At 38.9% G+C, this 72,089-nt stretch overlaps 1 long non-coding RNA gene across 1 annotated transcript; it reads left to right on the top strand.

Annotated features, from left to right (window-relative positions):
* The first annotated feature begins 31,629 nt into the window (after window positions 1-31,629).
* On the top strand, window positions 31,630-49,045 carry LOC128311235 (uncharacterized). Its single transcript, XR_008289423.1, has 3 exons — window positions 31,630-31,733; window positions 32,763-32,955; window positions 48,747-49,045. It is a non-coding gene; the product is annotated as an uncharacterized LOC128311235 (long non-coding RNA).
* Window positions 49,046-72,089: the final 23,044 nt, after the last annotated feature.

Genomic DNA, 72,089 nt, shown 5'->3' with positions numbered 1-72,089 from the left:
AATAGAGTTGGTCACAAGGATATGAAAGACACTATACTTGGTAAATTACATATCTCCTTAGTCTGCACTGATTTTTAAGTTGATAAGCTACTTTGTTTTCCCTGGACAGACCTATATATTCTTAAGTAATAGATTGTATCAAAAGAATGAGAACCAGAGGACATGCACATACATAAAACACCTACTGTGTACTTGGAATGATGCAAAGTTTGCCCAATTCATGCTCAACACAATCTATATTTTATAGATTAAAAAACTGAGGCTGAGAGAATCTACAGAACTTGGCCGAGGTCACCTAGCTAATAAGTGGCAGAACTGAAATTTTAATTTCTTTCTCTCCAATGCCAAAGACAGGACTCTTCTACTGAAGCACACTATTCCCAAAACAAAGCAATGCTACACTGAAGGTTTTTTCTCCAGCAATTATGAAAAATGATTGACCCTTGAACAACATGGGTCAGAGGCGCCAACCCTCAATACAGCTGAAAATCCCACGTAACTTTTAACTTCCCCAAATCTTAACTACTAATAGCCTATTGTTGACCGGAAGCGTTACCAATAACATTAACAGTTGATTAACACATATTTTGTATGTGTGTGTGTGTATGTGTGTGTGTGTGTGTGTGTGTGTCAAACTGTATTTTTATAATAAAGTAAGTTACAGAAAAGAAAAGGTTATTCAGAAAATCATAAGGAAGAGAACATGTATTTACAGTATTCCTCACATAACTGGACCCATGTAGTTTAACCCATTGTTCATGGGTCAATTCTACTTTAAGTCACTTCAGTGGCCCTAGTTATGACCTTGCCATACACTGACTGACATTTTATATTGAGAACCATTTGTTTGACTTTTCTCCATTGAAACAATGCTATAACAGCACGATTCAGTTCTCTGACCCATACAAACCTATTTAATTAATCGTATATTTGAACAATAATACTAAGTGCTTGTTATTTGTGAAGCCCGGATTTAGTGTCTTTATATGCATTAGGTCATTTGATTCCATAGCAACTTCTGTATACATACCATATTTTTCAACTCCGTTACTACTTTGTCTCAATTGGCAGTAAATCAAAACAGACCAATGCTTTCATTTAATATTTCAAGTTCTCACTGAATTCCAGATCCTCTACTATAAACTGGTATAGAGTAGAAGGGATCTCCTCATTAAAACCACAAAAAGTCCAGAAATTTCCTAGGTTTGACCAAGAACCAAGGTGACATACAGCCTTACCATTCCCTCCCACAAAGATGGCATCACAGGAGATTCTTTTGTGGTACGTGGTGGAAATCTAACTAAGGAATCTAGCAGAAATGCCAATTTTTTTTTTTTCAACGTTTATTTATTTTTGGGACAGAGAGAGACAGAGCATGAACGGGCGAGGGGCAGAGAGAGAGGGAGACACAGAATCGGAAACAGGCTCCAGGCTCTGAGCCATCAGCCCAGAGCCCGACGCGGGGCTCGAACTCACGGACCGCGAGATCGTGACCTGGCTGAAGTCGGACGCTTAACCGACTGCGTGCGCCAGCCAGGCGCCCCAGAAATGCCAATCTTAAGTACCTGTTTGATAAGCTTCTCCGCGACTTACGCAGCACCACACCGACGGTATGTGCTACTATGTTATATAAGAAGCCAACTCCAGTGCTCCAAAATGTCAAGGTGTTAGGCTCCCTAAGAACCAATAGCTAAACTTGTGTCTCTCACTGTTAAAAAAAAAAAACAAAAAATTAACAATAAAGATCTCATTGGCTTTATTCAATGATTCATGAATCAAGCCAGCAGCATCCCATCTAACAGATAGAAAGGATTTCTGAGAAGCTGCTCAAAATGAAGGACTTGTATAGGCAGGAAGGAGTGGGAACAGGAAGTTATACTAGCAAAAAGTGGATTGGTGATAACAAGGTCACTTACCTTTAGAGGATGGCAGCAGATTACCTCGCTAGAGCTGACCTCTGGTGCCTGACTGGTTTAAGTGACCTCTGGTGCCTGACCTCTGGTGCCTGACTGGTGCCTGACTGGTGCCTAAACCAGTGCCTGACTGGTTTAAGATTCTATTTCTGGGAGAGCTGAAACTATAGATAAGTATTAAGTCTCGGTTTGGGTATGTGGGGCCTAGCCTAAGTGGCTCCATCTAGGGTCTATTGTCTTGTTTTTAATCACCAGTAAGGTTGACCTTAGCAAAGTCATCTTGCAGTTCCCATCAAAATAACAAGTGAGCTCTCCCTAGGTTACTTGCTTCTCTCTTACTCTTTTTAACAAGTATTTTGGATTTATTGCAATTCTTTCCTTTGTTTGTGTAATTTACAGCCTTCTTTTTTCCCTAAAACTTTTGATTCTCTGATATTTTCAGCAGGTTTATGTATTTTTAATTTCCTTTGATCTGTACAAAATTTCTTGGTACCTCTGAAAAAAGCAAAATGAGGCAGAACAATAAATAGATTCTTTTCTAACTATCTTGGGTTTTCTCTCCTTTCATCTTTAACGACGATCTCATCATTTGGACAACTGATGCTTTAGAATTTGCAATTATAATCATGCTTTTAAAAACTGACAGAGTGAGATTAAGTAAATCAGTGCACTTTGGAGGTGGAACAAATGGAGTAACTTTTTTGGCAATTTAATTCCTCCCCCTCTTAAACAACAAGCCTTAATTCAACACATCCAGCATACCTGGCCTAAGGATAAATATTTAGCTCAGGGAGACACTCTATGAACTGATAATTAAACCCAAAAAGCCTGCCACAAATTGCTCACTTAAAATCTTGTGCTTAATGGAAGTTTAAATCTAAGTAAATAGATTAAAGGGAAAAATGATGCTACCACTCTAAATAAGATAAAAATACTGTATACATTTTTGCTGTCTAAAGGCTTAACCTTTAAAGGCTTAGAATCCATCAGAGTCATATAGAAGATCAAGATATGTTATAAAGTTTCATTTTTCTTATCCCAATGAAAAATCAACACACTTCAGATTTGTTTTATCTTTCTGCTATTAACAGATTGTCACAAGGCCTCTATGATTCAGTATTTAATTTTGTTAGTCAATTAAAATTACCCACGTACAAACTTGCTCTTTCTCTGCAATTTCTTCTTCACTGCCTTAACTAGAAAAATGCTAGTAAAATTACATTTCTCTTTTGTCCTGAGACCTCAAAGAAAAATTTCCAAACTTGTGATGAAAATAACAAGCAACTGATCATTTCTCTTTACTCCAACTTTGAAATGAGGTTTAGAAAGAAAAGCTCCAAAAGATGATATAATTAGATGTACTTTCTTTTTAATGATCAACCATTTATGTTCCTTATTCTGGACATTTTCCCTTCACACATAAAATAAAGTAGTAAGAAAAAAAACATTTTGGATGTTTTTAAAGAAGTTCCATCTCTGTTTCACAGAAGCCCTTGATGATTTTATCTTCCCAAATCATAGAGACCATGTTGTTATCATTATTTTTAAAATTCAACAGAAAATGGCCCACATACTTGAATATGCATAAGCATGCTCAAAAAAACAAATATACACAGTAAGCTCATTGTGTATCTTCTACTGTTGAATGCTATGCTATCTACACACATACACAGATATATTAAGCCAAAACCAAATGCATCTGTGGGTGGAAAAACTTCTTGCAGTTTTCTACTCCTCTTCAGTCATAATTAGTTGACTGAATAATTGCTGAAGTTCCTAAAATTTTAGTTGACTTAAACTTGTATATAAGAATTGTATATAAGAATTATAATGTGCTTGTTAAAACAGATTGCAAGGTTGTAATCTGGGAAAAATCTAATTTATTTCATCTCTCCTGAAACATCTCAACACTGTGGTATGTGAACTGTAGGGGCCCAGGGCAGGCCACCCCATAAGTTGCCACTTTGGCATACCAATTACTTTGAATTAAAAGTTACTTAGGTGGGGCACCTAGCTGGCTCACTCAATGGAGCATGGGACCCTTAATCCCAGGGTTGTTAGTTCAAGCCCCACATTATGTGTAGAGATTACTTAAATAAATAAATAAATAAATAAATAAATAAATAAATAAATAAAACTTTTAAAAATAAATAAACAAAATTTATGTAGGTAATAGCCAATGCAAGAACATTCTGACCCCCTCTTTGTTTCCAGAAAACAGGAACTAAATCTCCCATGTGAAAGGTACCCTTCCTGTACTAGGAAGTAAAGAGATATCCTTAGCCCAAGAGGTAGGGAATTCAGAACCAAGAAGGCTATATAAACAAACCTCATTACTTTTACTAATTTACCACTCAAACCCAAATTCTGTTTAGAATTCCTTACTATCTGAAGTTCCCCAACATAAGTTCTCTTTGTCCTGTCAATTCCTAACACATTTGTGTTTTGTCTAAAAAGTATAGAAGAGGCCTGCCTTGGTCATTTCTTTGGGTCTCAATTTTATTAGTGGGCCTCTATGTGCATGCAATTAAACTTTGTGTTTTTTTCTTCTGCTAATCTATCTCATATCAATTTAATCCTTAAGACCAGCTAGAAGAAATTTGGTTATAGGAAAATGTTTCCTCTCCCCACCAGGACCATGGTTTTATAAAAATCCTCTTAATCTCCTCCTCATTCCCAAAGGCTATTTATAGCTTATGGAGGAAAATTGGCTTCTGAAAATATTTTCCTACCTGGAAAAGTATCTGAAAACTCCTATTCATCTGTCAAGACAGGTCCATGTATCACCTCTTTAGTGGAAGTTCCCCAAATTTTTCAAGATGCAATTTCCACATTCCAGCAGTAGCAGTAATCTATTAAAGGCATACATCACCTATGGTCAACAAGGTAGTTGGATGGGTACAGAACCAATTGCCAGGTCTCCAACAGTGCAGCAGCAGGCATGGGAGCATGGGCTTCCACTCAAGGGCAATAGCTGCTTCTGATCTCTGAGTGTTACTCCTTTTTTTTCCCTCTTCTTATCTTCATTCTCTTCCCTTTGTTATTACAGCCCTTCCAATACCTGTGCATCCAATACCTTGCTTGAAATATCAAAAGCAATTCTAACAATTTTCTTAGATAACTGACCAAAATCTGAAGTCAACAATGACCTGAATTCAAACTTTTTCATATGTTCTATCTTACCACACATAATTTACAGGGAGGATTTTACACTCATAGATCCAACAGGATCTATAAGAGACTCCTTCTCTAAGACATTGAGCAATATGTTATTAACCTAGAGTTTTGCATTAATGAGGGGAGCTGTGGCATCCATGAGAAGTTCTACAGCAAATGTCTTTGCTATATTATGAATGAAAGTGGATGATGCTGCCATTTTACTAGACACCTCCCTGATTTTAAGGAGCCAGGTGGGAGTGCATAACTGGCATAGATAAGGTGAATACAATTATCCTAACTGGCAGCAAGAACAGAATGGCAATCAGAATGCTTTGTTACATAGGGATCTTTGCGGATGGCTTACTGATCATGGTGTTTCTGAGAATTAAATAGATGGGAAAAATACTTAAATATTATTTAATCTACATAAAAAGAAAGAAAATATCTAGTTCTGATGAGTAGAAACCTTGAGGGATCATGGTTTCTTAGCCTATTCTCAGTCTTAAACCAATTCAAAGACTGAGAGACCCTTGATTAAGGGAGAGGACAGGACCTGGTGAGGAAGGGCCTTGCTAACTGTTGCAAAGTATCTTCTTTGACTTTCCCTCTAAATCTTCCTTCAAAGGGTTTGGTAGCTGTTTACCAAGATGATTGTACAGTGAAGGAGAAATAATCTGATCATCTGAACTACACACAGACTTTGAATTCGTGCCAATCTCTGGATACTGAAAACATTTCTATTTTCTACTTGTCCTAATAGGTGCTTATGGTCATCAAATGGTAAAGAGATGTGGCTCTAGCCTACCTTACAGTGGGCCCATTGGGTCTGTAGGCCATCTTATGTTTATTTTCCTACTTCTTGATGTGATGGCATAATTGCAATAGCCATATTTAAAAAATTACAAAATCTTCTACTGGCTTCTGATCAATAAAACAATGGCAATTATCATAAGAAGGAACTATGGTAAGCCCCTCAACTGCCCATAACTATCAGAAGAGTAAACCAAAAGCAATTCTGTTTCCATGGGGGAATTACAGGGATAAATGCCACCATGAAAGATTTTAAAGACTGAATTTGTGGTTGTTATTACTTCCTTACTTAACTCTCTTATTTGACCTGTGAAGAAGGCAGACAAGTCTTAGAGAATGACATAAACATAATCAAGGGATGATTCCAAGTTCAGCTCCTAAAAGAGTTGTGGTCTATTTATTGGAGCAAATCAACACTGCAAATGCTTTATCTGTATCAGTTAGCAAAGGCCACTAAAAGTAGCTTAGTTTACATGGCAGAAGCAACAGAACACTTTTCCTGACTTACCTCTCGAGGTTATGTTAACTTTGCAGTTTTCTATTATAATCTAGGACTTAGAAACCTCTATCATTTTGACATCCCACAGAACACCACAGAGACCAGCAAAGATCTGTTGAGTCACATATATCACCCTGACAGACTCTCCTGCCTCCCTCTTCCACATTTAAGGACCCTTGCAATGACATTGGCCTACCCAGTTAATCCAGGATAATCCTTTATTTTAAGGTCAACTGATTATCACCGTTATGTCATCCACTACTTTGATTCCCTTTTGCTATGAGAGGTAACATATTCACAGGTTCTGGGGATTAGGATGTGAATGGCTTTGGGAGGCAATTATTCTGTGTGCACTAGAACATTATGGCCCAGGAGATTGAACAATGTTGGAAGATTCTGTGACAAATTAGGAATGCTTTATGAAGACTCAGGAAGCCTCCAATTAGAAAATCAGAGCAGAAATCCCTAGGATTTGGGAGTAAAGCCAAGTTCCCTTATTCATATAACTACCCTTTGAAAGAACAGCTCCTGGCTTGCCTGTGACCCCTATTACAGATGAATGTCTGACCAAAGGATACTACATGATCAGGGATCTAACTTATACATAATGAATCAAGTGCTATTTTATCCACAAAATCATGAAGTTGTACATGCACAGTAATACTTCATCATCAAATGGAAATGAGCCTGAAATTCAGCAAGCCCTGAAGACAAAATTCTCTTAGAACCTTCTCCTGCTGCTTTCTTGTTTCTCTCTCAATCCTTAAATACTACTTTGTAGGGTGTTTCATATTAACAATTGGCTAAGAAAGGAAAATCTTGGATCTACTTTACAGATGGAACCACATGACATGTTGGTACATTCTGGATGAGTGCTGCTATTGCATTATGGTCCTTAAAAGACTGTGGGACAGCAAACCATCTTAGTGGGTAGGACTTTAAAAAGTCTGTCTGGTTGTCCACTATATAGAGACAGAGAAAAAGCCTGACGTTAGATCTTCACTGACTCACAGACAGTGAGTGAATGCCTCTAGTTTAACCAGGTGGTCAGGCACTTGGAAGATACATAATCTGATTGGTGATAAGGATGGCTTAGGAAGAGGCATGTGGATATATGGCTCACAATGGGCAAGAGTAAAAGGAAATTTGGGTCTCATATTAATACTCACTAAGGAGTATCCACTTCAGAAGAGGCTCTCAATAATCATAAGGATGGGGTGCCTGGGTGGCTCAGTCAGTTGGGTGGCCGACTTCGGCTCAGGTCATGATCTCGCGGTCTGTGAGTTCGAGCCCCGCGTCGGGCTCTGTGCTGACAGCTCAGAGCCTGAAGCCTGTTTCAGATTCTGTGTCTCCCTCTCTCTGACCCTCCCCCATGCATGCTCTGTCTCTCTCTGTCTCCAAAATAAATAAACGTTAAAAAAATTTAAAAAAAAATCATAAGGACAAGATTACACATTCTGTCAGTGCCAACAAGCTCTTTTCTCAGCCACCAAAGCGCTTATACAATATACAAAGTGAATAGAGTAATAAGGAAGGAGGACCCAACAACATGGACTTTCTTCACTTTGCCTATTCATGCTGCCACCACTGCTGAACACTCTACAGCAGAGGACAAGGTGGATCCCTCAACATGAGACCATCCAGCCACCTAGTAGCAGATTGATTACAAAGGGTCCTGTCCATCATAGCTCATTCACAATGGTACCTGTAATGGATTAAAAAGAGTCTCCCCCCCCAACCCCAAATCATATCTACCCAGAACCTCATAATGCGACCTTATTTGAATATAGTATCTTTGTAGATATAATTAGTTAAAGATCTCTAGAAGAAATTATCCTGGATTTAAGGAAGGCTCTAAATTCAATGACTGGTGTCCTTATAAGAGGAGAGAGATACAGGGAGAAATGGAAATGTAAAGATAGTTATTGGAGTTTGGAGATTGGAGTTATCCTGCCATAAGTGAAAGAATGTCTGGGGCCACCAGAAGCTGGAAGAGGCAAGAAAGGATTCTTCCTCAGAGCCTTCAGAAGAGGGATGGCCCTGATGACACCCCAGTTTCAGACTTTTAGCTTCCAGAACTGCGAGAAACTAAATTTCTGTTGTTTTGAGCCACCTATTGTGTATTACTTTTTTACAACAGCCCTAAAAAATCAATACAGTACCATATGTACTGTCATGGTATCCTACACAACATTGCTTCTCATCAAGGAGCTCATTTTACATCAAAACAGTATAATAATGTATTCATATTCAGAGGATCCACTATCCTTACTAGTGGTGTCCCTGCATCCAAAAGCAGCTGGTGTGAAGTTTATAGTAGAGTGGCTTACTAATGCTTCAAGGTATGGCATATGCCTTGAACTGATAACCAATATATTATGCTTTTTCTTCCATCACCTGAAAAGATGGATCATGGAACTAAGTGGTAGAGCCGGCAGTGGCTCCTCTATTACACTTAATAACCCACTCACAGAACTTCTGTCATGCCCCCATAATATTGGGCTCTGCTATTTTACAGGCTTCCATTCTTGGGAAAGGAACAGCTCCACTAAGGAATACAATTGTTCAACTGAACTGAAAGTTGAGATGGCCACCTAGATATTTCAGGATTCTCAAAATGACACAAAATCAAATAGCATGAAGAGTAGTTAATTATCAAAAGGAAATTGTGTTGCCATCACACAGTAAGAACAAGGACGACTGTGTTTGGAACCCTAGGGATTTCCTAATGCTTCTCTTATTATTTCAATTCCAATCAGAAGGGCTAAAAGAAAATGGGAAAGAAAAGAAGGGCTAAAATAAGACAATAGCAACCCAAGAAAGAAAAATTATCTGTAATTCAGACTCTTTAGGAATGAAGATTTTAACAAGAAGAGAGATTGGCTGAGAACAAAACAAAAATGAAACATTAATGGAGGAAAAATTTTATAAATATCAACACAGCCTCATGACAAGTTATAGTCATATTATAGTTATAGTTATTTGTAGCAACTATAAATGTTTTTCTTCCTTGTTTTTTATGTAGATATATTAATATAAATTAGGTAGATACATATTGAGCAATTTTGCTTCCCTCCTGTCTCCCCCATTTTTTATTCAAAAAATAAAAAATAAAAACTAGTGATAGTTTTATAATTTAGCTTATAAAATGTGGAATATTCAGGAGGAATTGCTCTGTGAATTAGATGAGGAAATAGCATCATTGTTTATAAAAGAGGTATGTGCATTCAATCAGATGGAAACAGAATGTTGTACGGAAATTATATATGGGTGGAAGATGAGAATCGTTGCTGAGTGACCCAAAGTGTCAGTCACCTGAATCTTTGTTCTCAGTCCCTCTCCCCACCCTTCTTTGCTTGGCCAGTTATGATAGAAAGCTTGGAAGCTGAAAACTAAATTTTCTTGCCACATTGACAACTGGACTCCAATTAGATTCTGCCAATGGGAAACAAAATGAGATAATAGAAAGAGAAATGGCGGTGGGGGGGGGGGAGCGACACTTTCTGTCTCCAATTATTGGCAACATCTTTGGCAGCAAGGGTACTATCCACAGCACAGTGATGGTGACGGCATTGATGAAGGTTGCAACTCTGGTTGAGGAAACCAGGGTTTCTAGAAACCTTCAGCAAACTTGAAACAGATGGCTATAGAGTCCCTAACACTAAAGCAGTGTGTGTAGACACATGGATTCTAACTCTTCTGCTCTCTGTGTATCATCTTAGTTTGTGTTTTCTCCCTCAGCTCCTTTCTTCCTCTGTTTGGCTCTTCCAGTTGTTCCAGCCTGTGTGTGTAAGTTCTCTGTATTAAATTCCCTCACCTCAAAATACCTATAGAGGCTTCTGGTTTCCTGATTATACAGTAACTGATACACCAGTGTAGCTTCTAGCAATCTGCCAGCTCACCTGGGTGTCACATTAAAAATTAATCGTTTCAGGGCGCCTGGGTGGCTCAGTCGGTTGGACATCCAGCTTCGGCTCAGGTCATGATCTCACAGTTTGTGGGTTCAAGCCCCACATCAGGCTCTGTGCTGACAGCTGGGGGCCTGGAGCCTGTTTCGGATTCTGTGTCTCCCTCTCTCTCTGCCCCTCCCCCACTCACATTCTGTCTCTCTCCCTCTTTCAAAAATAAATTTAAAAAAATTAATAGTTACACATCATACTTTTCACAGGTAACCTGATCTTGGGTCTTAAGGTTCTAGACTTGTGGAAAAAGCCATAAGGACTAGGCTATTTCTCTCCCACATCTTTCCCTGTGAGAAAGTAATGTCCATTTCAATTGTGCCCAGAATTTTCTGTTCCAACTCTTCATTCCTTCTTTATTTCAAAAACTTCTCTTTTACTATTTTTCTTAAATTCATTTTATTTTTTGCTAATCTTTTCTTCCTAAATTCAAAATGAATATATATTAATTGTAGAAAAGACAAATAGAGAAAGAAAAAATCCTTGGTACTAATGATCCTAAAGATTTCCATTATGATACATCCAGGCAGGGAGCCATCTATGTATCTTTGTAGGTTGAGGAGGTCATAGTGGATATGAGTGAGGACACTACAATTGGGCAGATCTCAGTCTGAGTCCTAGCTATATGGCCTTGAGCAAATTAACTTCTCTAACCCTCAGTTACACTACCTGTATAATGGAGTTAATAAATGTACCTACCTCATAAAGTTGTAACTTAAGAAGATAATGAATGTAAAACAATTAGCATAGTGCCTCTCAGGTGTCATTCAATACTTTACAACATCATTTAAATTTTTTTTTAATGTTTATTTATTTGTATGAGAGAGAGCGTGCGTGTGCACATGTAGGGGAGGGGCAAAGAGAGATAAGGAGACACAGAATCTGAAGCAGTTCCCGGCTTTGAGCTGTCAGCACAGAGCCCGACGTGGGGCTCGAACTCATGGACTATGAGATCATGACCTGAATTGAAGTCGGATGCTTAATCGACTAAGCCACCCAGGTGCACCTCAACATCATTTTTGATGCCTGCCTCATATCCTATCACACTGTATAGTGCCAAGACCCCAACTGTTGGATATTTGGTTTGTTTATATCTTTTTATTATTATTAAATAAAACATTATTATCATAAGACTGACCACTACATTTCTGCATACATACTTTGATTATTTCCTTTGGATAAATTTTTCTTTTTTGTTAATTACTACTCATTCCAGGAAGTGGTCACCGTTAAAGAGTTAATATATGTAAAGCACTAATGGCTCACACATACCAAGCACTAAGTATTGGACATGTACTTTTCTCCATCTTAGTCAGATTAACATTTTTAAAGTATTGATAGATACTCTATTTTCTAAGCCTTCTGATTTCTGGAAATGACTTTCTTATAGCCTTTTCACATAAAGGTCACCCTGATTCAGTAATAATTTTGCAGTCTATAACCTCCATGCCCTCCATACTCTGTGGATGTGACTCCACTGTTTCCAGTATTTGGAATAGTATTTAATGTATCTAATCCACCTGTTTTTTTTAAGCCTCTTTTTACTTACCTGCTTTTTTCTGGTAGATAAATGCAAAACAGTCACAAACAGACCATTTTCAAACAAAAAAAGGAAGCAAGCAAGAAAAAGAAAAGAAAAAAGAAAGAAACACAAAATAAAATTCTTAAATGAGAAAATGTTCAGTCTTGCAAGTGAAAAAAAAAAGGCAAAGCAAAACTGCATGTCATTCTTTTTCTTTTCAAGTTACCAAGTATTAAAATAAAATTACACAATTCCACAGCAAATATTTGGAGGCATTGACTCTCTTATTTCCACTAGTGGGAATGCAAATTGGCATAGCTCTTCTAGACTATTACTTTGGCAATTTTCTAAACCCTTTAATCATTAAAAGCTACTTTAGATATTTATACTAAAGAAATAACTATGAATCTGCAAAAAAAATGTTTTAAGTATAGTGATATTTACCACACATTCATCACAATAAAAAAATTAAGTCCATAAAGATCTGACAGAAATAGATTGAACCTATAAATAGTAATGCATCTATTCATAAGATTGCTATGGAATCATTAAAATGTCGTGAAGTGGGTAGATACCTCTGTTAGAGGATGAAGTGAAAAAAAAACACCAAACCAGTTTCCAAAGAGAAAATTTGGTATTATGCCCATTTTTCTTCAGTAAGGGGGACATCTTCATCTGGTAGAGTAGGTTCCAAAAAGCTAAAAATTATTATCTCAGGAGTACAGGAATAGAAGACTTTTTCTTTGTTTTATTTTGTACGTTCTTATTTTTCTAAAGTTTTATGGAATTCAAAAAAAAATGACCATCATAGTGAGCTATATCATTCATACTTAGCATATCACGAGAGTTTTTCTCCTTTAGTGCAGATTTAGTTTTACCTGTAAGACTTCATTTCCTAAGAAAACTATGTGCTTTTAAAACAAAACAGACTGCCATAAATTATTTTAAACCTCAGAACACCACATATTTAACAATTTATACATTGATGCACCATCTCCATAAAACTGAAATGTCTATAAATCTATGTCGAGTGTCATGACTATATGAAGAAAGAGAGTAGTCCCGTTCAGCTGTCATGACGAATATAATTACAACAGCTGTCATGGGCATTATCTGGGTTGCATTTGCTGCCCAGTACCTTCTATCACAAATTAAAATCGTTTTCCCAAGAAACAATCACAAGGTGATTTTCATTGTATTTTCATGAAGACAATTTATCCAAATCATTTTGGGGAGGAAAAGATATTAAAATAAACAAAACAAGAGCAGAGGAAAGATAAAAATGAAAAATTACACTAAGCGTAGAGAGAAGCAAGGCAGGAGACTAAAGTGAAGAAGCTGGAGTCCTCGTTCTGATCTTTGCCAAAAAGACAATATTTGATAAAACTCTGTGTATCTTCCAACAGGATCTAAATTACGTAAAGCAGTGTTCTAGGTTAGAAGTACCAATCAATTCACATCCCCACTCTTTATCAGACATTTTAAGGATCAGTATTGCTAGGTTAGCCAGTGTTAATAAAGCAAGAATCCAGTGATCTATTCTAGGAGTGGATTATTTTTCACTTGCAGTCAACACTACTAATTTTTCAGCAGCCATTATTGCTCTAATGAGCCATTTCTTATCACATTTAGATGCTCTGGATACGGGATTCCTATAACTTATGATAACAGTTTAAATACTGGGCCAGGTAGAACAGTCAATCAAAATGAAATATAATTTGTCATACTTTTTCTTCCCACTTCTGTCCTGTTTGTTTTCTTCAATACATGATATGGTCTAGACCAAGTAAAGACCACAACAGAGGAAATTATATAGATAACTCAGCCCTCTAAACACATTATCATGTGCCGAACTTCCTAATTCCAAACCCTCCTGTCTATCGTGAAATCATACACTAAAGTATTGAATAAAAAATGTTATGAACAATAGATTCTTCTTATGTTTGTTTTAAAGATTAAACATTTCGGGGTGGGTCAGTTGGTTAAGCATCCAACTTCAGCTCAGGTCATGATCTCGCCATCCTTGAGTTCAAGCCCTGCGCAACAGTCTCTGTGCTGACAGCTCAGAGCCTGGAACCTGCTTCACATTCTGTCTCCCTCTCTCTCTGCCCCTCCCCCGCTCACGCTCTGTCTCTCTCTGTCTCCCAAAAATGAATAAACGTTAAAAAAATTTTTTTCATAAAAAAAAAAAAGATTAAACATTTCAGTATGGCAAAGAAGAATTTTAAGAAAAACAGTTGTGAATTTCTGGGGAAAATGGTAGTTGGATCACAGTAACATAACCTTGATTCCTTCTAAGAAGCTTCCTGAAACAGCAAAAAATATGCATGTATTTTTTTAATGTTTATTCATTTTTGAGAGAGAGAGAGAGAGGTAGAGAGAGAGGGAGAGACAGAATCTGAAGCAGGCTCCAGGCTCTGAACTGTCTACACAGAGCCTGATGCAGGCTTGAACCCACAAGCCATGAGATCATGACCTGAACCAAAGTCAACACTTAACCAGCTGAGCCACCCAGGCACCCCGAAATATGCATGTATTTTCATCAAAGCACCCTTCAATCATTTTTATATAGGAGAGGTTTCAATCTAAGGCAAGAACAATTCACAACTGCCTTTCCTGATACAGCATCCGTGTTTGGTAGGAAGAGAGAAAAGATCCTAGCAGCACATTACCACAAACAGCCTTATTTTAAACTATCAAATGTGGAGGTAAGGACAGGCTATGGGACAAATGAGCAATCCTCTTGAAGCTCAGAAACACTCCTACAAAACATATGTAAATATAAAAAAATTAAAACCCATAAAAAGAAAGAACATAAGAACAGCCTTGAACACCTCCTCCCCAATACTAAATACCAGAATTATTTTTGAAAAATATTATTGTGTCTCAAGTTGCCATATCTAGCCTAATCAATCTTTAAGTGATGGCGCCTCTCGCGAGCATTACTCATCTTTCCTCCAAAGGTTTCAGGTGGTGTGAAAATATGAGGGATATAGCCACTCTTGCTTTGCACAGAGTGCAGAATTATAAAAAATGCCCATACAAGCTGAAACTCTGTGAAGTGGCTTTTGTTCCATGATCTTTAAAAATTTTGTCAAGATTTTAAAAACTCACTTACTGTCAGTTATAAATTTAGATGGGAATGAAAAAATAATAAAACTAATATTTATTTGATGCATCTAACTTAAGACATTAGATGCATTACAAATTCAAGTGTTTTATTTCTCTGTAGTTTCAACAATGCTTGTCTTCTTCTCATAATATAACTTAGCAGGTGGAGTGAGAATCTCCTCTATGCTTTGGTAAATTATGGTCCTTTCTAAATTTGGTTCATTTTTCAACATTTTATCCTTTACACTTTTAATGTCTTGAAAAACTCTCTGTGTTCCTTTGAATTTTTTTCTAATGTTTATTTATTTTTGAGAGCGAGAGACAGGGAGAGAGAGCAGAGTATAGACAGAATCCGAAGCAGGCTCCAGGCTCTGAGCTGTCAGCACCAGAGCCCAATGCAGGGCTCAAACCCATGAACCATGAGATCATGACCTGAGCCACAGTCTGACGCTTAACAGACTGAGCCTCCTAGGCCCCTCTCCTCTGCCCCTCCCCCACTCAAGCTCTGAGTGTTCCTTTAATGGGAAGTTTTTTCTCAGAGTCCCTTCCTCTAGGACGTCTTCATCTTTGTCATCACCACTTTCCTCACTTAACATCAGAAAGTCGGTCTTTGCTAACTTTCTGTGGCTGCACATCTAGAATCACAGGAACAACATCAGTGCTTACATTCTCCCAGTCCATCATTTCTTCTATAACTCTGTTTATGCCCGATTCACATTCTACGTCCAGTGTTATTATTTTTTGTTTCTTTGCTGCATCCTTGTTGTTTAATTTCCTCTTTCAATTATTCATGCTTGTAAAAGGTCACGTGGTTTAGCACTGAGAGACATGGAGGCAGCACAAGCACACACTGGGTTGTCTTTCCATGAGCTGAGTAACAGATGCTCGGTGACAAATCAAGACTTTGAAAGAAGTGGTGTGATAGGCCACTGATAATGATGATCATCTGAATTATTATGTAGTGATTTATGCATTGAAGAACTAGCAAAAAATTTGTACTCTATGCAATTACTCACAGTTCATATTTCATGGTAACTGAAATTTGAACTGTGTTGTGGAAGGACCAGTGTTGTTTAACTAAACTATAGTAACTGATATCCACGCATGTCGAAAGCCATGGAAAGCAAGATATATGCCTGTATATTGGGATTTTTTTTAAGTATCATTATTTACCAGTATGATGATTTGAAATCACAAGGGAATGAATTTAAAATTTACAAGAACTATTTATAAGAACAAAAACTAAAGTTTAGCAGTGCAAGATCACAAAATAATACGGCTGCCTGGGTGGCACAGTTGGTTAAGTTTCTGACTAGGTTTTGGCTGAGGTCATGATCTCGTTGTTTCGTGGGTTTGAGCCCTGCATGAGGCTTCACACTGTTAGTGAGGAGCCTGCTTGAGATTCTCTGTTCCCCTCTCTTCTGCCCCTCCCCCAATCAAGCTGTCTCTGTCTCTCTCAAAATAAATAAATAAACTTAAAAAAAGAAGTCCCTTATTGTAGCAAACACTTCTAAAATTTAAGAGTAACTGATCATTTTCACAATAGCAGCAAAATACGAAATGCAGAGAATGAAAGATATTGTAAGCTGACTCATTCAGTAGCCATTACTATCCCCGTCTAGGTTACTTTCCTTAAGCCTTAAAAGTACCTGTTCCAGCCTCTGCTGTAGGTAGTTTGTTACATGACCTGGTTTTTACCTAGCAGAAGCATCTTCATGACATTTGGAGAGAAAGCAAACTTCATGGGGCAGAAGCTGTAGATAGAAAAACCAAATCTTCTGGTAAGCTTGATGTCTAAGAAATTTTGTTTTTCCAGAACATGTGTGGCAGGTTTTTAGGCATCTAGAATGTCTGAGATGCTGATGGAAGTGACACAATGGCAGCATGCTCTAGGTAGAACAGCCCCAATGGTGTTAGGCAGCTCCCACCTGGCCACTTTGTCCCTAGGTATCTGGCATCTAAGCCTGACTCTCCATCTCTCTCAGAGGTTCTGCAAACTACTCAGTTTTCTTTTTCAATAAACAACCTTTTTACTTCTCACATTCACATTTGCTAGAGGATTATGTTGTCTGTATGTAAGAGCCCTGACTGATACATTCAGGAATACCTTCACCAACTAACATGTAGGATCCATACTGTAAAACATTAGTGAAGGTTTTGAAAATGGAGACTTCAACAAATGGAAACTGCATTAGATATCTTTTGCTGTGTAGCAGATTACCACAAATTTAGCAGCTTAAAACAACACTAAATTCACTAGCTAACAGTTCTGTAGGTCAGAAGTCCAAGTGTGTCACAACTGTGTTCTCAGCTCAGAATCTCACAAGGTCAAAATCAAGGTGTTGGAAGGATGTGTTTTCACCTGGATCTGAGTCCTTTTCCAAACTCATTTAGGTTGATGGCAGAATTCAGTTCTTCACTGGCTGTCAGTCAGGGGGCAGGGCTTTACCTCCAAGAGGCCATTCGCTGGTCCTTGCTCCATGGTCCCCTCCATCTTCAAAGCCAGAAAAGGAACATCTATCTCATGTGTAATCCCCATTAAACTTCAAATCTCCCTTTCAAGGAGGGCATAAGCCTTTTTAAGAGCCCACCTGGTTAGGTCCAGCCCACCTGGATAATCTTCCTTTTGATAACTCAAATGTCAACTGATTAGTGACCTAATCATGGGAATGACATCCCATAATAGTTGCAGGGCCTGCTCACATACAAGGCCCTGCCAACACAGAAAAAAATACCATAGAAGCCTTAGATTATTTCATAAGGATAATGCAGATTTCATCTAAATCCTACCAGAATGTTTAGGTAGAACTTTGAAAAAAAAAAAATTAAAAAAATAGCAGACAGAAATAAGCAATGGATTTTTAAAAAGAAAAATTTAATGGATCTTGCAGAAGTAGTTATAAAATTATATTATGTTTATAATTATAAATTTTACTTAAATTTTACATTTCAAAGTCATTATACTGAGACAAAAATAAAGGGAACAGATCATTGGGACAACAGGAAAAAACAATGGAAAGAGTAGAAAGAGTATAAATAGATCCAAATATTAATGGATGATTATATATGATAAAGGATTTATGTCTAATCTGTTAGAGAAGGATGGATTATTCAATAAATGATGTTAGTAAAATTGCCTATATATTTGTGTAAAAATAAAATTAAATGCCTACTTCATACTATCCTCTAAAGTAAGGTTCAGCTAGATTATAAATATAGTTCAAAAAATAAAATTCAAGAAATAAAATAGATGAATATCTCATTTCTGAGTGAAAAAAGAGAGAAATACAAAAATGTACATATGTGACCAAAAATAAAGACCTTTTTTGGCTTCCAAACCACCACTTAACAAGAAAGCAACAAAGGAGAAAATAATTGCAGGGTTTTTTGGGGTTTTTTTACTTAACATGAAACTTATTGTCAACTTGGTTTCCATATAACACCCAGTGCTCATCCCAACAGGTGCCCTCCTCAATACCCCTCAAATACCCCCATCAACCCTCAGTTTGTTCTCAGTTTTTAACAGTCTCTTATGTTTTGACTCCCTCTCTCCCTAACCTTTTTTTTCTCCTTCCCCTCCCCCATGGTCTTCTGTTAACTTTCACAGGATCCACATAGGGGTGAAAACATAAGGTATCTGTCTTTCTCTGTATGACTTATTTCACTTAGCATAACACTCTCCAGTTCCATCTACGTTGCTACAAAAGGCCATATTTCATTCTTTCTCATTGCCAAGTAGCATTCCATTGTGTATATAAACTACAATTTTTTTATCCATTCATCAGTTGATGGATATTTAGGCTCTTTCCATAACTTGGCTATTGTTGAAAGTGCTGCTGTAAACATTGGGGTACAAGTGCCCCTAGACATCAGCACTCCTATATCCCTTGGGTAAATTCCTAGCAGTACTATTGCTGGGTCATAGGGTAGATCTATTTTTGATTTTTTGAGGAACCTCCACACTGTTTTCCAGAACGGCTGCACCAGTTTGCATTCCCACCAAGAGTGCAAGAGGGTTCCCATTTCTCCACAATCTCTCCAGCATCTATAGTCTCCTGATTTGTTCATTTTAGCCATTCTGACTGGCGTGAGGTGGTATCTGAGTGTGGTTATGATTTGTATTTCCCTGATGAGGAGTGACGTTGAGCCTCTTTTCATATGCCTGTTGGCCATCTGGATGTCTTCTTTAGAAAAGTGTCTATTCATGTTTTCTGCCCATTTCTTCACTGGATTATTTGTTTTTGGGGTGTGGAGTTTGGTGAGCTCTTTATAGATTTTGGATACTAGCCCTTTTTCTGATATGTCATTTGCAAATATCTTTTCCCATTCCGTTGGTTGCCTTTTAGTTTTGTTGATTGTTTCCTTGGCAGTGCAGAAGATTTTTATCTTCATGAGGTCCCAATAGTCCATTTTTGCTTTTAACTCCCTTGCCTTAGGAGATGTGTCAAGTAAGAAATTGCTGCGGCTGAGGTAAGAGAGGTTTTTTCCTGCTTTCACCTCTAGGGTTTTGATGGTTTCTTGTCTCACATTCAGGTCCTTTATCCATTTTGAGTTCATTTTTGTGAATGGTATAAGAAAGTTGTCTCGTTTCATTCTTCTGCATGTTGCTGTCCAGTTGTCCCAGCACCATTTGTTAAAGGGACCATCTTTTTTCCATTGGATATTCTTTCCTGCTTTGTCAAAGATTAGTTGGCCATACGTTTGTGAGTCTGGTTCTGGGGTTTCTATTCTATTCCATTGGTCTATGTGTCTGTTTTTGTGCCAATAAACCATGCTGTCTTGATGATGACAGCTTTGTAGTAGAGGCTAAAGTCTGGGATTGTGATGCCTCCCTCTTTGGTCTTCTTCTTCAATATTACTTTGGCTATTCGGGGAATTTTGTGGCTCCATACAAATTTTAGGATTGCTTGTTCTAGCTTCAAGAAGAATGCTGGTGCAATTTTGATTGGGATTGCATTGAATGTGTAGATAGCTTTGGGTAGTATTGATATTTTGACAATATTTATTCTTCCAATCCATGAGCATGGGATGTTTTTCTATTTCTTTATATCTTCTTCAATTTCCTTCATAAGCTTTCTATAGTTTTCAGCATGCAGATCTTTTACATCTTTGGTTAGGTTTATTCCTAGGTATTTTATGATTCCTGGTGCAATTGTGAGTGGGATCAGTTTCTTCATTTGTCTTTCTGTTGCTTCATTGTTAGTGTACAAGAAAGCAACTGATTTCTGTACATTAATTTTGTATCCTGCAACTTTGTTGAATTCATGTATCAGTTCTAGCAGACTTTTGGTGGAGTCTATCGGGTTTTCCATGTATAATATCATGTCATCTGCAAAAAGTGAAAGATTGACTTCATCTTTGTCAATTTTGATGCCTTTGATTTCCTTTTGTTGTCTGATTGCTGATGCTAGAACTTCCAACACCATGTTAAACAACAGCGGTGAGAGTGGACATCCCTGTCGTGTTCCTGATCTCAGGGGCAAAGCTCTCAGTTTTTCCCCATTGAGGATGGTATTAGCTGTGGGCTTTACATAAATGGCTTTTATGATGGTTAAGTATGTTCCTTCTATCCCGACTTTCTCAAGGGTTTTTATTAAGAAAGAATGCTGAATTTTGTCAAATGCTTTTTCTGCATCGATTGACAGGATCATATGGTTCTTTTCTTTTCTTTTATTAATGTGATGTATCACATTGATTGATTTGTGAATCTTGAACCAGCCCTGCAGCCCAGGAATGAATCCCACTTGGTCAGGGTGAATAATTCTTTTTATATGCTGTTGGGTTCAATTTTCTAGTATCTTATTGAGAATTTTTGCATCCATAGTCATCAGGGATATTGGCCTATAGTTCTCTTTTTTTTTGCTGAGTCTCTGTCGGTTTAGGAATCAAAGTAATGCTGGCTTCATAGAATGAGTCTGGAAGTTTTCCTTCCCTTTCTATTTTTTGGAACAGCTTGAGAAGGATAGGTATTATCTCTACTTTAAATGTCTGGTAGAATTCCCCAGGGAAGCCATCTTGTCCTGGACTCTTATTTGTTGGGAGATTTTTGATAACTGATTCAATTTCTTTGCTGGTTATAGGTCTGTTCAAGTTTTCTATTTCCTCCTGTTTGAGTTTTGGAAGTGTGTGGGTGCTTAGCAATTTGTCCAATACTTCCAGGTTGTCCAGTTTGTTGGCATATAATTTTTCATAGTATTCCCTGATAATTGCTTGTATTTCTGAGGGATTGGTTGTAATAATTCCATTTTAACTCATGATTTTATCTATTTGGGTCATCTCCCTTTTCTTTTTGAGAAGCCTGGCTAGAGGTTTATCAATTTCCTTTATTTTTTCAAAAAACCAACTTTTGGTTTCATTGATCTGCTCTACAGTTTTTTTAGATTCTGTATTGTTTATTTCTGCTCTGATCTTTATTATTTCTCTTCTTCTGCTGGATTTGGGGTGTCTTTGCTGTTCTGCTTCTATTTCCTTTAGGTGTGCTGTTAGATTTTGGGTTTGGGATTTTTCTTGTTTCTTGAGATAGGCCTGGATTGTAATGTATTTTCCTCTCAGGACTGCCTTCACTGCATCCCAAAGCGTTTGGATTGTTGTATTTTCACATTCATTTGTTTCCATATATTTTGTAATTTCTTCTCTAATTACCTGGTTGACCCATTCATTCTTTAGTAGGGTGTTCTTTAGCCTCCATGCTTTTGGAGGTTTTCCAGACTTTTCCCTGTGGTTGATTTCAAGTTTCATAGCATTGTGGTCTGAAAGTGTGCATGGTATGATCTCAATTCTTGTATACTTATGAAGGGCTATTTTGTGACCCAGTATGTGATCTATCTTGGAGAAGGTTCCACATGCACTCGAGAAGAAAGTATATTCTGTTGCTTTGGGATGCAGAGTTCTAAATATATCTGTCAAGCCCATCTGATCCAATGTATCATTCAGGGCCCTTGTTTCTTTATTGATCCTGTGTCTAGATGATCTATCCATTGTTGTAAGTGGAGTATTAAAGTCCCCTGCAATTACCACATTCTTATCAATAAGGTTGCTTATGTTTGTGATTAATTGTTTTATATATTTCGGCGCATAGACATTTATAATTGTTAGCTCTTCCTGATGGATAGACCCTGTAATTATTATATAATGCCCTTCTTCATCTCTTGTTACAACCTTTAATTTAAAGTCTAGTTCGTCTGATATAAGTATGGCTACTCCAGCTTTCTTTTGACTTCTAGTAGCATGATAGATAGTTCTCCATCCCCTCAGTTTCAATCTGAAGGTGTCCTCAGGTCTAAAATGAGTCTCTTGTAGACAGCAAATAGATGGGTCTTATTTTTTTATCCATTCTGATACCCTATGTCTTTTGGTGAGCATTTAGTCCATTTACATTCAGTGTTATTATAGAAAGATATGGGTTTAGAGTCATTGTGATGTCTGTAGGTTTCATGCTTGTAGTGATGTCTCTGGTACTTTGTGGTCCTTGCAACATTTCACTCACAGAATCCCCTTTAGGATCTCTTGTAGGGCTGGTTTAGTGGTGATGAATTCCTTTAGTTTTTGTTTGTTTGGGAAGACCTTTATCTCTCCTATTCTGAATGACTAGCTGGATAAAGGATTCTCGGCTGCATATTTTTTTCTGTTCATCACATTGAAGATTTCCTGCCATTCCTTTCTGGCCTGCCTAGTTTCAGTAGATCGGTCTGCCACTAGTCTCATGGATCTCCCTTTGTAAGTTAGAGCCTGTTTATCCCTAGCTGCTTTCAGAATTTTCTCTTTATCCTTGTATTTTGCCAGTTTCACTATGATATGTCATGCAGAAGATCGATTCAAGTTACGTCTGAAGGGAGTTCTCTGTGCCTCTTGGATTTCAATGCCTTTTTCTTTCCCCAGATCAGGCAAGTTCTCAACTATGATGTGTTCAAGTACACCTTCAGCCCCTTTCTCTCTCTCTTCCTCTTCTGGAATTCCTATGATATGGATATTGTTCTGTTTGATTGCATCACTTAGTTCTCTAATTCTCCCCCTCATACTCCTGGATTTTTTTTCTCTCTCTTTTTCTCAGCTTCCTCTTTTTCCATAATTGTATCTTCTAATTCACCTATTCTCTCCTCTGCCTCTTCAATCCAATATGTGGTCGCCTCCATTTTATTTTGCACCTCATTTATAGCATTTTTTAGCTCTCATGACTATTTCTTAGTCCCTTGATCTCTGTAGCAATAGATTCTCTGCTGTCCTCTATACTTTTTCCAAGCCCAGCGATTAATTTTATGACTATTATTCTAAATTCTTGTTCCATTATATTGCTTAAATCGTTAGCTGTCGCTACTTCCTGGAGTTTCTTTTGAGGAGAATTCTTCCATTTTGTCATTTTGGGTAGTCCCTAGGTGGCACGGAACTGCAGGGCACTTCCCCTGTGCTGTTTGGAGTAACTTGTGTTGGTGGGCGGGGCCGCAGTCAGACCTGATATCTGTCCCCAGCCACAGTCAGACTGGTGTGTACCTTATCTTCCCCTCTCCCAGGGGCAGGACTCACTGTGGAGCGGTGTGGCCCCTGTCCAGACTACTTTCACACTGCCAGGCTTGTGGTGCTGCTTTGATGGGATCTGGCGTATTAGCTGGGGTGGATCCTCTTCCGTGGGCCTCTTGTCTACACTTGGCTCTGGAGAGTCTGTTCTGCTCGTCTTCTGGTGGTTTTCTGGGTTATTTAGGCAGGTGTAGTGGAATCTAAGTGATCCGCAGGATGAGGTGAGGCCAGTGCCCTCCTATGCCTCCATCTTCCCCGGATCTCTAATTGCAAGTTTTGTGAGAGATACTAACAGTTCATAAAAGACAATATGGAAAAGTGAAACACTCCAATGGAAAAAATTAAAAAATAGGTGAAAACAGACAATTAATTTAAGGGGATTTTTGAACTGCCAGCAAACTTTTGAAAACTGTTCAGTCTCTATTAATTGAACTAATGTAGTTAAAGAATAATGAGCTATCAATTTTTTTTTTGCCTTGCAAAATGCAGTAAATTTAAAAATATCTTGGTAAGGACATCCAAAAACTAACTTTCTTCTTCATTGCCCATGAGCATACAAACTGGTGATGTGATATTTTGTGAAAAATAATTTGGTCTTGCTAAAGGCTTTAAAAGGTACATACCCCATGTATTAGAAATTGCACTTATGATCATTTGTAGCATTCCACATTTACTTATTTAACAAACATCTATTTAGTGTGTACTATGTGCCAAGCTTTATTCTAAGGACTTTGCAAATATTGACCCATTTAATCCTCACAACAACTTAATGAGGTAGGTACTATTATCATTCCTGTCATATTACAAATGAGGTAATTAAGGCATCGAGGTTAAGTAACTCATTCAAGATTGTCACACACCCACTAAGGGCAAGAGCCACGATTTGAACCTGGGAAGTCTGCTTCATGGCCCAAGCTTCTAAACTCTGCCATACAGCCTCTCATGAAATCTATGAAATAAAAAAGTAATATTCTCAAAAGGTGTCCCAAAAGAATAAAAGAATAATGCCATCAAAACTCAAGCTATATCTTAGTTTTGTGTATCTGTTAGAACACTTGTTTTCTCTTTTCTCCACATCCTTGCCAACATTTATATATCTTCTCTATCTGATAACAGCCATTTTCACCAGGATGGTTTTGGTTTGCACTTCCCTGATGATTAGTGATGTTGAGCATCTTTTCATGAACCTATTGGCCTTTTGTATGTCTTCTTTGGAAAAATGTCTATTCAGGTCCCTTTGCCCATTTTTAATGGGATTATTTGCTTTTTGCTATTGAGTTGTATGAGTTCTTTATATATTTTACATATGAACCCCTTATTCAATAAATAGTATTTCCTCCCGTTTTGTACATTGCCTTTCCAATTTGTTGTTTCCATTGCTGTACATATTACTGTAATGTAGTCCCACTTGTTTATTTTCATTTTTGTTGCCTGTGCTTTTGTTGTCTTATCCAAAAATCATTGCCAAGACCAATGTCAAGGACCTTTTTCTCTGTGTTTTCTCCTAGGAATTTTATGGTTTCAAATCTTGCACTTAAGTCTTTGATCCATTTTGAGTTAATTTTTATTAGTGGTATAAGACAAGGGTCCAGTTTCATTCTTTTGCATGTGGATATCCACTTTTCCCAACACCATTTATTGAAGAGATTGCCCTTTCCCCATTTTGTATTCTAGGCACACTTGGACTAATACCTTTTTTGAAGTTTGACCTTGGACTGCTTCAGATTCCCACCCTTCTTCCCTGCCTGCTCTGTCCTTCCTGTTCTGTATCAGTGGGAGATTTAAACCTCACAAGTCCTCACCCCCCGGTCACTATGAAAGCCTAACCCCCCACATTGTCTCTACTTTACTCAAGCCATCGGTACCAGCTTGCACCTGCCCTTCTATCTCTAGAATGTCCCATTATGTGAATAACAAACCTTCTGATACCCTCTTGGCACTTTGAGCATCATTGGTCTCAATCAACATCTGACTCAGTTTTAGGAACAGGTGATCCATGGGAAGCCACAAAATACCTATGCTTGTGGGTTTATTTGTTGATTATCTCTTTCACCAGACTAAACTGTATGAGAGTAGGAACTAAGTCTGTTTGTTATATTTATATTCAGTTATGTACTAGGTTTGATAAGTACTAAGCATCCACTGTATATTTGAAGATTGATCAAATCATGTGCATAGTAGCACTGTTAATAACAGTAAGAATTTAAGTGGAGGAGGGCTGACTCCTTAACAATAAGAGATTGATTAAAAAGATTACTTGGGGGGCGCCTGGGTGGCTCAGTCGGTTAAGCGGCCGACTTCGGCCCAGGTCATGATCTCGTGGTCCGTGAGTTCGAGCCCCGTGTCGGGCTCTGTGCTGACAGCTCAGAGCCTGGAGCCTGTTTCAGATTCTGTGTCTCCCTCTCTCTGACCCTCCCCTGTTCATGCTCTGTCCCTTCCTGTCTCAGAAATAAATAAATCATTAAAAAAAAGTTAAAAAAAAGATTACTTGGATAAATGAAATACAAATGATATTAAAAATAATACATACTGTCTTTGGAAAGCTATGGCTGTGTATTAGTGAAAATAGCAGATTATAGAAAAAACTAAACATAATATGATCATATTTTCCTAAAATCTGTGTTTGTGTATTAATGCACAGTAAAAAGGTTGAAAGAATACAGTCTAAAGTAGGGGATCCTGGGTGGCTCAGTTGGTTAAGCATATGACTCTTGATTTCAACTCAGGTCATGATCTCATGCTTGTGAGATTGAGCCCCTTGTTGGGCTCCAGGCTGGGCATAGATCCTGATTAAGATTCTCTCTCTCCCTCTCCCTCTCTCTCTGCGTCTCCCTTTCTCTCTGCCTCTCCCTCTCTCTCTGCCTCTCCCTCACTTATACACACATGAGCACACACTCTCTCTCAAAAGAAAAAAAATAATAAAAAATAATATTAATAAATTCTTAATCACAATTATCTATAGACAAGTAATTTTAATTTTACTTTTGGGGCTTCTCTGTATTAAATTTTTTTCCACAATGATTACGTATTATTTTATAACTTGATTAAAAGACTGTTGAAAATATTTTAAGTAGACAACCATACACTGTGAGACTATGGAGTGTGAATTTTCAGGGTCTTAAATTCCAACTCCCCTATGTTTTGCCAAAAGCCACAGGGAAGGCACCCTTTTGGCCACTAAAAACTAGGACAGGGCACCTGGGTGGCTCAGTCAGTTGTGATCTTACCTCAGGTTTTGATCTCAAGATGATGAATTTGAACCCTGCATTGGGCACAGAGGCCACTTAAAAATAAAATAAAATAAAATAAAATAAAATAAAATAATAAATAAATAAACAAACAAATAAATAAATAAATAGGACAAACGCTAATAATCAACAGTTAATTTTATCAACCCCATCAGGATAAACCCTGGATTCTGAACTTATGTCTGGGAAGAAAATGTTCCTGTTCCAGTCTACCGATATAAACTATTTACAAATAAAGTGGCCAAAATTCTCCTCTGAATAATAACCCAAGTCAGTGTTCAGTTCAAACTAATATTATATCTCTCTGTACTTCGTTGCACTTTTCTTTACTGCTCCTTTCTCAAGGATATACCAGTTTCTTTTCAAAAACTAAAGTGCACTTCCTTTGTTTTTCCAGGTGTCCCAGATGTCTAACCTTCTGGTTTATTGGATTGGGGCCTTGTTTCACCACAACTTCTTCTCCTACTACCCATCTTCCTGAGCCAGACTTGTTAACCTGGTGCCTCCCCATTCCTGTCCATTCAAACAACTCTTCACCGGTCATTCTTTCCACCATACCACCCAACCTCTTTCTAGAGAAACTTCTTACCATTTGCCAGCCCAGGACTTAACCACTTGCCTTCCATGACAGTCTGCCATTTCTGTAGTATGTAGAAACTGACAGAGCTACAGCCAGAAACATGGAACTGAATAGCAAAAGTCCTACCCTTTCAGAACCACATGAAGGGATCTCTGAAAAGAGGAGCACAGAGCTCAAGACCAGGCAAATGAATAACTCTTTATTACACTGAGGTTTACTCCATACACCAAGATAAACCCCCTGGCAAACTGGGAAGAACTGTGCAGGCTAGTGCCATTTGCCTGACCCAAAGACGGATCTCTAGGATTGCCTTTCTCTTTCCCCCAAGATCCACAGCCTTAACTCTTACTGTCATGGAGTAAGAAAAAAACAAAACACAGAAAAGGAAGAGAAAGGGAGTGTCTGTATCAGATCCCCGGCTTTCCTGCAGTGGGAGACTCCATTCAAGTGTGAAGAGTTTCTAGGTTTTTAAAATGTACTGGCCTGGTAAGAAACCAAATCTTCCTAACATCTATGTCCAAGAAATGCCCTGGGCATTCATCCTTCCATATTATTTTGGCATAAGGGCTGACTGGCAGAGGAGGCATATGAGAAGCCCCAGTAAAGGCTACCACTGCATTACTTGGAACATGTTTGTGAATGAACGGATAGATGAATGGATAGATGTATAGTTAGGTAAACTCATACTAGTGACTGATGTTAGATGCCAACTGATTACAAAGACGTGACCTTGAGCCATCAGAATAATCCCTAATGCAACAAAAAGCAGCCATAAATTTGTGAGGACTACTCTATACCTGAACAAATTCCCACGCTTTGTCCCTTTGTTACTGTCTTTGGTTCTTGACCCACTTTGACTGATACTTCCTGCAATATCAATATCACATGTGACCCAAATTTACTTCCAGTTCTGCTTTTTCCCTCACACTAAATGGTGACCTCCATCTGTGCATGCCCCAGGATCCAGCCTTACCCTATTTCAATCAGAGGCTGAATCATACCAGCCTTGACAAAGCTTCATGACCTGACTGGGCTATCTGAGAAGAATGGACACATGGAAGGAAATGAAACTAAACACAGGTAAGTCTAATGTATTAGACCCTTCTGCTCTTTCAGAAGCCTGGCTGAGGTATGGGGGAGAGGGAGAACCACAAGCTAAAACAGCCAAATGGCCATCTTTGCCAGATTCTGTGCTAAAAGAAAACAATTTCCCTTACATTACCGAGTCTAAAGTATAGCTTTTGTTTCATTAACACCAGTACGTTTTTAAAACATATTCTTACACATCATTGCTCTTTTTTACCACAACCTGCTTGAGCAACAGCAATTTGCAGCCAATGTTCACAAGATTCATCTTGCAAACTGTCTTTGCTAAGTGCTGCGAATTCCCGCTGTACAGGGTGGGCAGTCTCGGTCAACTGTACTCCCAACCTGTGCTGTATTATAGGCCCCAAATAAGCACCGTTTTTGCAGGGGATACTGCATGCTCAACCCTATTAACTGTAATAGTGTGAATGACCATAAGCCATTAATTTTGATGAGATCAGGTTTGTATCACCTCAAAGATTCAACGGAAGCCACAGGAGACATTGAAGTATTCCCACTTTGGTTCCTTTAATGAATAAAAATGTGAGGGTAGTTACAGTCCACCTGACAGCCAGACACCACAGGCCCAGGGAAAAAGTTCACCCTGTCAGCAGCTGCAAGAGAGAAGTGCCAAGGAATTATTGCATTAGCTCCATAAGAGTCTAATAGCCAAAAGATGGGGGTAAAAAGCACTGAACACACCAGGCAGAAATTACCCTTGAAGTCCTGAAAAGACTTTTTTTAGGGTGAGTAATTTTATTTCTTAAGAATTCAGCAATATGGAACAAATTATTTGCTCAAGAGTCTGCAGTCATCCTGGAAAAATACATCAAAATCCCAGGGCTCACTTAACCACCTCATGGACAGCTATTTTCAAAATGAAGTGGGAAGAGAAGACTTAGATCTTGTTCTCATAACTCATGAGCACATTTCCAACAGGCAATTTTGTTTTCAACTTTCATTACTCATTAATATTCAATTTAGGTTCCATCTTCTTTAGATGCATGTGACATTTGTGAGCATCTAGTCTTTAATTTTGGGTATCTGCAGAAGCTTGCTTGAGTATGAGGGAAAGTTGCTAACCTGCCAAAAGATGAGATTCACTGCTCCCTTCCCAAAGGAGGAGGGGGAGGGAAGGAGAAAGCAATGATTTTGCTTTTCTGACTTGCAAATATCTTGTAAAGGGAAAATCATAATTCATAGCCCCATATGTACAAAATGTTTCCAACGAGTTTCATTTTAGTGGTATAAGCAATGAATTTTCTGCTAAATGCAGCAGATCCAGTCACTATACTTATAAAACAAAATGCATTTAGATTCTGAATATGAAATGTAATCTCTGGGTGCAAGAAATTCCAAATCAGCATTAAAAAATATGTAAGAGCAGCAATAGAAAATGATCTACCATTACTAATTATTGTACTATTTTGAGTCCCATTTCTTTTCTAGTAAGTTCTGCTCTGGTAACTATTATGAAAATTAGGTACAGAGAGGGATCAATAAACAATATTCTTAACCTTTGTCTCCAACATTAGACATGCAGTTTTACTATTTTTTGTATAACTAGTGGGTAGGCTGAGTAATACCTCCTAAAGATGTCCAGGTCTTAATCCCTGGTACCTGTGAATTTTATCTTTTATGGTAATAGTGACTTTGCAGATCTAACCAAGTTAAAGATCTTGAGATGTGGAAAGAATCCTGGATCATCAAGGTGAGCCCTAAATGTAACCACAAGTATACTTATAAGAGAGAGACAGAGGGATATTTGATTAAAGAAAATGATCGGGAAAAGGTGATACAACAGAAAAGCAGAGGGAGACCCAAAGATGCTACACTCCTGGCTTTTAAGATGGAAGAAAGGTCCATGAGCAAGAAATGCAGTTCTAGAAACTGGGAAAGGCAAAAAATGGATTCTTCCCTAGAGCCTCCCCAGGGAGCCAGGCCCTCCAACATCTTACATGCCAATTTTATTCTGACCTCTAGAACTGCAAAAGAATAAATGCGTGTTGTTATAATCCACCAAGTTTGAGGTGATTTGTTGCAACAGCCATAGGCAACTAATACAACTGGTTATCAAAATTTCAGCTTTTTTATTGCTGGTAGGATACACGGTTTTGTTTGTCTGTTTTTACCTTTACCTTCTGGTAATACAAAAGAACTTGGGCTCGTGCACATTTGGCTGTATGATAATAAGGAGAAATCTCCTCCTACTCACTTGTCACAGTTTTACAACAAGAGATTTGTGGAGTTTTTTAACTGCTATACTTTATTAAATTAAATGACAAATTAAATTTAGAAAGATAAACAGGTAAAGATAGATAAGAAAAAAGAGGGAGACAAGGAAATGGGAGAGAGAGAGGGAGAGGAAAAGGAGGCAGGTATTGCCAGAGAGAGAAAGAAGTGGAATGATAGATATTTGTGCTACTCTCCAGTATTTCTGGCTCATCCCCCTTGAAGGCACACCTTTGCACTTCCTTGCCTCTTAAACTTTGATGTGGCCATTTGAATACTTTAGTAAGAACAAGTGTCACTTCTACATCCAAGCCTTTAATTGCCAGTGCAATACCCTTCATTTTTCCTTTCAAACTATTGCAGTGACCAAGTGGTGGAGGCTCCAACAACCTGGGTATATCCTTGAGGGAGGACAACATGGAACAGAGCCCTCCCCAGTCAAAAAACCTGAAGTTTCTTTTCACAAAAAAACAAATTTCTGTTGCATAAAGCCACCGAGATATTAGGGTTATTGTTTACCACAACATAACGTAGCCTATACTTTATGGATGGATGGATGGATGGATGGAGTCGATGGGTAGGGTGGATGGATGGATGAGGATGGATTGATAGAAGAAAGGGATATACACATACATACAAACACAGATGTATAGATAGATACATACTTACAAAAACATACTAAACTATCATGACCAAAAAAATAATAATAATTGGAGGAGATGATACCATTTCTGCAGAATGTGTGGCAGTGCTCCTTCCATCATATAATAGGAATAAATACTGAAAGCTTTGCAGACAAAGGGGTTGCCTTATTCATTTCTACATCTGTAGCTCTTAGCACAATGTCTGGTACTCATTAGACATTAAGTGATTTAATAAATAAAGTATTATTGAAAGATGGCAGTATGAGACCAAAAGTTTCTGACAGAAAAGCCCCCATCATGACCTCAGAAGGTTGGGGTCAGCCTACTCAGAGTAAAAGTTAAGTCACAATTGAACCTCAGACATCCCAGGCCAGACTGGAATTTGAAGATGCTCTGCTTTCACTGGAACTAGAGTTTTCCAGAGTCCCTTCTCATGGATCTTTGAAAAGAAATGTCTGGGTAGGTGTAAACCTTGGTCTGAGTCATTCACTACTTTATGTCCAAGTGAAGGAAGGGCTAATATCCACAGTTCTGCTGATATTGGTCTACCAAAATGACAAATATTGTGAACCACAAACTCTTTCAGAAAAATAATGAGTGTACAAATATATTACTATTCTAATCTTCCCTGGATTTTACCTTTACTGCTCTTAAATTGCCTATGACCTAATAGGAAATATTATCAGCACTTTTTTGAGAAAACTATTTATTTTGTATTTGTAAAGAAAAGGAATAATGTAGCTCCTAGACTACTTGAGGGAAGTTTTGGATTTAGTACCTCATACATTAATTCCATGTGGAGGAAATAATACCCAGGTGACTATATGAATGTCCATCTGGGTAAATAAAGGATGGGACCAGATAAAAAATGTACAGTTATGGTTCCTTTGGCCCCATATAACAGAAACCAATTCTGTCTAGCCTTGACAAAAACCAAATTAGCTATGAAGGATAGAGGTAGTATGGGAGCAGTAGAAATTGTTGCACAGAATCCAAGAAAGCCAAGAAAGAAAGAAACAAAAGCCTCAGAAAGACAGAAGCCACTGTGGCTTCAAAGACCTCAGATAGAGAAAACAATGAACTTTCTCTCAAAAGTTGTCTCAGTTCAACATTCCATATTGCTAAAAGAAGGGCCCTAATTGACACAGCTTATTTGAGTCCAACCTGGCCATTCATACTTGGCCAGCAATAGAAGGTCTTACAGACCACCCATGATCAATATGGTGTTCTCTTCTGTTTGGGTAGATTTTCGGTTAGGATGGAGTCACTGTGAATTGGAACATCAATCAGCACATGAAATATCTACTCCAGGGGACAACGAAGAAGGTAGTGCTTTGGGCTACAAAATAACAGAAAACTCTTCCATAATTATGGTTTGGGGGTGTTCAGGAGGTTTGGGGGGTTTGTTTTGTTTTGTTTTTTACATGATAAGAAGTACAACCATTCAATGCCAGAATTTCCAAAATTCTGTTGGCTTTTCCCTCATAGTCGTAAGCTGGCTGCTGCATCACCAATCATCACCTCTGCAATCCAATAAGGAAGAATGAGAAGAGGGAGGGGATGGTGCCTGAAACAACAAAGTACAACTATTTTCTAGATATCTATATCCAAAAAAATGAAGTTGGTCCCTTACTTCACACCATACCCAAAAACTAACTTAAAATCAATCAAAGACCTAAAGGTAAGAACTGAAATTATCAAACTCTTAGAAAAAAAAATTAAGTATAAATTTTGTGACCTTGGATTATGCAAATGTTTATTAGAAATGACATAAAGTACAAGCAACCAAAGGGGAAAAACATAAATTGGATTTCATGAAAATTAAAAATTTTCATGCTTATAAGAAAAAAAATCAAGATAGTGAAAAGACAATGCACAGAATGGGAGAAAACACTCTTTTTCTTTCTTTCTTTCCTTTTTTTGGGAGGGGAGAAAGAGAGAGCATCATGCTCAATGTTGGGGACACAGGCAGGGGCAGAGGGAGAAAAAGAGAAATCTAAACGGACCCCACACCCAGCGCAGAGCCCACAACCCTGAGATCACCACCTGAGCCAAAATCAATTAACCGACTGGCCCACTTAGGCACCCTGGGAGAAAACATTTTTAAATCATATATCTGATAAGGCTCTCATATCCATAATATGCAGCTATTACAACTCAACAATATAAAAACAAACGATCTAATTTTAAAATTGACAAAGGATCTTAATAGACATTTATCCAAAGAAGATATAAAGTGGCCAATAAGCACGTGAAAAAAAGCTCAGCATCCCATTCCTAATGGGAAACGCGAATCAAAACCACAGCAAGATACCATTTCACACCCACTAGAATGTCTATAATCAAAATGATGGACAATAGCAAGTGTTGGTGAGAATTTGGAGAAACTGGAACGCCTATACATTTCTGGCTGGAATGTAAAATTGTGCAGTGCTTTGGAAAACTGTTTGACAGTTCCTATATGTATGTGTGTGTCTGTGTGTGTGTGTATCTATTTTTTTACATGATATATATATTATGTATGCATATTTATATATATACACATATATATTTACATAATATATACATATACTATGTATACATATTTATATAATATATACATATATAATATATACATATATTTATATAACACATACATATATAGTTATACAATATACACATATATTTATATAACATATACATATATATTTATACAATATACACATATATTTATATAATATATACATGTATGTGTGTGTGTATATATATATATAAGTATATATATATATATATATATACATAAAGTTAGCATATGTTCCAGGAATTCCACTCTAGGTATATATCCAAGAGAATAAAAAAATAAGTATTCACGCTAAACTTTGCACATGAACATTCATACTAGAATAGTCAAAAACACAAACAACCCAAATGTCCATCAACTGATGAAGTGGATAAATAAAATGTGGTGCATCCTTCAGAAGTAATATTAGTCAGCCATAAAAACATGAAGTACTAGCACATGCTACAATACGGATGAATCTTGAAAATATGTCAAGTGAAACAAGCCAGACACAAAAGGCCATATGTGATATATTCCATTTATATGAAATGTCCAGAAGAGGCATAGAGACAGAAAGTAAACTGTTGTGTGCCAGGGTCTGAGAGAAGGGAATAAGGAGTGGCTGCTAACGGGAAGGTTCTTTTTGGAGAGATTAAAACGTTCTAAAATTGAATATTGCTGATGATTCCAAAACTTGGTGAATATATTAAAAGTCATGAATTGTACAATGTAAATGGGTGAATTGTGTGGTATGTGGATTATACATTTCAATAAGCTGTTAAAAAAATTTACAACCAAAAATAAAAGGAAGAAGGGAGGAAAAAGACAGTATAAACCTCCCTAGGAACCCCAAAGCAGAATTTCTGCTGAGTCCCATTGACACAACTGGATTTAAGAGTAGATAGTAGCAGCTTCCTAGGGTTCTGACTTTAGGGGAAAAGTCTGGAAAGTCTCTGTCACCTGTAAATACTGCTCAGGACAACTCAGCATTACCTGAACAAGAAAGACAACGACAGGCTTTGAAGTGAATTAGACCCTGGTTTTAATTGCAGCTCTGCCATTTTGGAGAAACTCACATCCTCTCTCATTAGTCCTCTGCACATTTCTCCCCTCATCCTTTTCCGTTTTTGTGCAGATTGGCCTATGATGCTCATCCTTCTCTCAGGTCTGAACCACACCTCTTTGCTAGAGATGCCCTCAGGCTGAGAGAGAGCCCCAAGTATCTGAGGATGCAAGCAACCCTTGGTCAGTAACTAATGGGGACAGGGTATGAGAGCCCCAGTCATTTTGGCCCCATGAAAGTATCTCTGAATCAAGACCCACAACAACTACAGAAGCCAAAGCTGAGCACCCTTGTTTGGCCTCTTTCTCTTCTCCACCCCAATTTTCTCACTCCAGTGAGGAACATTTCCTAATATCCCTTCCACGGGAATCCTCATCCTGGAATTTGCTTCTGGGGAACCCAACCTAAAGGAGCCTCAGCTTCCTTATCTACAAAACAATGAAAAGGATAACAAGGAGAAAGCTCTATAATAACGACAGAGCGGGTCCTTGATAAATAGAGGCTCTTCTCTGACTTCGGTTCCACGATCTCTCAGAACATTCTTGTCCTTGGAAAACTTCCTATAGAGCACAAATACGATGAAGGGACTAATGATGTAGTGGAATGAATGAGTGAATGAATGGGCGAAACGGGAAAACAGGATGCAACCAACATAACCCAGTGGTTGAGAATGTGGACTCAGGGAAGTTTGGATTTCAAGTATTCCAACTACCTGGGCACATTATTTATTTCTCTAAGTCTCAATTTTCCCCTCTGTACAATGGGGATAATAATAGTACATACCTCAAAAATTGTCAAAGGAATCAAATGAGATTATGAATCAACAGCAGCGGGCAGAAGTGAAAATTCACTATCATTATGGTGGTGGTGATAGTGGCAGTGGTAGTAGTTACTTTTATTGTAGATACAGCAGTAGTAAGTAGAAGTAGTCCAGAGACACCAAAACCCAACTTAACCAACTTCACAGTTTTGCCACATTTGAAGTTAGATCCAGTTTGACAACTAGGCTAAGTTCCAAACACCTTACAGCAGATGCGGTTTTAAAATTCATTCCAAAGGATAAAACCCTATGCCTCATGTTGAGCGCTGGAAGTGTTTTGCCTGGTGGCAGAAGGCACTAGGCTTTTGTTTCAGGCAGGTGACGCCGGGCAGAGATTTTAATCAGCCCCCAAGGGGGTCTTCCTAACACCCCCAGGCTTCTGGTAGTGGGAGAAGCACCACAGCTGTCAAACTGACACTTTGCTGAGTACGAACGCCTCATAAAATAACAAGGGTATGTGTATATATACTTGTTTTTAATTTTAAAAGGATAAAAAATGCATGGCGCTAGGACTCAGCCGGGCATAAATTATATGGTGTGGCATGTCAGTCTGCCACATCCTGGCTTGGAGTCCCAATGACGTAAGAAGACGTAAGAGGTTTGAGGAATGGGTAAACACCTGTCAAAGGCTGCCTGGCACACAGCTGAGACACGCTGAAAGGGCCTGCTGTGGCGATGAGTAATACAGAAGGCCACCCAGGAGCTGGGGTACAGGTTGCCCTGGGAAGCTCCTCTGGGAGAGCAGAGACAAGTTTCAGTCGTACCCGTGTAAAGACAGTGACTTCATGCATTCTGACTCAAGTGCATTTCAGCTAGTGCTCCTGCTACACCCCTGCACAGACTGTTCACCAAGAGCCAGAGTGGTCCCTTTGCAATGAATATCCGTGCCTGTCACATCCCGACTCAAACTGCCCCCCACCCCTGGATGGCTTTCATCACACATTGTTCAAAATCAAAAATACTTACCATGAGCAGCAAATCCCAATGTAATGTGGGCCGCAGGTCCTTTGTTTACCTCATATCCTGCTCCTCCTCCCCTCACCCACTTTATTCCAGCCGGCTACCTTCTTTCGTCTTCCTCAAATTTGCCAAAGACGCATCCTCTCCAGGACCTTTGCTCCTGTTGTCCCCTCTGCCAAGAATGCTTCCCTTCCCTCCCAGGTATTTCCTTTTTTTTTTTTTTAAGTTTATTTATTTATTTCCTTAGAGAGAGAGACAGCACATGCAAGTGGGGGAGGGGCAGAGAGAGAGAGAAAGAGACTCCCAAGGAGGCTCCATGATGTCAGCATGGAGCTGGACATGGGGCTCAATCCCACAAACCGTGAGATCATGACCTGAGAGAAAATCAAGAGTCAGACCTTAACCAACGGAGCCATCCAGGTGCCCCCTCGTTTTGTTTAAGTTAAAATAAATTAAAAATAAATAAGTAAATGAACAAACAAACAAATACGGCAATGCTTCTCAATTGAGTACACACCAAATCACTTGAGGATATTGGTAACATGCAGATTCTGACTTAAGTGACCTGTCCTGGAGCCTGAGATTCTGTTTCTTACAAGAATCCGAGTGGTACCAATGTTGAGGATCTGCAGACTACACTTTAAGTAGAGAAGTTTCAAAGGTCTGTTTAGATTTGGCCAGGTGAATAAGGATGGGAAGGGATTCAGACCATTGGAGGCCTCACCCAAGGTTGTCCCTGCCAATTGGGGCAAGATCTGGTTTCTTAGTTGCTAATGCTACGTTTAAAAAGGTCCCCACTGCCCAAAGCTGCTGCCCCTGTCCTGGACGCCTGGAGGAAATGAAGTCAGGGAATGATTTGGGAATTCATATGATATATAATTTACCAAGCCAAGATGAGAATTACTCAGGTTGAGCATGAGAGTTAGACTGCCAGAACTTCAGTCCCAAAGTCAGGGCCTCTGCTCCATATACCTTGCCCCCTCTCCTCCAGACTTGCCCTCTAGACTTGGAAGTTCCCTGGTTGGCATATGGCTTTCAGGGTCTAGTTAGGCCAATCTAAGTGGTTATCTTGCAACTCACCTCCTTCTTCCCCATCAGTAAGAAGATTCTGAAGCTTGCAGTGAGGGAACACTGGAGGATTTATGAAGGTTTGTCCCCACAAAGAGTGTTCGGGGTCCCAGACAGGCACTTATGTTCAAATTATACACATAACATGTTTGGGACTCCATACATCACAACAAGGCAAAGAAACCTATTTGAGAGAAAGGCTATGGGAAGAAGTTGATGTGAGTGTACCGTCCATGTGCCAGGCATGGGCTGCTGATGGTACAGTAAGCACATATGTGGACAACAGTGAACAAAAGATAATGCCAAGACACAGAAATCACATCGAGGAGCATGAACTTTATTCTGAGGGCAAAGGGAGCTGATGTAAAGTTTTGAGTCCCAAAGTAACAAGGCAAGAGGTGATTTGAGAGTGTCCACTCTGGACACAGAGCAAAGGGAGGGTTTAAGGGCAGCAGGACAGTTAGCGGTTTCTTACATCATTCAGACAACAAGTGATACAGACCTAAACTAGGGGGATTTCAGTAAGAACTTAAGTTTAGGGGCACCTGGGTGGCTCAGTCGGTTGAGTGTCCAACTTCGCCTCAGGTCATGATCTCGTGGCCAGTGAGTTTGAGTCCCGTGTCAGGCTCTGTGCCCCATCAGGCTCAGCCTGCTTCAGATTCTGTGTCTCCCTCTCTTTCTTGCCCCTCCCCTGCTCACGCTCTGTTCTCTCTGTCTCTCAAAAATAAATAAACCTTGAAAAAAAGAATTTAAGTTTAAACAGGACATGGAGATTGAAAGTGGGGAGATGTGGAGAGAGGAATATAGGCTGATTCTCTGATTTAGGTCTCAGGTAACACAATAGGTAGCAGTGCTATGAAAAAAGACTGTACATACACACACCCCAAAGTTAGTGTGTGCTTGGTCTGGGGCTTACAGAGAAAGACGCTTGGTTCACTTTGGGGCATGGTGATTTTCAAGTGGCCAGAGAACCACCAATCGAATATATAAATCCAAAACTCAGAAGAGACGTCATGGCTGGACACAGGTTTGAGCGTCATTACAACACAGGTGGACATTAAAATGATGAGCATAGATCATCTTTCCCAAGGATAGTGTATAAGAAGAGGAAGTCTATGAGCCAAAGACAAATGCCAAGGAGGAGAAGGAAGGATGTTTGGAATGAAGTGAGGTACAAGCACAGTCGAGAGAAAATATTCTCAAGGAATGAAGGGTTTCAAGAACCAGTGGTGGTCAACATCATCAAGTGGGGGGCCCCAAAATAGGAATAACGAAAGTTCATTAGATATAGCTATTAGATCGCTGGTGACCTGATAAGTAACTCTTTTGAGAGTTGGTGGTCAGAGTCAAATTACAAGAGATTTGAAGAATAATGAAAAATAAAGTAGAGAAAGTAAATTTAGTCACTTCAAACAAACATGATGAGAGGGAAAAATGAGGCAGGACAGTGGTTCGAGGAAGACAGGGTTCATGGGAGGTTTGAAGGCTTTTTTATCTCTTTAGTTTGTGTGGTCTATTTTGGAATGGGAGCAAATTTTCTACTTCCATATAGAAGAAATTTGAGTTTGAAAGAATTTGTAAATTCCGGGGCTGGCGTCTGGCCTCTGGGAGATAACTTTTGATCCATAGTTGTAACACATACACATACACACACATAGTTATCACATAGTGATATGCACACATATGCATCAAACTTATGTCACATAGTGATAACGCAAAGACACATGCCAACATTAGTTTGACACTATAATTTTTTTAAGTTTATTTATTTATTTTTAGAGAGAGCACACATGAGCAGGGGAGGGGCAGAGAGAAAGGAAGAGAGAGGATCTCAAGCAGACTTCTTGCTGCCAGCACAGAGTCCGATGTGGGGATCGAACCCACGAACCTTGAGATCATGACCTGAACCAAAACCAAGAATCGGACGCTCAACCAGCTGAGCCATCCAGGTGCCCCTGGACTAAATTTTTAAAGTTCTTGAGTTTATCCCAATTTAAAGTTCTAATAAGATAAAACAGGAAGATTACTTGAGTAGAGAATCAAAGATTCAAGGTATAGTCCTGGCTCTTCTTCCAAATGGCCATGTGACCTTTGTGTCAGTCTGTCCCTCTTATAGTCAGTAACCTTACCTGAGAAATTAGACAGATGTACTGGATTGGAATGGCATCCTAAATACCAGCTCTGATGGATGGATGCAGGCTTCTCGGCATGCCATACTGAAGATGTTTCTGAGGCTGTGTCTAAGCTTAGCAAGCAAGACTGTTATAATAGACCAGCACTGTCTGTCACGGGCAGGAAAATAGTAGTGTTTACCATTTCTAAACTCCTGAATTAGAACATTCCGTGATTCATTAAACACATTATGATCCTGTCATACATTATGACTTTGGCCCAGTAAAATGCTCTGTAGCCATTTTTACCCCTTATTTAGTCCAAAACCCATTATTATTTTTTTTTTTTACTAAGGAATTGAATGGATCTAACATCACTATCTCTATGGTTCTATTCAGAAACTAGGCTTATTCTTTTCTGTTTATCTTTCTAATAGGCTCTATAATAGCCATACCATTTAGGGAAATAAACCATTGCTTGTAAAAACTGACTTCAGATATTTAGAACTGCATTGTTTACTGACTCCACAAAGCTCCAAAAAGGGTCTAGAGCATTTTAGACTGTGATGGAAATTATTTTCAAGTCAGATCTACTGGTCCTTTCTTGCTAGATTCAAATGTCATATTTACAGCATTTGCGATACCCAAATGAGGGTTCCAACACCCTGACTCTTACATCAGGGTCCACTGCCCTACAAGTGTCATCAGAGAGATGTATGGCAACCAGTTCTCTATAGCACAATAATAGAAGATCCCCCCCAACCACCCCCAAGCTCTTGAGTATATATATCTCTTTTCTGATTGTCTACCATAAATACAGCTCCGCTTACACCTTCAAGTGGACTCAGGCCCTGCCATTGACATGTGGCACTTCTATCTGGGGGCCTGTAACTTCTGACAATACTATCTGCCTGTGGTACTGTCGGGAGGCTCGCACAAAGTATAAAGGAAAGCATTTGTAAGGTCTCAATGTTCATAAATGGTATTATTACTGTTTTTACTCTCTTTCCTGACGGAGGCCCTCAATAGGGAACGATGAGAATGTTTTATAACTGCATGTATCACTGGTACTTGGTCAAAGAACCAGAGAGGCAATTCACAGGGCTTTCAGCAAAACACCCTCAAACTCAAAAGTTATTAGTCCACGAGGCCAGGGCGCTTTGCCATTAATAGATCCCTCTTTATTGTGGTGAGTATTTTTATTGGTAAGAAAAGTTGATTTAATATAAAAACCTAGTGGTCCCCCACTCCTTCCATTGTGAGTCTGTCCCCCTCAGGGGCAACTAGGCAATCTTTGGCTCTCTGTAAACATGGCTTCTGTCTCATTTGTTCTTTTATCTCCTAAAGGAACTCTGCTGCCCTGCGTGCTGCTTCCTCTTCCCCTCCCTTCTTCTCTGAGGTTGCTTCCATCTCATCGCCTTTTCTAGCATTTGGAGATGGTCTCGAGCTAGTCATCCATATTACCACTGCAATTATCCTCGGGGCCTACTGTACTACTAATACATTACAAGGTTCTGCCAACTCATTTTTTTATTTCAAAGCCATCATTCTTGCTGCTGTCTGGCTTCTTTTTTGATTTTTGCCTTCCTGTAAGCAAGCTTACTTTTGATATTTATTGTCTTATCTCATCTTTAATCTTGTGTTTCATAGAGCCCAGGCTTAATTGGATTTTATTGAAAGTACAAGCAGATGCTGCCTTAAATTACTTTTGTTTCCTACGGTAAATCTTTTTTCAAGTATGTCCTTCCTTTGCCCCCTATGAGCCCTGTTCTTCATCTATGCTTCAATGTCTTTTCATAGGCCCCAAACTGGTATGTGTGGGTTTCTTTTTCCCCTCCAGCTTATCCATACCCAAAAATGAGAATTCTACACAGGCCTGGAATCTCCTCCAGAAACAGGTGCAATGAGATACTAAAAACGGGATACTTTCTCAGTATCAGTGAAAACCCCCACATTAATAGGGGCAACTAGGACCAGATATGTAATTTTCTGGACCCGATCTGAAGTGAAAAGACAGAGCCCCTTGTATACAAATTATTAAGAAGTTCGACATGGTGATAGAAGAGAATTAACCCAAGCACGGGGCTAATTGTGAGTGAAGGATTCTATGTAACTGTAACGCTCGTACACCCGCGAAGCCAGCCCTGGGAACAGTGATCCCCACCATCCAAAGTGGGGTGCGGGACCACCAAGTAGGACTTATAAGGAAGGGTGTGCAAACTGGGTTTTCAAATCTCAACCCCTCACCCACATAAAAGGTGTAAGAGGGTTGAATTGAAGCAGCTGACAAGTGAGTTGGAATTTGAGAGATTTCTCCAGAGTGAGGTATCAGGGTGCTGTGAGAACGCCCCTCCTAAATGAGTGTGGCTTTGAGGACAGCCCTTGAAGAGTTTTACACGAGGAGGGGGTCTAGGAGGGCGGTGAGGGAGCAGCCTCATTCTCATCCAGAGCGATTCAGTAGAGTGTGCTCAGGAAGAAATGTCTAGGAATCTACATGGATGTCTCTGGAAAAGAAAGTACCAGCTTTGAATGTCTGCCAAGTCAGAAGAGCACCAGATCAGGGCCATGGCAGTCAAGAATGCCCTTTTCTGCCCCTGCCTCCTGGTCTGGGTGTAGAGTCTGAGGAAGAAGCAGAGCAGAGAGAGAAGAAAAGCTTTATATTGAGATTTTGATTATTACTCTGCACTGAAATGAAACTGCTTTGGGACCCTAAGTGATCTGGCCATTTCTCTTCTCTGAACATAACTACAGCCACCAGTAGCTCACCACAGACTGAGTGGAAGAAGCCACAGAGCAGGCATGCACAGAGTTGCTGTGTAATTGGATCTCAGCAAGTTCTGCTTATTTAAATGCACAGAATTTGTGTCTCTCTTGTGGATCTCTTCAAGTTACTCTCGTTTGCTGAATAGAGACCTCTCGCTGAATCTTCAGATGTGCACCAGTTGCCTTTTTCATGATCCAGCATCGCAAAGGGAGCAGGAGGAAGCAGGGCTTCAGGCAACTTCACTCAGTTTGGTGCACCTGCAGCTCCAGGTGCCAGGCGTAGTGATAAAGGCTCTTCTGCTGCCTCAAGACACCCTCACATCCCCAATCCCCCATCACCCTGAACCCAAAGAACCTGCCGATTTGAGAAGTTGCGCCTGCAAGCCTTCCACTCAGGAACAGCTTCCTCCAATCCCGTTACTGGAAGCTAAACAGAAGGGTGCTGCTGTCCACCCTGAGTAGAAGCTTCTGGGCACCTCTGGGGAACCACCACTCAGGGTGACTTGAGGCCCTTTTGCAAATATTTCACTGATCAAAAAATTTCTGCTGCATTCTGCCTCAGCCGGCCTCTGCCTCTAGCCCCAGCTCTTGCTTCTCTAAGCTAGAGCCTACTGGAGAGCTTGGATAAGGCAGTAGATCCCCATCCTGACTGTACCTCACAATCACCTGAGGAGCACTGAACATTGCAAACTCCAATGGCTGGGCCTCCCCCAGACCAACTGCAATCAGCCAACTGGGGAGCGAGGCTCAGAAATCTAGGCTTACATTGCTCTCCAGGCAATTCTAATGTGCAGGGCAACTCACAGGCTATTCCATTTTTTGCTCAATTCAGTCTCATCTTGCAGAAATTCCTCATAGCCTTTGGCATGTGGGTGACAATGTTTCCTATTTTTCAGTGCTGACACGGGTTTTTCTCATATTATTATATTGAGATCAATTCAGATTTGTCTGCAATACAAGGGAAACTCTCCTAACTGTCAGAGTTAGGAAATAACTGTGTAACATAAGGAAAATATGAAATCTTCCTCCACAGAGCTTGTAAAAACAAGCCAGAGTCATCTTGTTTTCTGCAGCTCTTTGGGTGAACAGTTACCAGGCTCGGGTCCTTTCTTGTGCTGTGGATTTACACTGTAATCTTAATCAATCATAGTAAGAGTCCCTCCATCATGAAAAATTCTTCATGGGCAATCCTTTCTTAGTGAAGGGGCATAAATGAAGGGTTGTCCCTGTGCACAATACGCAAACAAATCTGGACACCTCTGCAGTACAAATTCCTCATCTCTCCATAATTGCAATATTTTATTGATGCTTGATTTTGAAAAACACATTGTTTACTCTAAAGGTAAATTCAAGACTGCCAGAAAATGTAGACTTTCCCTCCGAGGGATAAAATTGATCATTATGTCTATTCCATGCAAATTTAAATATTAAAATGTAACGATCACAAAATGCATTGGATTATATTCAGCCTCTAACTTGTCTTTGTCCATTACCCTGAGCATCCGCAATTATTGTCACTCGTGCCTTAATAAGCTCTCACTTTTGTCCACTCTTTGGGCAACCGAGCATGCATTTCCTCTAAGACTTTGCTCATTTACCTGCAGAGCATGCAATGGAAACTGCACTGTTTCAGATATCTGGCTTCTTCATGCAGGCCTTCTCTACCCCAAGTATAGCAAGCAGATTGCTCTGCTCCTTTACTATCCTGAGCACTATCCAGGTGCTGAACACAAGAGGCCGTGAACAAATGATGAAACCAAGTTTTAGCTTAGAGCTTGCTGTGCTTCATTTGCATAACTATAATGTCAGATTCATTATTCATGAGCATATGCTACAATGGCCCTCCCCTTATAGCTCAATCCTCCACTGCTTCTGAGTCTCAGATGTGTAAGATGAACCATCTCTCTTGCAGCTTGGAGCAATTTCTCCTTTCTGAGTGCACAGTGGAGTGATGGCCCTATTTTTTATGCAAGTGTGGATCCTTGGATGCATAACATTTACAACCTAACATAAAATAAAACTGAAGGTTTTGATACTGAAAGTCGTAAGCATATTGGGTCAACAAAAAAAATAAAACTCAGGGACTCCCTGTAGAATTCTGGTGAAGGGAAGCGTTGGTCTATTTGTCAACAGAAGTAAATTATGATGGTGTATTGTAGGAGGCATGCTGGGAAGGCTTTCCTAACCAAAAATCTCTCCCCCGCATGGGTGTCTCTCCTGCCTGAGATTCTACCATTTAAAAATTTCAGGGAACAGTGTCTCTTGGAAGGAAAATATCCTTGGGAAGAATAGCATCCTGGGCACTATGATTTACTTAAGCAGATCTTTATCCTTTCTGTGAATAAGACCAGCCCACTCTTACATGGTGCTTCCTATGTGTCGAGCACTCTTCTAAGTACCTTCCACATACTAATTCATGTGATCCTTAAGATAGCTCTAGGATTGTAGACCATATCATTATCATCATCACCATTATCACCACCATCATGATCTCCATTTTTCAGATGAGAAAAGTGAAACATGGAAAGGTTGGATAACTTGCCTAATTCACATGCAAGAGTCGAGATTTGAACCCTCAGAGCTTAATTACAGAATCTGAAGGGAAGCACAGCACTACATGGCCTCTGGAGGATGACACATGTGTGAGGGATCTCTCTGGATGTGTGGAAATAACAGAAACAGTGGGAAATATTCTGAAAATAAGAAATGTGGAGGTGTGCTGGGTGTGGCAGGGGACAAAGCCCTACTGTTGCCTAGGATCTGTCCACCAACCCTATGACATTCATTCTCGTCTCCTTGCTGCCTTTCCTTTCTCTCCTGTACTCTCAGGCCTCCCTGCAGCGACTTGATACACCATGAATGCTCCTTCAAAGCCTTCACACTCACTGTTCTCTCTTCCTGGAATACTCAGAGATCCACATGATCCTCTGATTTACCTCTTTCAACTCTCACCTCATCAGAGAAGTCTTGTCTTGCCATCCAGTGTAACACAGCGCGACATCATCTATCCCTCCAACCTCTCCAATTATCTGTCTCCTTTCCCTGCTTCATTTCTTTCCACAGCACTTACCACCAGACATGTTATACAATTCTGCATTTATTTAGTAGCTGCCCCTACTACTTACTTGCCACTGGGATGTGAGTTCCATGAGAGAAAGAGCTTTGTCTTTTGGTTCACTGCTATATTATCAACACCTAGAACCGTACCTTCCACATTAAAAGCTCAATAGGCATTTGTTAAATGAATGGATGGGTGACCATGAACTACTTACTTTACAGTTCTTCCCAAGACAACCTCCAACTAGAAGATAAAACTTGAGACATGTTATAGGTCTGTCGTTTTATAGTTTGTTATATGTGTCTAGGGCTATAATTTAATAAGGCTCATTAAATCACTGATCTTCTTAGCAGTGACAAGTTTAGACAAGGTGTATTTTTAGATGGAGACCAATATAAATATAGTGACTGCATAACTGCATAAGTTTTTTGGTAGAGATGCTGATGTGTTGTTCCTAGCACAGATCCTGGAAGCATTAGGCATACAACCTAGGGGAGACAAAGTGAAAGACAGATTTGGTGTTGCAAAAATGACCGAAGTCTTGAGGTTTGATCTGGGTTCAAGTCCTGGATCTGCTGTTGCTTGTTATATGACCTTGGGCAAATTAATGAACCTCATTTTTCTCATCTACAAAATAGGAAGATGTAGCAATATGGCAGCACTAACCTTACAGGGCTATTGGGAAGATCAAGTCAGCCAATATAGGTGAAACTGTTTAGCACATGATAGGTTTCTTTTTTTATCCTGAATCTTCATGCAAAGATGGCATGATTTAGTGAGAAGTAGGAAGTACAGCATAATCAACACGACTCTTTGTTTAAATAGGAAAAAAGGGGAAAAAACCATAAAATTCACAAGCTCTCCAACCAAGTCTAACTGATCCTCTTTTTTGTTTCCAACTGTTCCCATAGTTCTACTCTATTACTTTATTTAACAGATCATTAATGAAATTAATTTATTTACTGGGCTCTCACTAAATGCCAGGTGTCACCACTTAGTGATTGTGTCTATTAGCTCTCTTTTATGGTTAATACTTCACTGGTAAAGGATACCTTTGCAGTTCTTTCCTCACCCAGGGAATACAAACGTAGAATGAGAAAGCATTGGTAGTATGCAACCAGAGATGCTCTGGGTTGTATAAGGAGAACAAGGATACTTTATGTTATTCCTGATATAAACAACCAAAAATATCTTCAGAAATACTTTGTGTTTTCCGTATTAGAATAAATCTACGGGTAGCAAAGGGTGGATGATGCATCTGCAGCAGAGAGTAGAAATGAAATGATTGGTTTGGGCCCAGAGTCATTTGTTCTTTTAGTTTGTGTATAATCACTGTCTACTTCCCTCATGGGACCATTAACTTCTACATGCATGGCTTCAAGTCTAAGAAAAGAAGAAACATTGCATGAAGTAAAGTCTTACTTTATTATTAATTAGTTCTCTCCAGGCTCAGGGGATGCTCTATGTCTTTCTGCTTCTGTCATGGAACAGACTGTCTCAGGACTGTTATCTGACAGCCCTTCTTTTGGGCAGAACTGCATGCACAAAGAACTCCCATTCAATTCAAGGAGAGAGCTGCTCCTGCCAACACCAGGAAGAGATCACTGAAAATCACTGCAGAGGGAATAGGGGATGTGACACCTGCATTACACAGCACTCATTCACCTCCTAACGTCTGTGGATAATATCTCACCCGGGGTGGGCAAATCAGAGTTCCCTCTTCCTTCTGACCAACTCTAAGGTCAGGAGGTATTCTGGATGGTGTATAAAGTCAAATCCTTGTCTCAGGGCTTCTAAGTAGTGACAGAATTGCAACTAGATCTGAACCTTTTAAATCCTTGTCAATTTCTCTTTTTCACACTATCTTCCCTTTCACCCACACTCTGTGGTCCACATGTTGAGCTTTTGTGATTGTTTTTTTTCTGTGAAATGCAGCCCATAATTTGATAGGCCACCTTTCTTTGAGTGATACTTCTTTGAGGATGGTATAACTGTGAAGAGCACATAGCAAAATTGTTCTTAAGAAAAGTCCTGACGTAGATAGGATTTGTTCATTCTCACAATTCTTACAGTCCCCACTTGTATAATGGGAAAAGTGGAACAGTCTTAAGGAACTGGTGAAATGTGTTTCATAAACTAAGTGGAGGGTCAATTGATTATCGCAAAAGATTATCCATTTGTTCTAGCCAAAAAGCAATACTACTCCTTGATTGTAAACACTTATTTCATAAAAATTTTGGAACTTATATTGTTAATAGAATAGCAAGAACCCAGAGAATAGTTGCTTTGATGGTAATAAATCTCATGAAAACCAAAAGAAGAAAGGGAAAAAAAATAATGCCCTAAGATTCCTTGGGGATTTTAATTTTATTGAATGAGCATTTTAGTGGCTCTTTTCAGAAAATGTAGACAACACATCTGCATTCCCATCAAGTTTATAACCTTTATCCCTGTCCAAACGGAATGTGAACTATCTCAGAGATGTGGCTGTGATTTATAATTACAAAAAGAAAAAAAAATCATTTAGGGGAAATGGGTCTGAATTATCAAGATATCTAAATACAAAATAGTTTTAACCATGATATTATTTCAAATACATTACAAATAGGACTACCATCCATATCTTTCTACATGGTTGGTTTAATGAATGAATTAACTTATAATGAGCAGCACTCCTTGGCATTAAAAACAATTTTGTTTAAAATTTTAAAGTTTATTTTCTTCGTAAATAGACCCCACGAGCACCATCCCTCGTATCACTATGAAAAACGAAAACATGTTACTGTTGGTCAGCAGAGCTGGGAGATATAAAGGTATGAATATAGAAGGGATATGGGTGAGAAAAAACATGTTGATACTTTATATTTTCTTAGTAGTCCTTTGTTTCACAAGTACTTCAGTATCAATTTTCTTCCATCCCCTATAGGATTATCTCTGAATCTTATTGTTGGTGCTTATGTCAAGGAGATTTAATAGTATACAAAGTTAATTTGTATATTTGTATATCTGTTAATTTAACACTTAAATAAATGTTTATTTAAGTTCTCAGAAAGTAAAATTCCTAAGAAAGCATCAATTTTCATTCACAAGGGCCCAAACCCGCTCTAGTCTCTTGGAATACTTGCTCTTGGGATGCTTCCTCTGAGACTTAGCTACCATACTGAGGGAAGTCATGGAGAGGTACTCCAGTCTACAGCTACTCCAGACTCCAGGCTACAGCTGGGTGCTCAGCGACAGTCAGCATCAACTGCCAGCCATGTAAGTGAGCCATGTCGGATGTCCAGCACAGACGAGCCGCCGGAAGACCACGGTCTCAGACAATATCCGACAGCACCTGTGTGAGAGACCCTATGCAAGAACTGTCCAGATGAAACTTGTCAAGCCACAGAACTGTGATAGATAATAAGAAATCATTGACTGAAGCCACTACATTTTGGAGTGTTTTTTTGTGCGGAAATAAGTCACTAGAAGAATCCCTATGATTAGGATTTGGTCCTGATTTATCCCTTTTAGTTCTTTGCTGCTGGATCTAGAGTAAGTCTCTGAAACTGCTTGTTTAATGTCTAGAAATTTTCTGATTTGTAACTAGTCCCACCTACTTCCCTGTCCCACACTCTTCCTCCCCCCACAGCTGAAACCACTGGACATACACTATAGCTCAACCTACTGTATGTTCTGAAACCAAATCATCTTTCTGGACCTCTTAAATCTGAACTCCTAGTCTTGTTGGCTGTCTATCAACAAAGCTTCCCCCAGTGGTTCTCAACCCTGACTGCACATTGGGATCCTCTGGGAAGTATTAAAAAATACATGGTTTCTGGCTCCCACCCCCAGAGATCCTCATCTAGTTTGGTCTAGCACATGGCTTCTCTACACTGGTACTCTTGACATTTGGGGCCAGATAATTCTTTGTTTTGAGGGGCTGTCGCCATATTGCAGGATGCTTAGCAGTATCCTGGCCTCTACCCATTGGATATCAGGAGCATTCTTACAGTACTGATGACCAGAAACATCTCCAAATGTTGCTAAATGTTTTCTGGGGGGGCAGAGTCACCCCTGGTTGAGAATCGCACCCCTGGATGTATACTGTTAAATCTCCTTGACATTCCCCTGGTTGAGAATCGCTAGTATGGGGTTCAGCCTGGGCATCAGGACATTACCAAATTCCACAGATGATTCTAACCCACAAAGTTGAGCAGTACTGATCTAGAATAGTGCTGCTTTTCACACTTAAATATGTATATGAATCACCTGGGGATCTTGTTAAAATGCAGAACCTGATCCAGTAGGTCTAGGGTGGGTCCAGGAGTCTGCATCTAACAAGCTCCTACTTGACTGAGATGTGGCTCCCAACCCATTCATTGCGTAACAGAAAGTAGATTTGCCTGAGGGGTCTACTTACACTTAGCACCTTCACCTGAATACCCCAGGGCCCTTATCCTAACTGCTCCCAGAGAAAACTGGTTGATTGTAAACAAGGCACCTGTACACTCCACAGTAGGCAAAGATGCCTGAAAACATGGTAGCAGAGAAATTACTCCAAGTGAATTATTCACTTCTTAAGGATCAGTGTGCAGACTACATATTGCATTTCACCAGGGTAGAAGGTGCCAGTAGATGAGGGGAAAACTTCCCTACAGTTTGCTGCTTGCTGTTGCCAAGGAAGAAAGCCAAACAATGCCTTGAGCTGCCAGCCTTTTTCAATAATACACTTCACATTGCCAGCAGGGAGAAAGGCTGTGTGTGGGATGGAGATTCCCCCCGCTGCCCGAGCCCACCCTCAGCTCTCCTTTGGCAAGTCTGCCGCTTTAATGTTATATCACAGGGGTTAAACAAATGAGGCAAGAGGGCAGATTTTTAGTTTGAAAAGGGATTTCAAGAAGTCAATTCTAGTCCCTACAGGACAGAGGTCAAGCCACAATCGAGTCAAGACAGACTGGCCTTCTGGAATTTACACAGAACTGTGGAAAGGTTACGTCTCCCTCCACTCAGGATACAGGTACGCAGGCGTTTGTACGACTCTGTTCTGCTTTGGCTTTTGTCCAAGAGAAATGCTCTCATTTCATCTTGGTGGTATTTATTTGCACTAAAATTACTTCAGAAGTATATACACTCTCACCTGTAAATTTAGCTAGGAACCTGACAATACTAGCGGGTAAAGAGTCTTCTGGGCATATTATTTAAATCCTACTGACTCCAAAGGCGGAAAAGGCATCACTCTGTTTGGGAACCTACAGTGAAGTGCCAGCCTACCTATAGACTCTCTCTCAGTGTCTAATGTGCAAAACCACTGTACTTGGCACCTAGGAAAACTGGGGGGAAGGGGGGTGAGTTGACTGCTCAAGGAAACAATTCTAATTTTAGAGCATGCTTTGAGTGTAGAAACTGTAAGAGAGAGTTCTTCTCTTCTACTTTTCTTCATGTCCCTAAGAGGCAATTCTAAACAAACTTCAAGTACACGAACACTACTTAATTCTGAATAGATCATGGCCTCTATAACCCATATTTGCTTCCAGGGGGTTGACAGTGAAAGCAAGCTCAAGGTCCTGTTTACCTCTGTTTCTGGAAACCTTATACCCAATCAGGCTCATTGGCTCATGGCTGCATCTCCCCTTGACTGTATCCTAGTTCCTCTTAGATTAGGGAATAATAAGCTGTAGACAGAGGGATTAAAGTCTTCAGGGACATCTGGCAATGTGTGGAGACATTATTGGTTATCACAGTCATGACTAACGGTTGTTCCTGGAAGCTCATGGATAGAGGCCCCAGATACTGCTACATGTGTGACATACACAGGACAATCCCCCACAACAAAGAAGGACTGGAACCCCAAATATCAATTTGCTGCTGTTCAAAAACCCTGTCTTAGATATTTGGAAGCTCAAAAGACTCCCAGGTAAAGTCTGCTGGAGACCGCAGACCTCATCTCACCACCTAAGGAAGTGGAGAAGTTGAGAAAGGACTCCTATAAGGAATTCCCGTCCTTCCCCACAAGGATGGAGACCTTCCCACCCTGCTCCTCTCTCTGCTACCCCAGAAGGGAACAGTGCCTGACACGTGGTAGGTGCTTAAAATAAAGATTTGCCAAAGAAAGAAATCACTCCCACCCCTAAGTTTAAGGGTGTCCTCATAACGGAGAGGAAGAAAAGAAGTCATAGTGGGGACTTTTTCAGGCAGTGCATAGAGGACCGGGGTGCTCCTTAAGCTTTAATGTGTAGGTGAATCACCTGGAGATCTTGTTAAAAATGCTGCCGCTGATTCACCAGGTCCAGGATGCAGCCTGAGAATCTGCATTGTCTGCTGGATTCCAAGTGGAGCTGGTACTCCTCAGGTCACACTTCCAGCAACAAGAGTAGACTTTCTCAGCCCCATGTCCTGTTGCAGAAAACATTGAGGATAATAAACTCTCTGCAGTGCCCACTTGGAACACTTGTTGTGATGACTAAGTTAAAAGAATATATCTGTCCTGACATGATCTAGAAACTTGAGAGGCTCTTCGGAAATTCCAGAAACTAAACTCTCCCACTTTTCAATGAGGAAACAGAGGCCCCAATTCACCTTAACTTGCGCAAGGTCACAGCGGTGATTGGCTGCAAAGTCTGAGCCAATCCCCCACTGGGACCACCCAGGCAGCCATCTTTCCCCTCTCTGTGAGCCGGGCTGTACACACTGCCTGGGGCCTAGCACTGGCCGTTGTTTACTTGTCTCTGCTTTTCCCCTCACGGTGCTGTACAACGCCTTGGTTGAAAATGAACCCAGGGCCACTCCTCCAAGTCCACCTGCCACTCCCTCTGTATCCGATTGCCACACGCAGTGAGATTGGCCGGCCGTTGCCACATCCCCAAAATCAATGGTTCTACTCCCCTGCTCCTTTTCGTGCATCACAATGTCCTTATACTGGGTGCTCCTCCCCTGATGTATGAGGGAAGCACAAACCAAATTCACCACAGGCAAAGAGAGCAGTTAGCCTGGTGCCAAACAACAGAGCAAGCACTGAGCTGGGACTAAAATCGCATTTCAATTCCCCGTGCGTTCTCCACACCTCCTTCAGGAGGAGCACGGCGCTCACTGTTTACACCAAGCCCTCATTAGTCCAACAGCCTGTTGTCTTAATACTAAAAACCTACTCATCAATAGCAATTTAGGTGAGGGGAAATTATATTTAAAGAGAAACATTCTATCATTTATATGTTCGCTTTAAGAATCTTACCCTCCAATTGTCTCGAAATAATCTTGACTCTGCTTTTCTTCTCCTGCAAAAGTAGATAATGCTGTCCTGAGAAACCGAAGTTGTATTCCTGTCCTGTCTTTTCTTGCCACCCAGTGGAAGCATCACTCTGAGTCTCATGGATTTTAAGTGCCATCTAGTGGTAAGTCTTCAGATGTTAAAAATAATGCAATGAACTGTAATGTGGCAAGCATAGTCAGGTCTCAAGATGATGGTGGCATCATCTCTTTACCTGAGAATCATAAGATCTGCCATATATGAATTACCAATATTCAACAATTTTGAATATATTTTTTCAAATAATTCTGCATATCAGTTTGAGCATCACTTTTTAAGAACTCTAACTTCTCAGTGAAAAAGCTTTCAAAAGATCCTTATAATTTGTTTTTCTATTGTATGTTAGGCACAAATTGGAGCATTCTGCATACATTTTTAATTTGGAAGGCAGGGGTTTTTTTTAACCAAAAAATAAAAATAGCAGCTTAGCCCTTCTGAGTACCTTTCACTGATATTTTCTATTTGCTTTGACAATTCTATCCACTTTTTCCATCTTAGAGAAGAGCAACACAAGTCAGGATTTCATTCTACAGAGAGACAAAAAAAAGTCTCTAGTCCCTCTTCTTTGGAGAAGAGGGAAACTGGAAAGACCGAATGTCCCTTCTCTTCATCCACCCACATGAGCCCTCAGTATCTGCTCCTCCCTAGCTTTCTGAGCCTGCTGACCCACCATCTGCACTTAGGTGAATCTGGCTTAGTGCTATGTGATTTTGGCTCCTTTGTCCATTTTCTGTACAATGGCAGACAAACCCATGGGGATCAGACTTTAAGGAATGTGTCTACAGCTTACCACTAGATCATAAAAGGGTTAAAGTTATGACTTAGATTTCCAGCTCCTGGTCTAATGCTTCCTCTTCAAGATCAAAAGAAGTTGTGGCAGACATGCACTTACAAGAGTAAACCCCAGGTCCTCAGAGTAAATATGTACAGATGAAATACAGCCAGAGAGATATGAAAACAGATGGCCCTCCAATAGCACAAATGGAAAGTTCAAAAGGAGTTTTTATTAAAAATTAGTAGATATCTTTGAACAGCAACTACTATTAAATGCTAGCTCACTACAATTTACTTCACTTTGTTTCTGATAACATTTGTTTTTCTGAATCAAAATGTTAACTATAGAAGATACAAAGCATAAAGTAAAATATAAGCTATCCTTTGTACATCCTGTAGATGTGGCCCCATTAAATTCCCTTGTGTTGTTTTCCTGTAGATGTCTAGGTATAGAGATTGGGAATATGTGTGTGTGTGTGTGTGTGTATATATATATATATATATATGCACATACATACATATACGTATACATATATATGTATATATATATGTATATATACATGTATATATACATATATATATACATATATATATGTATATATATAGATATAGATATATATACAGATTCTCAGGCCACACCCTAGACCTGGTGAATCAGAGACAGCATTTTTAACAAGATCTCTAGGTGATTCACCTATGCATTAAAGCTTGAGGAGCACCCTGGTGCTCTATGCACTGCCTGAAAAAAATCCCCACTATGACTTCTTTTCTTTCTTTCCATTATGAGGTCACCCTTGAACTTAGGGGTGAGGTTGATTTCTTTCTTTGGTAAATCTTTATACATATAAAGAGAGAGAGAGAGATTAGGATCATATATATATATGATATATATATATATATATATGATATACATATATATATAGGTTTTGTCAGGTGGATTGTTTTCATTTAATGATATATTATGAGCATCTTCCCATGTCATTAAATATATTCACAACATCAAAATATATTTTATGAATGCATGATATTTACTTTAACCAATACTTATTGATAGACATTAGATTATTTCTAAATTCTTGCTCGAATAGCTAAATAATTCTGAGATGAACCACCCTGTATACAAATAAGACAACTGGAAATATTTATTAGAAATTGACTTCTAGAGGAGCATCTGGGTGGCTCAGTTGGATAAGCATCTGAGTTCGGCTCAGGTCATGATCTCATGGTTCGTGGGTTCAAGCCCCATGTGGAGCTCTGTGCTGACAGCTCGGAGCCTGGAGCCTGCTTCAGATTCTGTGTCTCCCTCTCTCTGTGCCCCTCTCCCACTTGCAAAAAGTAAATAAACATTAAAATAAAATTAAAAAGGAAATTAGCTTCTAGAGCTTGAATCACTGGGTCAAAGGATGTGAATGTGTTTAAGTCTTGAGATACACAACAACTATTCTCTACAAATGCCACCATCAATTAATACTCTAACCAGGACCTTGTAAGTGTACATCAATGACATTTTCTTGGAGGAGGAAATCCCTTACCTCATCAGGGTGTCTCCTTAAGCATACAATAGGCCTATTAAACATTTCAACCTTTTGGGGCACCTGGGTGGCTCGATTGGTTGAGCATCCGACTTCGGCTCAAGTCACGATCTCAGGGTTCATGAGTTTGGGCCCAGTATTGAGCTAGCTGCTGTCAGTGTGGAAGCTGTCAGCCCAGAGCTTGCTTGAAATCCTCTGTCCCCCTCTGTCTCTGCCCCTCCACTGCTCACACTCTCTCAAAAAAAAAGTTTCAACCTTTTAACATCAAGGTGTATGTTTTCAGGTCTTCTGATCTTGAAACTGTAAGCACCTCCATAATTCAGGTCTCTCACAAAGTATATGTAAGATAATCACAAGTGCATCCCCGGTCTCTCAAAGAAATAAGAGAAATTTTTGTTGTTCTGTCTTCTACTTATCTACGTAAATCTGTGTAAAATTCTGTCCAGACTTTGTAGTCACTTCTTTTCATGTAATGCTACCTTACATGCATGTAAGTCTGATAAGTATTAAACGTATGTTCTCTCTCTCTCTGTCTTGTCCATATTGGTACAAAGGGGTCTTTAGTTCATGAGATTGTTCTGTTTTCCAACCAACCTTGTGAGAAGATTTATGTCCCACAAATCAGAGATTCTGTGGACGTGGCTTCCTGGTAACAATAGTAATGGCAGAAACAGACAATGTCAGACAGGAATATTCCATCTGAATTTACTTAGTAGAATGTTTTACCAAAAAAGAGAATAGTTAACAATTGACAAATTCTAAAAACTGTGATCAGGTTTCCCTGACTTCTTATACATTATTATTTTCTAGATAACTGGTGGCATTCCTTGATTCTTTTTCATGAAGAAAACCTAGAAATATTTTTAAAATATGTACCAAAGCCATTATTCATATTGGTAAATTCTACTGCAAATTTAAAAAAAAACTCTCTAAAAAGCAGGAAACAAACCAAAACAAAACCTATCACTGCAAGTTTGCCTTCTCATTCCTGTTTAAGTTTCCTTCAGTAATCAGGGGAAGCTCATCAGTTTTGGCTGAATATTAAATTAGGGCAGTAGTCAGGACTTCGGCTCAAAACTTCCATTTTCTCTCTTCTCCAAAACTGTCAGGGAGGGTTTTCAATTCTGAATGCAAACAAAATAATAAAATGTATTATTCTGATTGAAAATGACTAAATTCACATTGTAATTAGGCTTAACATTATAAAAGTGGCAATATTTGACTATTTGATTTAGGAAGTGATGGCAATTTCATATGGCACAAACTAATAGAACAATTTATAATTACCAAATCATAAGTAGTAGATCACTAGAACCAAATATTCAGAGGTATCACTACAGTGGGTTCTGGTGGTTGCTGCCAGACCTTCATTGAAGATACGTTGCTGACCGTGAACCAAGAATGGCTGGAGGAATGGTGTCTCCAAGACCATGGACTCAGCCTTCTTTATCTGGCATCATCTTCCAATCTGATCCTGTGTCTGTTAGCAAATGGCTAGGCTAGGTTCAAAAAAAAATCATCAGAGTTGGGAGCAGAAACTTCAGATTTTCCTCTTGGTCCCATTGAATGGAAGAGGAAGATTTCCCCAGTTCCAAGGTAACAAAGGAGGCACCAGAGACTCATTCACTGAGATGCAGGAGCCTGCAGGAAGGGAGACACACCCCGTCATGAAGTTGGATTTTGAAACAGACTTTTGCTGATACACTCCCTGTGCCAATTTCAGCTAGAAATGAGAATCAGTGAGGGGGTAGCAGGACAAGGTGGGGGCCATAGGAGGAAAACCTATCAGTCTCATCTTCTGTCATGGCAAAGATAGGTCAGTTCCACTGGGTCAGGTGGGCACATAGGCAAGTTGGCTTGACCTGAACTTCCTTATTCTTTAAGTAGAATCCTGGAACAAGAGACCCAGGGGTGGGAAGGGAGACAACTGGGAGGCAGGAACAGAGAAGTGGGATAGAAAAGCAGAAGCCAAAGTCACATCTCCTACAGTGGCAACTGTGCGGTTTGCAGGCCTTCCTCCCAGGGCCTCAGAAGAACCTATATATAGGTCCCAAGAGAGAACAGCACCTCCGTCCTTACACAGAGAGGCCTTACACCCTCCATCATTGTTTACTGGAGAAGCTGCAGTGTGCAAGAAGGGATTACAATTGCAAGCCAGTAAGTGTAAGGGCCTCTGCCTTTTACCCTCTTCCCTCCCCATTGTCCCAACCCAGAGAAGCTGGGAGAAGTACAGGAACTGCCACACACCTTCCCACTACAAATCCAGCCAGCCATAGATCAGGCATCCGCTGAGAATTAGATGAGATTGGAGTTGGACTGGTTTGGGTTTTAATATCTGCAAGTACCTGAGAGGTAGTTAAGAGGCAAAAAGGGGAAATGCAACAGAGCATGATTAAAAGTAATGAGTGGAGAAACATATTTTCGTGCTTGTATGTCACCAAGTTCAGATTATCCAATAGCCAGTTATTCAACAGTATCTTGACTGATGAATTAATTGAAATTTCTGGGTCTCTGTGGATTCATTTGATAGAAGTTCAGCTTTTACAGGATAATTGAGTTCAAAGACAAGGAATCACTGGTATCAAATATGAAAGAGATGAAAATGAACTTTCATTTAGAAGGAAACTCCATCAAATTAAGCTAAATATAATTTGTAGTTTTATGTTATCTCACTCCTGTCACATGCAATGCCTAAGAAGCAGAAATAATCAAATCCAACAGTATTACCAATGACTCAAAAATAATAATAAATGAATTTGATTTATTTAATGGGTGGGGTAGAAAGAGAATAAAGCTAGTTGGTTCTTGTATTCAAAAAATATGTTAAATGAACTTTTCACTTTTCAGTTCTCTCAAAAATTCTGATTTACAATCCATAGATTATAGGGATACATTTATTCTAACATGGCTGCCTTTTAGAATTTGAGTCCATGAAGTTTAAGAAATTGAAGCCAGATATAATGAGGCTACTTCCCACAGTGCTTTTCCAAGGTTATAAAATGTGTTAACTACTTTACTTTTCACCATAGGCCAGCCCACCACAAGGTAAAAATCAAATGGACATTATTTACTCATTATTAGAGACATGTCTTTTGTGAGAATCATTAAACCCAAATATTATTCTCTCTAGGTCATTAATTTGGAAATTTTCTTATGAATGATAATAATCTACTTAGCTTCCTATGAGACCTTGTAACTGTATTAGTTATTTTACTTTCTTTGCCTTGGGCATTTAGGATCTTAGAGTTTAATATCTCTGGAAATTTACGAAGCTTGTCTAAAGATATGGCCACAGTGGTTTAACTTATATGTTAAATAGCAACTAGATTATGGTTAATTCCTCATCTGTCCAGAACTTCTTGAACTTCAAATTGTCGCATTTCTACCAATTTTCTTAAGACAAATCTCTGTTCTTCAGACACTTGAGACAAGTGTGTTTCTTCAAAGCACTTTAAAAGTTCAAATATAGCACATTTATAACCATCTGCTTCTAGAAAACTTCAATGGATATTTCAAACATGAGCAAGTTTTCTGTCTCGTGTAGCTAGAAGCAATGTCTACGTGTCATTTCAATAAGAAACAGGTAAAGCTTCTATTTATTCAGCAACATATAATTAATGGATAGGTGAGACAGGCATGGAATTGACAAACTATACTGTTTATGGCATTACATTTGTAATTCTTTTCTTCACTTCCTCAAGGTTATCATTGTATTTTATAATTTTCTAACACTCTATTTTACTTTCAAGGAGCAGAAAACATTGACGTAACTATCCTTTGGATATGACCAGCTCTCCAATGCTGTTCCTGAACAGTAAAAGCCCAACATTTTGAGTTCTTTACAGCATTCTGCCTAAAAATGGCACAGACTGTGTACTGATTTTGCCATTCATTATGCAAGCCTCAAATTAATAAGATGATGTTTTCTATAAATTGTCTATAATTATAGTCTTTCACTAATCTAATTCAAATTGGGTTTATCCTATAGAAAGTATAAAATAGCTGCATTTTACTTTTCATGACAAACAAAGCAAGGTCCGATCTCTTTCCCAGATAAGCTAGAGCCCAGGTTGTTTAAGACTAAACTGAGTGTTTAAGAGCGTTTAAGAGTGTACTTCAATGGCCTCAGGTCTCAGGGCAAGAAACTTAGGGCTATATTCAGGGCAAATTTAAAAGCCAAGCAGGGAGTCTTTTTGAGAGATCGATGCAAAAAAATTAGTGGGCAAAGAACTAAAATCCAGCAACAAGGCGAGAGGGACACCAAACAAAAATAAGGAAGTACCCAGGGGGTTGTTGAAGGAGGAGCCTAGATAAATCTCCAGGTACTGCACAGATCTACAGGCACTTTTATACAGCATCTACAGCCTTAATAAAAAATTGAGAGGCCTCACCAAAATATATCAGCATTCTTTTTTAAAGACAAGGCTCAAAAGTTCAAGGTAAATCTCAGCCTGGATTCTCTGGAGATGGCTCTACCCTAAAATCTTTGGGGTTAACTTTTCTCATGTGGAGTTTCTCTGCTGTTATGCACTGAATAATTGTCTCCCCAAATTCGTAGATTAACCCCCAATGTGACTGCATTTGTAGAAAGAGCCTTTGAAAAGATAAGTAAGGTTAAGTAAAGTCATAAAGGTAGGGCCCTACTTCAATATGTCTGGTGTCCTTATCAGAAGAGGAAGCGATGGCAGGGATGCATGCCCACAGACAAAAGGCTATGTGAGGACCCAGTGAGAAGGTAGCCACTACAAGCCAAAGAGAAAGGACTCAGGAGAAACCAAATCTACCAACACCTTGATCTTGAATTTCCATCCTTCAGAACTCTGAGAAAATAAATTTCTGTTTTTAAGCCACCCAGTCTGTGATATTTCTGAAACATCTGAGAGTACCATATACATATTAAATCTGTTTTCATATATTCTAAGAGAGACACTCCTCAAAATATGAGAGTATTTTTATTGACGATGGTGACATTTATTTTTTTTCATTTATTAGTGAAGTATAGTTGACATACAATGTTATATTAGTATCAGGTATACAACATAGTGATTCAACATTTCTGTACGTTATCAGTCCATTTACAAGGGACCAGCATTCTTATAAATTCTTTTTAAAAAAGTAAAAAAAACCAAAACTATACAAGCAAAGAGTACCATGATTAGTTAGTTGTTTCCACATCCTGTACAACAACTGATACTGATACAAGATTTAGTGATTCTGGCTGTTAACATAATTTTTAGTCATATGCAAACTAAGAAGTAGGACATCTTCACCTCCAGAGCTTATACCTAACTACTCAAGCTTCTACTCTTGACTCTGATGGGTGATAGCTATTGTCTTTGTATGGTTATTTGTTTGTTTGTTTGTTTGTTAATGAATTATAATTGACATAGAATGCTATATTAGTTTCAGGTGTACGACATATTGACTTGACAATTCTATACATTAATCAGTGCTCACCATAAGTGTAGTCACCACCTGTCACCAAATAATGTTATTAAATATTATTGACTATATTCCTGATGCTGTACTTTTCATCTCTATAACTTATTTATTTTATTACTGGAAGTTTGTACCTCCTAGTCCCCTTCATCTATTCTACCCATCCCCCACCCACTTCCTTTCTAGCAACCACCGGTTTGTTCTCTGCATTTAAGAATCTGGGCTTTGGGGAGCAGGGGTGGGGGTGGGGGCACCGGGGTGGCTTAGTTAAGCCTCCAACTTCAGCTCAGGTCACGATCTCATGGTTCATGGGTTTAAGCCCCGTGTTGGACTCTGTGCTGACAGCTCAGAGACTGGAGCCTGTTTCAGATTCTGTGTCTCCCTCTCTCTCTCTTCCCCTCTCCCATTCTTTTCTGTCTCTCTCTCTTTGTCTCTCAAAAATGAATAAAATTAAATAAGAAACAATCTGGGTTTTTTTATTTGTTTGATCCTTTAGATTCCACATATAAGTGAAATCATATGGTATTTCTCTTACTCTGACTTATTTCACTTAGGTCCACCCATGTTGTCACAAATGGCAAGATTTCATTCTTTCTATGGCTATGTATCATTCAATTATATATATACATATTATATATATAAATTATATATAATATATATAAATAAATTATATATAAATAAATATATATTATATGGAATTATATATATGTATAAATGGAATTATACACATTATATAATTCATTTATACATATATATAATTCCATATAATATATATTTATTTATATATATATTTATATGTAATTCCATATAATATAATTCCATATAATATATATTTATTTATATATATATTTATATGTAATTCCATATAATATAATTCCATTATATATGTTTAATTATATTCCATTCCATTATATATATATATATGTGTATATATATCACACACACGTACATACCACCTCTTCTTCATCCATTCACCTGTCAATGGATACTTGGGTTGCTTCCATATCTTGGTTATTATAAATAATGCTGCAATGAACATGGGGGTGCATATATATTTTCAACTTAGTGTTTTCATTTTCTTTGGATAAATATCTAGTAGTAGAATTACTATATCATATGGGATTTCTACTTTTAATTTTGTGAAGAATCTCCATACTGTTCTCCATGGTTGCACCAATTTTCAGTCCCACCAATAGTGTATGAGGGTTCCCTTTTATCCACATCTTCATCATCACTTGTTATTTTTTGGTTTTTTGATTCTAGCCATTCTGACTGTTAGGTAATGTCTCATTGTGGCTTTGATTTGAATTTCCCTGATTATTAGTGATGCTGAACATCTTTCCATGTATCTGTAGGTCATGTGTATGTCTTCTTTGGAAAAATGTCTATTCAGGTCATCTGCCCATTTTTTGAATCAGATTATTTGATTTTTTTGGTGTTGAGTTGTAGAATTTCTTTTTAATTATTATTTAAGAGAGAGAGCATGTGTGCAAGCAGGGGAGAGGGCCAGAGGAAGAAAGAGATAAACTTAAGCAGGCTCCATACTCAGCACAGAGCCTGATGCGAGGCTCAATCCCATGACTGTGGGATGATGACCTGAGTCAAAATCAAGAATCAGATGCTCAACTGACTGAGCCACCTAGGTGTCCCAAAGTTGTATAAGTGCTTTATATATTTTGAGTATTAACCTTTTATTGGACATATCATTTGCAAAAATCTTCTCCCACCACTAGGTTGCATTATTGTTTTGTTGATGGTTTCCTCTACTGTGCAAAAAGCTTTTTATTTTGGCATAGGCCCAATAGTTTATTTTTGTTTTTTTTTCCTTATCTGAGGAGGCATATTCATAAATGTGTTGCTAAGGCCAATGTCTAAGAGATTACTGCCTGTGTTTTCTTTTAGGAGTTTTATGGTTTCAGGACTCACATTTAGGTCTTTAATCCATTTTGAGTTTATTTTTATGTATGGTAAAGAAAGTTGTCCAGTTTCATTTTTTTGCATGTAGCTGTCCAGTTTTCCCAATACCATTTATTGAAAAAAAGCTGTCTTTTCCCCGTTGTATATTCTTGCCTCCTTTGTCATAGATTAATTGACCATATAAATGTGGGTTTAATTCTGGGCTCTTTATCCTGTTTCATTGATCTATGTGTCTCCTTTTGTGCCAGTACTATACTGTTTTGATTACTATTGCTTTGTAGTATATACTTAAATCTAGGATTGTGATATTTCCAACTTTGTTCTTCTTTCTGAAGATTTCTTTGGTGGTTCAAGGTCTTTTGTGGTTCCACACAAATTTTAAGATTATTTGTTCTACTTCTATGACAAATGCTGTTGGTGTGTTGATAGGGATTATATTAAATCTGTAGATTGCTTTGAGTAGTATGAACCTTTTAACAATATCAATTCTTCCTATCCATGAGCATAATATATCTTTCCATTTTTTGTGTCTTCTTCAATTTCTTCATCAATATCTTATAGGTTTCAACTTGGCAATGAGAAAGAATGAAATATGGCCTTTTGTAGCAACATGGATAGAACTGGAGAGTGTTATGCTAAGTGAAATAAGTCACACAGAGAGAGACAGATACCATATGTTTTCACTCTTATGTGGATCCTGAGAAACTTGACAGAAGACCATGGGGGAGGGGAAGGAAAAAAAAAGTTAGAGAGGGAGGGAGCCAAACCATAAGAGACTCTTAAAAACTGAGAATAAACTGAGGGTTGATGGGGGGTAGGAGGGAGGGGAAAGTCAGTGATGGGCATTGAGGAGGGCACCTGTTGGGATGAGCACTTGGTGTTGCATGGAAACCAAATTGACAATAAATTTCATATTAAAAAACTAATAATAAGGGAAAAAAAAGGAAATTCTTCACAAAACTTTTCCAACTTCACAAAACTTTTAAGTAAGCAGATGAAGAGTATAAGATAGAAAAATCATTTGAAAAATCTCTGGGATCATTAATTAAAGGAGAAGTTAAGTTACACACACACACACAAATATCTTATAGGTTTCAGAGTATAGATCTTTTACCTCTTTGGTTAAATTTATTCCTAGGTATTTTATTCTTTTTGGTGCTTTTGTAAATGGGATTTTCTTAATTTCTCTTTCTGCGACTTCATTATTACTGTATAGAAACATAAATTTCTGTATATTAATTTTGTACTCTGAAACTTTAATGAATTCATTTACCAGTTCTAACAGTTTTTTGGTGGAGCCTTTAGAGTTTTCTATACATGGTATCATATCATCTGCACATAGTGAGAGTTTTACTTCTTCCTTACCAATTTTGATGGGTATTATTTCTTTTTCTTATCTGATTGCTGCAACTAAGGACTTCCAAGTACTATGCTGAAAAAAAGTGGTAAAAGTGGACATCTTTGTTTTGTTCTTGATCTTAGAGGAAGAACTTTCCCCTTTTTTACCTTTTTATTTGGAAGTTTTCCTTCCTCTTCTTTTTTTTGGGGGGGGGGGGAGGATAATTTGAGAAGAATAGGTATTAACTCTTCTTTAAGTATTTGGTCAAATGCACCTATAAAGCCTACTGGTCCTGGACTTTTGTTTGTTGGAAGCTTTTTGATTGCCAGTTCAATTTTGTTATGATATTCAGTCTGTTTAAGTTTTCTATTTCTTCCTGATTCAGTTTTGGAAGATTGTATGTTTCTGGGAATTTATCCATTATTCTAGGTTGTCTGATTTGCTAGCATAAAATTTTTAATAATATTCTCTTATAATTCTTTGTATTTCTGTGGTATTGTTATTTCTCCTTCATTTATAATTTTATTTGAGCCCTCTCTCTCTTTTTTTTTATTGGTTAAAGATTTATCAATTTTGTTTAATTTTGTTTATCTTTTTGAAGAACCAGCTCTTGGTTTCACTGAATTTTTTTTTTTTTTTTTAGCCTTTCATTTATTTACATTCTAATCTCTGTTATTTCTTTACTTTTACTAGCTTTGGGCTTTGTATGTTCACTTACTAGCTCCTTTAGGTTGTTTGAGATTTTTCTCATTTCTTAAGATAAACCTATATTTCTATAAACTTCCCTCTTTAAAACAACTTTTGCTTCATCCCAAAGATTTTGGACTATTGTGTTTTTGTTTTCATTTGTCTCCATGTAGTTTTGATAATAACTTTGATTTCCTGGTTGATCCATTCATTATTTAGGAGCATATTATTTAACCTCCATGTGTTTGTGTTCTTTCCAGATTTTGTACTTGTGGTTGATTTCTAGTTTCATGGTGTTGTGGTTGGAAAGATGCATGGTATGACTTCAATCTTTTTGAATTTGTTGAAACTTGTTTTGTGGTCTCACATACAATCTATTCTGGAGAATGCTGCATGTGCACTTGAAAGAATTGTATTCTGCTGTTTTAGGGTGGTATGTTCTGAATATATGTTAGATCCATCTCATCCAATGTGTCATTCAAAGCCACTATTTCCTTGTTGATTTTCTGTTTAGATGATCTATCCATTGATGTAAGTTGGGTGTTAAAGTCCCCTTCTATTATTGTATTACTGTCAATTTTTCCTTTTATATCTGTTAATATTTGCTTTATATTTAGGTGCTCCTGTGTTGGGTGAATAGATATTTTAAATGGTTTCATCCTCTTGTTGGATTCGTCCCTTTATCATTGTATAATGCCCTTCTTTGTCTCTTGCTAACATTCTGTTTTAAAGTATATTTTGTCTGATATAAGTACTGCTACCCCAGCTTTTTTTCCACTTCCATTTGTGTGAAATACCTTTTTTTCTATCCCTTCACCTTTAGTCTGTGTCTTCAGGTCTGAAGTGAGTCTCTTATAGGCAATAGGTAACTTTGTCTTGTTTTTTTCCATTCAGTCACCCTACATCTTTTGACTGGAGCATTTAATCTATTTACATTTAAAGTAATTATTGATATGTATGTTCTTATTACCATTGTCTTAGTTGTTTCCTGGTTGTTTTTGTAGTTCTTCTTTGTTCCTTTCTTCTTTTCTTGCTTTCTTCCCTTGTGGTTTGATGGCTTCTTTAGTGTTTTGCTTTAATTCCTTTCTCTTTATTTTTTGTACATCATCTACAGGTTTTTATCTGTGGTTACCACTGGATTCATATATAACATCCTATATTTATAACAGTCTGTATTAAGTTAATGTATTAAGTTAATTAAGTTGATGGTTGCTTAAGTTTGAACACATTCTAAAAGCACAAAGTTTTTACTCCCTCCTCCATGTTTTATGTATATGATATCATATTTTACATCTTTTTATTTTGTGTATCCCTTGACTATTTTTGTACATATAATTGATTTTACTACTTTCGTGTTTTAACCTCCACACTGACTTTATAAGTAATTAATCTACTTTTAATATATATTTGCTTTTACTTATGTAATTTTTTCCTTTCATGATTTTTTTTACCTCTAATTATGGACTTTTCTTTCCACTTAAGGAATTCCCTTTAACATTTCTTATAAGGCTGATTTAATAGTAAGAGCTCCTTTATATTTTGTTTGTCTAGGAAATTCTTTATCTTTCCTTTCATTCTAGATAATAACCTTGCTGGGTAGATGCAGGGTTTTCTTTTTTCCTTTTACCGCTTTGAATATTTCATGCCACTCTCTTCTAGCCTGCAAAGTTTCTGCTGAAAAATAATCTGATAGACTCATGGGATTTCTCTTGTATGTCATTGTTTTCTCTCACTGCTTTAAAAATTCTCTGTCATTTTTTTTGTAATTTTAATTATTATGTGTCTTGGTATGCACCTCCTTGGGTTCATTTTGGTAGCAGATCTCTGTGATTCCTAGACATGGATGTCTGTTTTCTTCTATAGATTAGAAAAGTTTTTAGTTATTATTTCTTTATGTAAGTTTGCCCTTTTCTTTCTCTTCTCCTTCGGGGATCCCTATAATATGAATGCTATTATGCTTGATGATGTCTCAGAGTTCCCTTAACTATTTATTCATTCGTTCATTCATTCATTCATTCATTTATTGCTGTTTGCTTGGGTGCTTTCCATTACCCTATCTTCCAGATCACTGATCCATTCTTCTGCATCCTCTAATCTGCTGTTGATTCCCTCTAGTGTATCTTTCATTTCAGTTATTGAATTGTTCAGCTCTGACTGCTTCTTTTTTTAATAGGTTCTGTCTCTGTTGAATTTATCACTGAGTTCATCCATTTTTTTTCCTCAAGTCCAGTGAGTGTCTTCATGACCATTGCTTTGAACTCTTTATGAGGCATATTGCTATCTCCATTTCATTTAGCTCTTTCACTGTGATTTTGTCTTTTCTTTCATTTGGGACACCTCTCTCTGTCTCTTCATTTTTTCTACCTCTCTGTGTTTGTTTATATGTATTAGATAGGCTGGCTACATCTCCTGGCCTTGAAAGTAGTGACCTTGTATAGGAGAGGTTTGTGGTGCAATCCCCTCTTGGTCACTAGAACCAGGCATTAGCAGGGTTTCCTCTGTATAGGCTGAGTGCACCCTCCTGTTGTGACTGAGCCATGACTGCTTTCAGCCCAGGTGGCTGCTTTGAGCTTGGCCTGCTATGAGCACACTGGGAGCATTTGTTCCCTGTGCTGTTGAGAGGCCTGGCTGCTGGCTACTGTAGTCTGTTGGGCAGAATTGGCAGTCAGCCTAACTGCCTGTAAGTAGCCTCTCTGCTGCAGGTGTACCAAAGGGCTTACTCCCTCGACAGCCAGCTAAGAGGTCCAGCGACAGGCACTGTAGACACACTGGTATGTGGCAGTTATCTGCCTCACTCTCCAAGGCAGGAGTCACTTTGGAGGAATGCCTGCTAAGGAGAGAAGGTTAATAGAGCAGTCTGCCAGGCGAATTCCGGAGGGGGGGTGGGCATGTGATGCACAAAGCAGACAGACAGGGTTAGCCCTGGCCCCTGCAAGCATTGGCTATCTAGGCTGGAGTAGGGGAAGAAAAGTGGCACCCATCCCCACTTTTGTTCCCTGTGAAATCTCCTGCAGTTCCATGCCCCTCCAGCAAATATTCTAAGATTGATTAGTCAATAGATCTCATTCACGTGTGCTCCAGGTGCTTTTCAAACTGCTTCTTCTGTGTCATGTCTCAGGCTGGGTTATTTAGTATGCTATCTCATTAATGGCAGGGACTCCATTTCCTATTACCTTCTGGCTCTCCTAGAGTTATGCCCACTGATTTTTAATGCTCCAGATTAAACTCCACTGATTTTCAAAGCCAGATGTCATGGGGACTCATCATCCTACTGTGAGTCCCCAGTTCTGGGGGTGCTGTGCTCAGTGTGGGATCTGATTCTCTTGCTTCTGCATGCTTGTGATGTCCCTGCTGTTTGTAGTTAGTTGTGTAGTTGCCAGCCACATCCCTGCCCCTTTTACCATTCATTTTCAATGTGGCCTTCTCTCTATGACTAGCTGTAGAAGGTCTGTTCTGCTAGCCTTCAGACTGTTTGCAGAGTTGTGTAGATGTAGTTGTTCCATCAGTGTGGCCATGAGGCCAAGTGAGCTCAGGATCCTCCTTTCCACCACCTTCCCTAGAGGAGCACCTCTTTGTACCTTTTTTAAAGCTTTACCACTTTACCACTACTTTCACCTTTTCTTCTGTCATGTATCAATTCATTCTACTGACACTTATTGAGTGCCTATTAATGTTCCAAGTACTATGTTAGACACTGGATATACATACTTTTCCTGCCTACATGAAATATATAACCTTGTGGGGAAACAGAAGAGAAGAATTAACATAAACAAATATATAAGTACAATTTGTCATATGTGTTGTAAAGAAAATGTGTAAAATGCAGTGATCAAAAATAACAAAAACCTCTTTGGGAAAGCCTCTGGTCTGGTTTACGGTAATACTAGCAACTGCTTTTAACAGATAAACTACAAAATTTCAATGACTTAACACAATAGATTTTTTTAAGTTTATTTATTTATTTTGAGGGAGAGAGAGCGCATGGCAGGGGCAGAGAGAGAGAAAGAATCCAAAGCATGCTGTCAGCGTGAAGCTGGACATGGGGCTCAAACTCACAAACCATGAGATCATGACCTGAGCTGAAATCAAGACTTGGATGCTTAACCAACTGAGCCATCCAGGCACCCTTAACACAATAGATTTTTATTTCTCACTCACATATAATCCAATCAGTTGTTCACTAGGTAGCCTTCCATATAGTAATTCAGAGACCCAGGCTCCTTTCATCCCCTGTCTCTGTCATCTCCTCGAACCTCAGAATCCTTTTTTTTTTTTTAATCCAATGGATGGAAACAGAGAGGATAGAAAAGCCAAGGGTACTTTTTAAGCCCTTGAGCACAGAAATGGCCACATCACTTCTGTATACAACCCATCAATGAAAAGTGGTCACATGACCCCATCCCAATGCAAGGGAAACTTGGAAATGTAGTTCATAACTGATCAGTCTACTTCCCTGAGACAACTACACACTTTGTAAAGGAACACAGATGTTGGCATCTCTGCCCTCACTGCCCTCTGAGGAAAAGATACTAGAGAAAAGATCTAAGGGATAGCAAGAAGTCAGACTTGTGAAAAGCTGTGGGAGGGTGGGTCCAGCCAGAAGGAACTGAATATGGGAGATCCAACCTCCAGACAGAAAGAGCCTTTTGTATTCAAAGGTCAGAAAGAAGAGACTGAAGTGAGGTGGGTAAGGAAAACAGAGGAATTTACTGATGTTAAGGCAGAAAAGGAGACAGATTTTGTGGGGTAGTATAGACCACACTAAGAACTTTGGATATTTTTATCATCAAGATATGAAAATATTTTTAGCAACCTGATAATCTTACCCAAGATATTTTCTAAAATTATTTATCTATAAGTCATGAGAAGATTGGCAAGGGGTGAGAGGTGAGGTTGAGACACTAGAAATGAGACTCTTTTATTGTCTAAGCCAAAAGCTGTTGTGGATTGAGCAAGTGTAGTGATCATGAAGATGGAAAGAACCGAATCTGGCAACCCCAAGAAGTAGTATTATCTGCTTGACCAAAAGTGCACATCTCACTCATCTCATATGAGGCATAGGACATATGGGTAGCTGCCAGACCTTGCATTTTGGCAATAGTCAGACATGCCTTAGTGGTCCTGGGACTCAGATGCCTAGAAAGTGAGGCCCCAGGAAGATACACATAAACGATGAAAGAGATATCAGCATCCTAGTACTCACGTTCAGAAAGAAATTCTAGATGATACTGAGTTTAGCACATAAATATTGACAAACTAGAGTGACAAAATAGATTTGACTCCTCTTGTGACCACAGACATGAACACAAGCAAATAATAATTTGTGTTTCCAGAGCAGTCATGTTTATTTGGTATTTATCAGGCTTAGGCAGTAGAATGCTTTCCCTTCATCTAGACTTTCAGTATATTGCTGTAGCTGAGAATTTAAAATGTTAACGGATGTGCAGCCTTTATTTGATCTAAGACTTTGGTTTTGAAAAGTGAAAATGTTAGGGTTCCTTTCACACATCAAAATACCACATTAGACAAATCTGAGTATCAAAGGATCTGGGAAAAGAAGGTGAACATAATTCCAAATTTGAGGGATCAGTAGAAGATGCTCGTTTCACAGAATTCAGTGTGTAGTTCTCCCACTTACCTGGAGGATTATCTACAAGCTTAGCTGCCTCTGATGAATTTTCTAAAAGAAATCAACCCCTAGCCTATTTCAGAAACCCATGATTAAGGGGTTGGTTTGTGCTCCAATATATTTCTGGTGTGTTTTAAATAACTCAAGATTCTACATGCTGTGTACATGGTGTTTTGCAAGAACACAGAAGATTCATTTCTGCCTTAAAGGGCGAAGATACAGGTGATTTGTCAAAAGAGCTGCTTACTTGAGACAGGGTTAGTATAAATGGTATGAATGAAAATAAGGAGATTGGAGGGCTTTACACAAGGCAGGCGGCCCATTGTCTGACATAGAAGCAATTCCATTCACAGAATTAGGTATAATGACAGAAAAAGGGGCCCAAGATGAAATAATACTGATACGGAAAGAAAAATCATTGTAATTTCTGAAAACCAGCTTGCTGCGAAGGAGGATTGGTAAGCCCTTTTGTGGAAATTCCGGATGATTCTACCCGGCTTCCTCACTTAAATAGTATTAATGATATGAATACTTAAAGGAATACTTTGGCAATTTTCATTAAAGCTCTCAAAGAGGATCAAAGCCACCAGTGGGTGGACATGGGCAGATTCTGATTAAAAGGAATGTTTAATCAGTTTTTATCCAGCTTCTTGGCTACACGGACCTCAGTCGTTTTGCAAGAACCTTTGTTGAGCTGTTTTGGGAACAGACTGACTTGCCAAGTACAATTAACACCTGCGAAGGGTTGTAAAACATAGGCATTCCTCTCTGCAGGTTCCAAACTGCAAGCACAAAGAAAAGGTATTTTTAAAAATAAAGGAAAGGACAACCTCGTTGCTTTCATTTGCCAAGCAGTTTTGTGTACTAGTACTTTTCCCAGGAACTAGATGATCTCGATTGTCACACCAGCACTGCCACTTCCCGGTGGGATGACTCCGGCAGGGTGTTTGACCCCTCCAAGCCACACCTTCCATTTCTACAAAATGAAGGAGTTGGAGTAAATGACCTCTAAATTGGCTCTCTTCTGTTCTAACGTGGAGCCTCTCAGACACAGTAATGGATTGGAAGCTTCCCGTTGAGTGGGCAGAGACAACAGAAAGCACCATGGAGGAAGGTCATTGAAGACACTGACAGATTGGGAGGCTTTGCCTGTGTCTCTCTGGATGGGGGAGCCACGTGCCAAGGGTCAGTGTAGCTGTGCTGACCTTCCACCTACAGATCTAAGCTTGTTCCACACTCGGAGCTCCAACCAACATTAATGGGACCTATGTGCACACATTAATGCTGGGAGCAGTGGCTGTGCTGCAGAAATCCCCAGAATGGAGCCAAAAGGAAAACTATGGCTGTAATTTAAAGCTTGTCTTTTGAGCAGACTGAATTTGATTTTCAAAGGAATACAATGTCTCGATTTTATGGCCTCCCTGAGAACACTCAATGCTTCAATGCTTCACCGTATGGGGGGAAAACAGAATTAGAAACCTTGGTTTTAGTGAAATTACGCTTTCAAAATGATGGTCTCAAACAACAAAAGAATCTCCCATGCTCTCCCAGTGTTTCTGTTTTCACTTTTCAGCTTGTCTCATCACATGATAATAATCTGGGATGCACAGCAGAAGAGAATGCAGAACCATTTTAAATAATCAGTTTTGTTCGTTTTCAGTAAGTAGCATTTACAGAACTAGTAGCACCCTGGCACAGAGCTTTGCAAATCTGTCAAGAAATCACTTCATTTGCCTTTACATTTTTTGATAAAAATAATTTGATTATCAGCCGGATATCATCAGCACACAAGGTGCTCAGTATATAGAATATGATACAAGAAGTTGAGGCA

This window comes from Acinonyx jubatus, chromosome A3 (assembly GCF_027475565.1).
Source record: "Acinonyx jubatus isolate Ajub_Pintada_27869175 chromosome A3, VMU_Ajub_asm_v1.0, whole genome shotgun sequence".
NCBI classification, from domain to species: Eukaryota; Metazoa; Chordata; class Mammalia; order Carnivora; family Felidae; genus Acinonyx; species Acinonyx jubatus.
The sequence above is the reverse complement of the archived record's forward strand: the minus strand, read 5'-3'. Positions and strand labels throughout refer to the sequence as shown.